Source organism: Leptosomus discolor, chromosome 1 (assembly GCF_034619465.1).
Source record: "Leptosomus discolor isolate bLepDis1 chromosome 1, bLepDis1.hap2, whole genome shotgun sequence".
In the NCBI taxonomy this organism is placed as follows: domain Eukaryota; kingdom Metazoa; phylum Chordata; class Aves; order Leptosomiformes; family Leptosomidae; genus Leptosomus; species Leptosomus discolor.
Genome location: NC_141391.1, coordinates 141,579,183 through 141,651,271, shown reverse-complemented (window position 1 = coordinate 141,651,271; position 72,089 = coordinate 141,579,183). Strand labels below are relative to the sequence as shown.

Genomic DNA, 72,089 nt, shown 5'->3' with positions numbered 1-72,089 from the left:
ACAGAAAGACTTTCCTCTTCTCCACATGGCAGAGGTTGTGTGCCTCTGTGTCTCGGGAAGTGAATGAGATCCAGATTGTCAAATGATGGGATGACAACATGGTTCTTGGTCACATAGCCAGCAAAACAGCCTAGGGAGGCAGCCCCACAGCACTGCTATAATCAGATACCCTTGAAATACTCCGCAGCCAAGTCAGGTGAAAATGTAAGGCCAAGAGAAGCTCCAGTTTGCATCCAAAGCCAAACTAAACTGATTTCTGCAGCTGCCGTCCAGCTTCCCTGCTTTCAGTTGTCATCACTTTCTGTATTGCAGCGCCACAGATCCACACTGCTATTGTTCTTCTGTGAAACACCGTGTGTTGATGGATAATGCTTTCATTAGTCCTAGCAGCATCATGCCTATTCACAGAGCAGGAGTCATTTATTGTTTGCCAGTTATTTATTAGGTGACATAAAGGAAGCGTTTATGAAAAATACATCCAGTCAAAATTTATGCTGGAATGCTTGGTGTTACAACAGTTAGCAAGGGGCTTGTACAGAGGCAAGAGCTCCCCTGAAGTCAAGTGCAACACCCAAAAATAATAGGGCTAGAAAAATGCCTCAGACTGGTTGATTTAAATAGATAAGGGAGAATGCAAAGAGGTGAAATGGACTGTTTGACCTGGTAGCACGGCAGAGATTGTCAAAGGATTGTCAAAGGTGCAACTTTGTGAAGTTCAGATTTCTATGGGGATGTGCCAGCCATTGTCAGCAGGAATGGAGGCATTAGTTCAATGATGCTGGCATGTTTCCTTTTAATGTGTTTACTAATGTTCACCTTCTGTTCAGAAACGATCGCACTGAAAAATCTTGGCATGCAGACATCAAATTACTTGGAAATTTCTGTTCTACAAGGACATTTTGTGTATTTCAGAGCTGACACTGGAAAACAAAATAGAATCTGAAACCTGCAGCCTTTTCTTTTGGGTGAACCAAGTTTTCTGCATGTTGGGTTGTTGGTAAAACATAGAAGTATGAGCCCAGGTCTTGTGAAACTCAGTCCTTCCCGTAGGAACACAAAGCCTTTTAATACTCAGCTTTGTGGCATGCCCATTAGTTATCGCTGATATCAGGCTGATGCACTTCTCAGTGCAAAATCTCCATGTGCAGGCGTGCTATGAGGCCATCCATTTTGGTAGGAAGCCCTGTAATGTTTTCCTTACGGGTCAGAGCACAAGAAATCTGAACACAAGGTCAGAGCACAAGATACCTGCATGCCGAGAAAGACAGTGCTGCTGCTGGCACTGACCTCTCCTGAAGTGAGGAGAGGGGTCTGTACCTATTTCTGGTATGGGAAGTAGGAGGGGGGAAAAAAACCTGACTCATCCATCTCTGGGATGTGGCACAGAAACTCTGCTGCTTCCTGGTCTTTAGCATGTCAGAGCTCTCTCTGAGCTTGTCACAGCCTAGCTTTCATCCCAGTGCTATCAGTTTAGCCAGTGTCCTGTGGATAAAGGAATGCACTGTATCACCCTTAATAAATAAGTTGGAAGGTGAATGGTGCGTGACACTTTTAAAGCCAAAACGAGGATTTCTAGATTGAAATGTCTAGATAGTTGTTTTGATTTCCCTTTGTCACAACAGTCCTTTTTTTTCGCTCAGGCAGTGAAGACTTTGTTGGTTTTTTTTCCCTGGGGCCCTGATGTCCTTTCACCAGGATGAACCTGCATAATGGGTGCTGTAGGACCAACAGCAAACCCAGTGGGGAGATCTCCTTTGCTTACCTGAGCATCAGTACCAGACCTGGAGGCAGCCATCTCATCGTAGGGTTGTTAGCATTGGTAGGTGAAAGACTTGGGGTACTTTTCCTTTTTCAGGCTTTGAGGTCAGTTTATATGGGTGGAAAATAATTTCTTTTCATGAACTTTCACCACCTGATCATCAAGCCCTCTCTGATCCTCTTGCCTACAGCTTAATGCAGATGACCGAGAAGCCCCATGGGGCAGGTATCATCAAACTGCTGCCTTCCCTGGCTTGGGAGATGGAGATGGGAATTTTGCTGCCTCACAGGTCAGCATGCCTATAGCAGAGCTGATAGAGGAGGGAAGTCAGAAGTGGCCAGGCAGTGCCATGTTTCATATGGGGAGTTGGAATTTTGGGGTAAAGTCAACTCACAGGTGCTAGCACTGCTGGGCACTGCATGCCTATGGAGGGGGGCACATGTGTGGGGCATGCAATGTAAGCTGGGGACAGCCAGTGATGCTCTGGCTGCTGGGGACCCTTTGCTTTGAGCTGGTAATGATCACAAGACCTTGTTTTGACACTCTCCTGGTTTAGCTGGAATGGAAGATACTCTGGGGTTTGATTATTTTTGTTGTGTGGATTATACATAACATGGATAAGAAAGCAGTGAGATCCCAGGAGAGACCTCTTTTGCAATGATTAAAGCAAACAAATAAAATTTGAGGTGCTCTGTCACTTTTTTTTTTTCCTTTCAGCTACACAAGTATAACTGCACTTGAAAGGATTGCGTGATATGAGGGCAAACAGCAAATTCTTCCTTTCAGAAATAGAGGAAGGTACTTCTTTATTTATATAGTTGGGGCCAGATTCATTCCTTTGATCATGAATTGCAGTTTGTCTTTTACCAGTATTATTTCATACTTCATCTTTTCTCATCTAGTTTCTTTTCCTTTTGATCTTGCTCTGTTACTTCTGCCAGTTGTGCTACGTGAGAAGAATAAGTAAATTTGAGACCTGAATTGGCACTGGAAAGACACATCCCACTAGCTAGTAAATTACTCGTGTCGGATGCCTTAGAAGTTTGACCAGGATGCAAAAGCTTAGTGGTTGTGTTGGACAGTAAAATGAAGAGTTTGTCTGGCATCCATCTGCACAGCATTCCTCTTGCACTTGGCTCGTTATGGTCTGGTGTGCTCTAGTGCAAAGCAGGCACAGAAATATGCAAACACTAAGCTCTCAGGAGCAAATCCCAGGGAAGACTGGGGAAGTCAGTGAACTCTTTTTTTCAACTTAGAGGTTAGGACAAAAGGCTTAAATGTGTTGCTCCTGAAACCCAGAAGACAAAAAGAGTAAAGCTATGGAGACTCCAGTTCCTCCACAGTAATTCTGCAGATAGACTGATTTTGCCTCTGTAGGAGGGGGAAGACCTTGCAGCCATGTGGAGAGGACAAAAAGAGTTGGGAAGCTTATCAACCCTGCTTGGCTCAGTGCTTTTCTTGACGGCCATCTCCCAGAAACCTTTCCAAGCTTCTCCCTTCACCACGTGTTGGGTTCCTGGAAGAGCTCCCTTTCTGGGTGAGCCACAGGCCATTTGTCCAGATGAGCGGTCATGCTGGCGATGACTATCCTGCCCTCTTGTTCTTTGGCAGATCGGAGCATGGGGAGCACAGTCCCAAACACCTGTGGCTCAGCAACCAAACACAGAAACCTTGAGCACACCATGACATTCAACATGTGGCCATTCTGACTTTGAAGAGGTTAAAGGACCATTCCTGCCTAGTCTTGCTACTCTGTTTGTTGTTGTTCTGGTTTTTCTTCTTAAAAATTTTTTAACTTCTCATCTCTGTCCATGTTTCTTTTCCTCCCCTTCAGATGTCACAGTGGTAAGGATAAGAGGGCACTTCTCTATATTTCAGAGCCGCCATTGTGCTTAGGCATATTTACGTGCATTCAGAGGGATTTCCAAACTTCTTTTTGCAACATACTGTAGGAAGTAATGATAAATTTTTGCAAATCTCTTGAAAGGTACAAAGGCACAAATCTATCACGAAGTCCTGAAATTTTGATTGTGAAATTTGCTCATTCGATAGAGTAGTAGTTTTTTATCCCCCACTCCTCCTTTTGAAGTCCCATCCTCTAGAGGCAAGTGACTACTTGAGAAATTCAGCTTTCATTTATTAAAAAGAAGTTTTCAGCTCTCATAATCATAGGTGGATGTTTAAAAACATAAATAAATAAACCCCAAACCTTAATGTTAGCTAAAGCACCCAGGAAGATAAAGAGATTAAGAACTGATCATTGTCAGGTTACAAGTAATTATTTTTAAGCTGAATCTCCTGACCAGCTGGATTTAGCTTTTTTGGGGTTTAGAGTGCCACAGGCTGTCAGTACTTGTCTCCAGTAAAAAACTCTTTCTAATAAAAGCATTTTTTACTGCTGTGATTTCAAGCTTGATCAACCCTATGCTAACCTAATTTTTAATTCATCTTGCCCTTGTTTATGCAGGGTAATAAGTTGTGCTCCACATTATACTACTATTATGTTATCATTGCTTTTTTGCTCTTTGTGTTATGTTTACCCAGTGTAGATAGGAGGGTTCAGATACATAAGTACTGCATAGGGTACATTTGCAATTCTTGGGGAGTCCATAACAAGCTGTGTTATCCTTAAATCCCTGGTTCAGATCTGGCCTCCAGTCCATGGTGACTGAAGTATCCTACTGATTTCTTCCCAGCTTGCAAGACAGTGGGATAGGAGTTGCAGATACACAGGCACTATGCATTTTTCCTGTATTTTTTGTCTGTGACTAAGTAAAGATTAGGTCTTGCATTGCTCATTCTCATCCCCCCTTTTAGCTCTGAAGAGCTCCTTCTCCTTAGATTTTCTTCAACAAAGTCTAATTCCAGAACGCAGTTACAAATCCACCCCAACTGAATATGTGAGCATGCTGAACACATTGATTTTTAAAATTCTAGACAGACCTTTTATTTTATTTTTTTCCCTTTTTTTAACACCCAAAGCACTAAAAACCCTGGCTGGAGAGGATTTCTTCCCTTTGCATCCGATGTTTGACCTCAGCTGGAGCGGTTTGCGGGGAGCCCTTGCAGTGCTGCTCAGCTAGGGAGGCAGACAGAAGGGACGGGCAGAGCGGGCAGCAAGTTCTTCGTGCAGGCAGCTGACACCGAGTGACTCTCGTGGTGTGGGGCTGTGAGTCATGGCGCAGTGTCAACCTGTAATGAGTAATTGAAAGGGTTGGCAGGCCTGTTGAGAAGGTTTAATGGAGGGATGCCTGGGCCTTTTCATGCCACATTTTAATCAGTGATGTTTTGTTTCTTTTTTTAACAGGCAGCGGCTTAGTATCTGTAAACAGACTAATTTTTCTTTTCCTAGTTGGTAGAGTGTCATGGTCCTCTCCCTTTGGGTCTGTTAGTGATAACAGTTAATTTGCACTGTACCAAAGAACTTTGTTTTGCCCAGCTCATTTAAATAGAGAAATCATCCTTTGAAGTGCCTGATGTGAGTTTCTCCATCCTGCACATGGCCCTTCGTCTCTAGGGTTGTGTGACACCCTCGTGGTCATGGTGGAAATCTTGTGTAACATTAGTTGTAACAAAATGTTAGGAAAATACTGATAGTCTTCACAGCTGCAGGTGACACTGAGGAAGCAGCGGTGTGCGACCAGCCCAGCTCTGTGGATCTCTCCCAAGGTGTTTGCTGCCTGGGATGGTCCAAGGGCCCATGTGGGAAGCCTTGGAGAAACTTTTCTCACAGGCACGTGGTCCTTGGTGACTTTTTTTGCCTTCAAATTCCATGTTAGGCTTAGCTTCTAGGTAACTTATTCCATACATTTGTGCCTTTGAGAAAGGTAATGCATAACCTGCCCTTTCTCATAGATATTTCAGCTTCATGGCTGTCTCTTTTCACTGCGATAATGATTTGCAAAAGGCGTCTCTTGCCCTGTAGTGAGGATTCATAGGCAGTGCCCCAGGTCTGCGCAGAGCAATGAGGACGTGGGGAATGGGGAGCTGACAGGAAGAGCAGGTGCTGGGGCTGAGCCGGTTAGCACAAACGTCACCTGCCACCACCATCCCCAGGAAGGCAGTGAAGGCTTGCTGCTTAGTGATCATTTATTAAAAAAAAAAAAGAAAAAAGAATAAGCTAACCGTGCTTTCTAACCCCAGGTGGAGCTCTGGCAGGGTGGTAAATGACTTTCTGAATGATCCCATGGGCTTGAAAGCGAGCCCCTGGGCTGTGTGTGCTGGGCTGGGTGAGCGCAGGAACAGCCAGCCTGGGGGGACGGAGGCGTCTCCCTAATCAGGAGTTTGTCAGCATGGGTCAGGCCAGTTCAGCAGCTGTTGGGGTAGGCTTGGTGGTGCCTTGTGCCCTGGGCATAGATGAGGTGACCCACCGAGGTTCCTCCCAGCACTGTTTTCTCTGGGTCTGGGACTGGCTGTATTTAGACTTAAACCCTGTTTATCTGCTGCGTGAGACCTATTTCAGTCCAGGGAATTGGCTTTGTTTATGTCCATTTTGCTTTTTATAAGCTGGCGGAAAACTGGCAGTAAGAAAGAGAGGGTTTATTTTGTTCTTAGTTTTTTTCCCTTTAGAAGTGAAATGCTATTTAAAGGTGACACGATGCTTTCCACGCGCACTATATGTGCACTTTTTAGTTTTGTAAATACTGGCAGCAGTGTGTTTGGCTTTGAGTTGTATTTAATTAACCACCCATTAACTATCATTAAGATATACTATTACAGCAATACATGATCTGAGAGTTTATTAATGGTCCAGGAAACCTGGGCGTGCACAGTGGATGGGATAGAGAGGCAGAAGTAGGTTTTCTCTTTCTGTGGCTATTCCTGCATGCAAGATTGCTGGAGTCTGATTGTGTTACAGTGGAAACAGGAGAAAGCAAATAGGCCACAATGGGTGCACATAAACTCTCCTTTAATTCTGGTAGAGGACAAATCCATTCTTTCAGGGTAAGTGTTTTTAGAAGTTGCAGCTGGTCTGTATTGTGTTGCTTATTGTTATTCTGCGGCAATAGTAATTGATATATCTTTAGCCTGATGCCTTACTATTCTTTATACATGAAATGTAATCCTTAAAAAGCTTTGAATATTGCAGTTATGCAGAAAAAAAGGCAACAAAGGGGAGAAGAAAAAAAAGACAGTAAATAAAAAAAAAGTAAAGGAAAAAGAAAGTGGATAGGAAAGAGAAAGAGATGACCATTTCCTAATACCGCCAGCAATGTGATATGGAAAGTCACGGGCAGTACTTATGACTCTATGGCAAATGGAAACCCTGGGGCCATGTGGAGGATGCTGGGCAGCAGCAGGGTGCAGGGCACCTGTTGATATCTCTGCATCCCTTGCAGGTTTTGAAAATCCCAATGATCTGGGGTGCTGCTTCCCACCCCAGTGATTTCAGTGTGCTTCTGTGCCACTAGTAAACCCTCGGAGGATGTGGATGATGGGAGGCAGAGGATAGCTGCTGCAGCTGAGATCCCAGTGCTGGACCTGGCCAAATTTTTTTATCGCTGAAGGCACAGAGCACTGCATGGGTTCTGCTCTTCCCCTGTGGTCTGTGGTGCTGCTGAGCCCACATACAGCCTGTTTGGGGCCAGTTGGGTCCCCACTGGTGCTGGGACTCGATTGCTGCACTGGTGCAGCACGGCACGGCTGATGCTGCAGCCCCAGCGATGCGTGGGCAAGGAGGAGGTGGCTGCACCACATGCTGCCAGCTTTACATACACACACAGCCTCAACTGTTGCCTTGTTCGCCAGCTTCTTATTTTCACGATTTGTTGGTTTTGCTGTGCAAGTGAGCACCAAACCAGACTCGAAAGTGAGCGCTGCAGAAGGCTCTGTATGTTGCTGTAAAACAGCCTGATAAGATAAACAGATGCTGTCAAAAAAAAAAAAAAAGGCAGAAAGTCTCTTAAATAGAGCTTCGTTTGAAGAAAAGGAAAGTATTTCATGTAGCAATGTATTTTCTGGGGTTTGTTTTGGTTACTTTGACCTGTGAAGTTGCTGGAGCTTCAGCCAGGTGTGCATGTTGCCATCAGACTGCACATGCTCGGATGGGGTCCTCACCCAATGCTGTGACAGTGGCTGAATTTTTCAGGGATATTTCAACATTGGCACATGGTGCACTCCAGCTTTTCAGAGGAGCAGCTATTGGGTTTTACATGCAGAAAAAAAAGCTGAGGAGTATATAGTTTGAACTCAGAGGACCTTGACTTCTTTTTTTTTTTTTTTTGTATTTTAAGAGAACAAGACTACTTCTTGCAGTCTGCTTTCTTGCAGAAAATGTGCCAAGATAAAATTGGTAGAAGATGTTGTGAGGAGTGGGCCAGCTGCAGGGGGGATGCTGAAATGGAAACCCTGCTGCTTTGGGGTAGCCTCAGCTCTCTGGAAGTAGGAAAAGATGAAGACAGCAGCCTGTGATGCTTCCTGAGGATAAATTTTACAGTGCTTCAGAGGAGGCTGCAGAAGAGCCTCAACAAATTTGAGAGCAGTGTCTTGAGGAAGGCCAGAAGATCAAGGATCCTCCTTTTTTCGGTGGTCTACTGATAAAACCCGGACTTTGGCACTATTGAGAAGACAACTGATGACATAGTCCATACTAAACCTTGCAGTTTTATGGATGTATGTCTCTGATATGTGGCTCAATTACTGCATTCTCAGGCAAAAGCAGCAACGACTTTTAAAAAGCAGAAAAGGAAGAGGTAGAAGCGGTATTGCAGCATTGATCCAGGAATAATATCTGAGCCTCTTTTCAACCACTTCATATCATGTTGTTACTAGTTTTAGCTCTGTTGACATGTTATTTTGTCCAAGACATTCCCATTTTAAGGTCTTGCACTCTGTGATTGCTTATTTTTTATTTTTTATTTTTTTAATAAATTGTATTTTTTGGTACAGTCTAAAACATGTCTGTTATAACTTAGTATGGTTAGCAGTCCTGGTGCTTGGATGTTGCTGTGCCCCAGCACATTTGGGGATATGTTTCCCTCTTTATGTAGCATTTTTGAATAGTTCCTTAGGGGAGGTTGGTTTGGACACAGTGAAGCTTGTGTGCTTACAGTTATCCTCCAGGGAAACTCCATCGGTCCCAGAAAACCAAGTAAACAAAATCAAGTTTTAAGATTTCTCTGAAAATTGTTTTTACACATGTTACGAGAATTAATTCCACAACTTCTCTGATGTTTGAATTTCTCATTCTTTGTCGGCACTTCAAGCTCTTCAGAGGTTTTTGATCATCTTGAAGAATTTTCCTAGTAAGTTGATGTTGGAAAACCTTTCCCTCATTTAAAAAAAGATAAAATGAATAAACAGAAGTGGTGCATGTTACAACACTTAAGGCTGATCTTTTTATGACCCTACAAAAGCAAGGCGATGGAAAATATCAGTCTATCTTGGTTCATGAGTGAGTTAGCTACTGACAGGGGGAACTCCCAACCTGAAAGCATGAACTTCTTCAGCTCCAATTAAACTTCCATTTAACTGTAACAGATATGCATTTTCTGTGGATCAGCACAGAGAAGGACTTGAGTAGTATCTCAAGGTATATATCTGCTAGTAATGCTGATCAAAGAACAGATTGTTTTACTCTGGAAAAAAAAGTTGAGATCTGGAGGGACCCACCCCCTCACTCCAAGTTGAGCATTTGCAGAGACTGTGTGTAAGAATGAATTTTATTTCCATTGTAAGCTTTAGATGAAAATGTAATATAGTACATACAGCTTGAAAGTTTGTTTTTTAAAAAAATCCGTTTTGGAATACATCTTTCCGAAACATCTATGATAGAACAAGGTCCAACTTCATTTTCATTATATTTTTTCACTTTATTTTCTTCCATTTTTTTTTAGAATTGAAGCAGCACTATCCACTGAAAAAACTGTCAGTGAAAAAAAAAATCTGAATTCTGGCCACCTCCTGTGTGTACCAACCTACATGTGGACCTCATGATGTGGTAGCAATGCTCTTTGGTCAATGGACTTCTCTTAGATCCATGGCCTTAACCTTATTCATACTACTTGGGCAGCGTTTCTACATAGCTTTCATTTAACCTCCCACCACACTGCAGCCTTTCTCTGCTATTCTGTGGTGCTCTTCATGGAAAGTTATCCTTGCCTCTGTTTACATTTTTTCCACAGAGTTGGACACAAGTTCCTCATAATCTCAAAAAAAACCCAAACCTTTTATCACAGGGCCTATGCAGAGATCATGACTACTGTAAATCAAAAAGTTGTTGGTCATTAATTAAATATGGAGGGACAGTAACTCTGCTTTAAAAAGTCTATTATTTCTTTCTGGTAAGGAAGAGTGATACCTACAGTTACCAGTGTCTAGCCCTGTGCTAGGCAATGACAGCTACTCTGTTTGCACTGAAAAAAATTCCCTATGGTGAGCACATAAATGAAAGGTTAGAAATAAAATATAACAATTTATTACACCCAGGTTATATTTGGCAGTGTATCAAGGAATCCAGCAAGGCCTAGAAAGATGCCTTAAAAACTGGCATGTCAAGACCAGATCAAAGTATGCTTGTTGGTGCCATCTTGGTTGTTTTTTTCTCTCTGTTCTAGTTAAATATGTTCATCCTTAACATTTCAGCTTTGATACGTGCATTTCAATGTTTGTTTGGTTTTTGTTTTTTGGTGTTTCGGTGATTTTTTTTTTTGCCAAACTAGTTAGGGTTTTTTTTTTTCTTTATTTAGCTTTCTACAAGGGCCCCTTCCTCCAGCACAGCTCAAGGAATAGAAAACAGCTGTGTCTTGTTCCTTGGAGATCCTTGTATATGACACCCACAGACAGAAGAGAGTACCACTGGAATCTCACTTTTTGTCTTGATCTGTTACTGGGATATAAACCATGTCTACTGTTACTGCTTTATACTCTTAGCAGATTGCCTTGCTGAAGCATGTCATGGGATCAAGTTAATTTTATTCTTTTTTCTTTAAGTTGTGGGCTTTTTTTGATTTTCTAGTCTCCTGATTCAACACCAAACCACTCAGGGAAGAGGCAGCACCTCAGCAGCTGTGAGCAAGCCCACGGCAACCGGCTGCAGGTGGCCACGTGCCCTGTGGCAGTATTGGGGCTGCTGTAGTCCCTGGCTCTGTGGGGCGTTGTTGGCAGAGGGGTGACCACGCTTCTTGAACTTATGTGTTGGGCCCTGTGGCCAGGACTTCTGTGATGGCACATAGAATCATAGAATCATTCAGCTTGGAAAAGACCTTTGAGATCATTGAGTCCAACCATCAACCCTACTCTACCAAGTACACCCCGAAACCATATCTCCAAGCACCACATCTAAATGACCTTTAAACACATTAAGGGATGGCAACTTAACCACCTCCCTGGGCAGCCTATTCCAATGTCCAATGTACCAATGTCTGACAACCCTTTCAGTAAAAAATTTGTTCCTAACGTCAAGCCTATACCTATCCTGGTGCAGCTTGAGACTGTTCTCTCTTGTTCCTCTTCACATCTCCTTCATGCATCAGAAGTGGGCAGCTTGTTTTGGTGGTGGGCAGCATGCTGTGATCCCCAGATCCACAGTGTTTCCTCCAGCCTCCTGGCAGGTCTTGCAGGTGGAACTGTGACACCAGAGCCAGCTGTGGTGGAGCTGTGCTTTGCCTGTTTGCATTTTCTGTTTGAGAGCAGGAGGCCTGGCATGATGGTGTTGGGGACATGCCCTGTTACCAAAATGCTGAACACATGCTGAGCAGTTTGGAATGGGGGAACCCAGCCCGGGGTCCCACCCCACATCTCTGGGGCTGTGAGCAATGACGGCTTGACCTCTTCGCCCCAGTTGCCTGAAGGTAAAATACATCTAACCAAAGGCTTGGCTTTCCTTGGCAAACAGATGAGTTAATTCAGATATGCTGAAGCATCCTCTCCGCCACCTCTTGTGAGGTGGTACAGAGACACCAGGGCAGGGTGAGCTGCTGGGCCAGGTGTTGCGGAGAAATCTCTGTACTATTTGGGGGGCAAGAACTTGCTCAGTAAACCTCCTGCCTGGGGTAGCCAGGATTGGCCAGGGCAAGGAGGTCACAGGCTGAATCGAGCAGGTTTGCTCTGCCACCACACCACATCATGCTATCACAGCCCCTTGGGAGGAAGCCAGGGGCAAGGGTGTCCTCAGGGGGATGAAGTATATAGGGTGGCAGGGCTGAAGGTGAGCATGTGGTGTGATGTTTCTTAGTCATGTGGGAGCTTAAAAGAACCGGCAAGGTGGAAAGAAGTTTTACCCCTGCTTCAGGACTTGCTAAGCACAAATGTAAGCCTAGTAATTCAACAGACCCAGGTGAAGGATGTATTCTGCTGCAGAAGGTTTTAAGGGTGTTGCTGGTATGAGGTGAAACCATTGATGCCATTGGTAGCATCCCCTCCCATGCTGACGTTACCACTAACGATGCATGCAGGCGATTGACAACTTTAAGCTTCCAGCTATTAATCCCTTTAATCTCTTTGTGTTCTAAGCAATGCTATAAATTAGCAGAGTACCTTTTTTCATGCACACTCCTTTTTTTTTTTTCCTTTGGAAAACAAATTCAATTCACTTTATTCTTCCAGGAAACACTGTGAGAATTGTGTCTGAATTGAAACATTCCCTTTTTTGCTAATATGTTATTGCCAATAGTATTTGTTTGTTTGGTGTGTGTTCATTTTTGGATAAAAAATAAAAGTCCAGAGACAGCTGGATATACATTAATCTTAGCTAAAAGCTTTTCAGCAGATTAACCCTGGAAGGCAAAAAGGATGTGAACACAGCTGGGATGGATGATTGTTTTCTATTTCAAAGGAATATCCATAAAGCCTTTATTTTCGGGATTCACACTGAGTATTACAAAATTATCTCTTTCTGCCTTCTTCAGAGTTCCCTTTACAAGTGGCCTGAGAATGACTTACTATATAAGTTCATTTCTGTTGAGCTGCTGAAATACTTTGCCAATTCTACCTGCCCCTCTTCTGAGCTATTGGTGGTAGCTCTGATTTCTTACAGATTTATCTGTTTATGGTAAATTTATTGGGAATTCCTTAGCAGTAAGACCAAAATCAAGGATCATGGGGATAGCTTGGTGCTTGTGCCACACTATCGTAGTAATATGCCTGTTGTGTACTGTAGTTTGGGGTTGAACTACTGAGCATCCACCACCAGCACAAAAAAAGAAAGTGTCAGAAATGAACTGTCAGAGTTTCACTTTGGAGGCAGAAACTGAAAATAGGAAGAATAGAGTGGGGAATTGAAACAAAACTTTCATCTTGCTCTCCAGGTGTTGCAACAGGCACGTTCAGGTGTGCAAACACACACAGACAATGAAGAGGAGGAGAAGGGTTTGATTCCTCCACCACTTGGTTTTTGCCCAATGCCTAGCCTCCATGAGGCAGGAGAAGACTGTGTTCTTGATGGCTCTGTTCTAGCAAATATGACCAGAAACCAAGCCTAGATTCGGTCAATCCCAAGCTATCTTTTTGTTTGGTTGGTTTTGGCAAATACACGTCTGGAGGAAACAGGGAGCAAGGCATGTGCAAGCCTCCACCTGATGGCTGGCTTCTTCCATTGAAGTGCTGGATGTGCAGCTTGTGCTAAAGTCTCTGCCGTGCTTGTGGGCAAATGATATTTCCCTCTGTGCTCAGGCTGTTAGCTGGAGGAAGCGATGCTTCCCCTGGGCATTTCACACCACTGGCTCTCTGATATTGAGGCCTGCACCATGCCCAGTGCTATCAAACTGAGCTCTGGATGGGAAAGCCGAAGACTTGCTTAAGTAAAATTGATGGGCATGCATGAATGTGCAACTCCATGGAGACTGACGCACGCTCCAAACTCCCCTGTTGACACTCAGGACCTTTCAGTACTTTGCCCCCTCTTGCTTTTGATCAACAACGCCAGACAGACCCCACTGTCACTGTGCTGCTAAAAAACAATGCAAAAACCCAAGGAAAAACCCAAGCTTTAACTAGACAGCAAACAAAACCCCTCATTGCTTTGATCTTGAGTGTCTCTACCTCCTCTTTATATGTATGTGACTTCTACATTTCAGTTGGCTTCCAAAAAAGCTCACTGCAGAGGAGGCTGTTACAGCAATTCCAGTTATCTAGAAAAGGTCTTGTCACGTGTCAGCTGATGATGCCAGACTCTAGCTGCTGCAATGCAAAGAGCTCCCAGTACCACTGTGACAACGCGTGACCTGAGGGCTTTGTCTGCAATGACTGATGGATGCAGCACTGAAATGTGAATGTGGCAGCTGAGCTTAGGGGACTTTGCAAGTGGAAAGGAAGCTGACACTCAAAAAAGGCATGTCATTTACAGAGGTGGTGTTAACGATTCCTTTCGCAACTTCATGATGTGGTGCAAGGCATGGATTTGCTATCTCTAGTGTGGGAGAGAAGTCTGGACAAACACACTTTGACTGAAATTACTGCAATATGTTTTTTTTTGTTGGTGGTGTTTTGTTTTTGTTTTTTTTTTTTTAGTCTGTGTCTGCCTGTAAAATCTGTATGGACTATCTGCCTTTCTCTGTCATCTTCATCACAGCATCCAAAAGCTTCATAATGATTTCCAGGTTGTTCACTTGCAATGCTGGACTCAGACACATGTTGTTAGGGACCTGAGATGGTGACAGATGAATTGTGTAGCCCAAGGGCTTAGAAAGAGCTTCTGACAGCCAAAAGTCCACCCCCATGACCTCTAGTGGTGATCTGGCATTGGGGCCATAAAATCTGTCAGCCACATTTGTGGTAACAGATTGAGTTCTCAGAAAATATTGCTGGGCAGATTTGGAGAGGGGTTATTTTAGATAAAAGTGATAAAAAAGAAGTATTCTGAGGCAAACATCCAGGAGTGACTGGGTCTGTTGTTTGTTTTCCTACAGTTTATTGGAAAAACAAAGGATAATAATAAAAAACCCCCAACTTTTACTGCCTGTATGACAACATATCTCTTGTTGAGCTAAGTGTTTTGATGAGAAATATTGCAATTAGGTTTTAGTTGATTTTTTAGTGTTGTTTTGGTAGGGATTAACCATTGCTGCTGACTGATGATGTGTGTGCTTGAGCTCCCACTGCTTTCTGCTGGAGTTGTGGCTACTGGGGCCAGCAGAGGAGGAAAAGTTCGCCTGCTTGACAGACAGTTTATAAAAATTGGAGAGCTCTTTGCTATTCTAGAGCTGAAAAATGGTAAAAAAGACTGCTATGACAGCTGCCTATCCTACAGCATCTTTTGGTCACCTCATAGGATGCCGGAGAACTTCTATCCATGTTTTTCTCTCCCTCCTGTGCGGAGCACACAAGCTATTGCACACCCAATCCCTGGCACCCAGCCACACCATCATGGGTGTCCAGGCAATGTCCAGGTGGTGTCCAGGTGCTGCTTCAGAGAGGCAGGTCGCTGAGTCACCTTCCTGCTGCACTGGCCAGAAAGTGCTGCGACCTTCAACTTGCTGCCTGGACCTGAAAGTACAGGGGGTGCAAACTCCTTACTGAATTTCCAGTGAAGGAAGAAGCTATCCCTATTGTTCATTTATCACCATTATAAGAAATAACCTGAGCTCCCTGGGGAGGGGGACCTCAATATTTTCCTGTAATAGGGTAAGCCCATAACGAAATTTTGGCTTCAGCTTCACTGTAGGCATTTATCTCCTTTGTACATTTCAGTTTGGGGGAAACGGGGGAGAAAACACTTGGACTATCTATTTTATTCCTTCCTAGGGTTTATTAATCACCAGAAAGCAAGCAATATTTCCTGTAGAGTGTGGTTATTATTGCTTTGTTCTTGCTTCTAATATAAATATTTTTGAGATGTCCTGCTCTTCCAACTGAATACGTTTGTGTTTTGTTTATTAAGACAAAACTTTCCCTTATTGACTACAGTTGTAGAATTAATTACCACCCTTTTACTGAGTTCCTTTCTTTTTCAACAAGGGAGAATTAAAGCAGTAGACACTGAGAATACATTAGCCATGGCAGTTTTCATAAAGCTCTGAGGCCTTGAATTTGCGGTTTTGTTACGCAAGTGTCTTGACCTAGAGATTTTCTGCATCAAGGCATTAGAAGAAATCCCTCATATTTGCATTCAAGAAGGCCCTACTAGGAGGACCTGAAAAGAACACCGTGCAATATTCTGCAGGGTGGCATTTTCTTGGTTTCCTCCCTCTGATGCAGTCTATGGTGAGAAGTAGCTCAACCTTTTGCTTTATACTTTCTTCTGTGAATGCCCTATAAACTTCAGAGCCCACGCTGACCTGTTGAGATCTGGTTGCTGCCAAATGCAGTCCACCCAAGCTCTGTGCATGTTTGTCACACCTTGCTTTCATGCCTTGGAGCTGGACAGCATGTGGAAAACCATGGGTAGTTCTGCTAAAGCCAATGGCTTTGGGTACACCAGGGTAAGCTTTTTGGCCGAGAAACTTGGCTACTTGCCTGAAATGGCAAAACCTGCAGTTGCTTTGGCAAAAGCTTCATGTTTTTGAAGAAGCCTCACCCATGCCATCCAATTTTATATTTCCTGTGAGTTCCGACATTTTCTGTGTGTTTGAGAGGGTAGCCATTTGTAACGCTCATTATCCTATAGCAATTCTGGAGGAATTTGTGATATAACTTACACAGGCTTGAACAGGACGGCTGAGCTGATGACTTGAGCTGGGAGACAGCACAGTGAAAGCGAGCCAAAGTCCATCAGATCTCAGCCAAGCAGGCTGAAACTTTCTGCGTTAGGGCCAGATCATTGTGCATGCTTCCAGACACATCTTTGGTATGTGCTCACATGTACTGGGTGAGTAGCTACTTCTTTTGATCGGAGGCAGACTCTGGATGTTTGACTTTGCGGTGGGAAAGGAGCCTGGTTGAGGTATGCAGCTGCTACTTGGATACGTGCAAACAGCCGTGCTGACAACAAGAGGAGTTTGGGTTCCCTCTGGCTTAGAGGGGTCTCAGCTCACAGTCAGGAGGCACACAGCTTGGCCTTCCTTCATACTCTATTATTTTAACCCTACTCCGCTCCAAAGTTTATTTGCTGGTTGCCAGCTCACTGAGATGTGTCTCCTCAATTCATCTCAGTGGAGCCTGGTCAGCAGCAGCAAAGCCAAAGCCCAGCCCTGTGGTACAAACTGGGTAGCATCTGGACAGCAGAGCATGGTTTTAAATCACAAATGCAATGCAGACACTTAAAAGCATTTTGAGTTTTAAAACCTCCTTCCTTCCCTTAATACATGTGGATGTTTATGGCTCATGGGATAAAGGAAGGAAACACCTTGCTGCCTGCTGATGGAGTGAGGTGTGGGAGCTGTGGTGCAGCTGGAAAAACACACCTGCAACCAGGGGAGACCTGCAAAAAGCAATGGCAGTCTTTCAGGAATTGGGCCCTTGGGGAGAGGACAGAACAAGGGATCCTGGATCAGACCTTGGAAAATGGCCACAAGCGATGTAGAAATTTGCCCATAGCACCAGGCTGCAGGAGTTTATCACAGCTCTGATGGAGTCTGTTTTGGGAAAAAGATTTGGTCCACAGCATGCTGGAAGTCCCGCTGGGCCCTGTGATGGGATCTCATCTAGGAGGTCTGAATCTCTAGTGACTACAAATGTGGCATTGCAAGGATTGCAGGGGAGAGTGAGCATTTTGCACCAACTGGAGAGATGTGGTGAGTAAAGACCATGGTCCAGCCAAAATACCCTTCATTTAACTGTAGAGGAGGAGAAGTGAAATGTAAAACTGGATCTGCCCAGTTTGTTCATTCCTGCCAACAAGGAACGTGAGTCTCTGCAAAAGGGTGCTCGAGGCTTTAGTGCAGAGAGGTGATAAGTAAGAGGCTTTCTTAATATTAGTGATTCTCCCCAGTAACAGCAAGGCCTGATTTCCTGTTGTCTGAGCATTGGGAAATAGGAGGATTTAAAAGAGGGAGGTGCCATGTTCAAGTAGTCAAAGTATTCCTATTTTATTTCATTCCAGTTTCAAGTGCTTCTTCTGAACGTCTGTGGTCCCCCTTCAGTTGCTGTGAGGCTGAAGTCCCTGAGAAAAAGGAGCAGGACCCCACTGATGCCATCAGCTGCTGATGCCTTGGCTGAAAAGAAAAAAGTTCATGTGCAGATTAGGAGGGACAATGTTTTAGAAGGTGAAGTAGTCAGTCCTTGCAGCTAGGCATTTGCCTGCTCAGTGCCAGGAGGTGGTGGGTGAGAGCACCTGCAGGTGTGTGAAAAAGCACCGGCTGCTATGGTTAGAGCGGTAGCTCATTGTATATGGGCAGTGCTGGAAAAAGATATGAAATAGAGGAATGATGCACAAACAACAGAAGTCACCTCCTCTGCTGCTCGACTGCAGCCCAGGAACTCTACAAATTTGACTGCAGGCTTAAGTGGTGGGTTTTTATTCATGTGGCATTTGTACGGGTAGTGTAACAAAACATAAAAGCTGAGACTCACAGTATTGCATGATTTCTTTTCCTAGGGTTTCAAGCTTTTTACTTTTTTAATTAACTAGAGATAAGTTGCTTCAACAAACATCCATGCGGCTAGGGATGAGAAAAGGGAAAGGTTGTGAAATGTCTTTGAGCTCCTATATCTGCTGTGTCTCCTTCCTAGATAAATTCCCAACTAGTCTTTTTCTGGTGGCTGCTTAGAGCGTGTTCATTCAGGGAAAGAGAAGGTATACTGTGTGGTTAAAATGATAATGGAGTTTATTCAGCAAATCCCAGCTATCACTTACTCACCGGAGGTGGTACTTCCTACCGCGCTACCACCGACCCCAGCAGTATTTTGCAACATAATTACCTTCTGACAAAATCCAGGCATGCTAGAGAAAGGTGGCTTTGCAGTGAACAGTTTGATATTGCACAATACTAGTCATCAATGATATACTTGATTCCCGGGCCAGCAAATACTGGAGAAAGGACCTGGTAGATCCTATGCTGGGTAGTAAAAAGCTCGAGGTCAAATGAGCATAGCCTTTTAGATGCTTCTAAGATTTGAATAAAAAACAAACAAACAAACAAAAAAATTTTCCAGCAGTAAGTATAAGGCAGTCGAAACCAAAACTAATTAAAAAAAAAGTAATTAAGGAGAATGCCTTAAATTAAAACTGGAGCTTAGCTGTCCAATAGGAGAGTATTCTCAAATATTACCTAGGTCAAGATTTTTTTGTTTGTTGTCAAAGCTGAGGATTTAAACACTGGTAGCTCTCACTGCAACAAAGCATCTATTTGTGTTCAAGTGCTGTCACCCTCTGTGGCTCAGAACGTGGCCTGAGACTCCCAGCAGTTCTCATCAAAACCTTTCCTAACGCATGCAGCCTCTTCATTTTAAGTCTGCCCTGCCTTACCTGCTGATTGTTTGGGATTGTGAAAGACTCAACAGTGAGAAAAATAGCTAATTCCAGTGGGGCAGCATTGTGAGTGATAAGGTAATAGAGAGATGGTTGAGAAATGCTACTTCGATATTTCCTAGCCAAAAAAATAAAAGAAAAATAAAGTAGGCTTGCACAATAGCAGATGTAAGTATGCAGGCACACACCTCATACTGGAGGGAGTCTGTTGCTTTAGTTTTCATGATAAGCACAAGCCACTGGGGAAGTGCTGACTGCACTCCCACTGGAAAGTGGGGAGAGCACGTGCTTCACGAAGGATTTAACCTCGAGAGTGCTGTCCTGTACAGGGGGGGTGCAGCAGGAAGTACAGGCATCTCACAGGATATTTTGTTTCCATTTTGTATTTTTTTTGGAAAAGTATAAAAAAGAAAGGTGCAAAGGCTAGCTGATGGAAGTGCAGTGAAGAGAGGCAGGAGAGTTTCCCTCTCCCTAAATGACTTTTCAGTTCTTTATAAAATCCTACCGATTCCTCATTATCCTTACAAACAAACATCAGTGATGGAATTGCACTTAAGGATGAAATGATGAATTCAAATTTGAGAAGAGCTTGAGGCTTTGCACAGTTCATATGTTCAAAGGAGAGAGTTAAAATTCTGTTTGGGAATTTCGAGCCAATGTACACTTACACATGAGTGCCCGCATATACCCAATATGTAAGCACGTTTTTCCTGCACAGTCTCCATTTTCTGCAGAAATTAAATTAACTGTTGAGAATAACTTGGGTGAGAGGGACATTGTTTTGTTTTCTTGGAAGTACATATCAAACCCAAGATACCTTGTCTCTCCTTGTCCTTCTGTATGTGTGAATGACAAGCAGATCAGCACGGTCTCTGCTTTCCAGTAAGAACAAACGATTTAAAGGAACTGGCTCTGCTGTTCCTGTATATGATTTAGTGATAATAGCTTGGTAATGGCAGTCTGTAAGTCTCTATCAGCATTTTAACATCTTCTATGGAAATTCCAGATATTTAATTTGCTCACTTGGTACATAAAAGCTGTTCCTGCTGAGCATAATGTGTTGAAGATAATTCTTACTCAATTACTAGAGGCATGCTGTAAAAATTGTTGAAACTTGGTAAGGGAGCTGTAACGCACACAATACATCAATTTACCATTCTGTTCTCATTTGTCTTGTAAACTTAGCTGTTTTCAAGTGCAGTGTGAGAAGGGGAATGGGTTGTGATTATTTGTATTTTTCCAAATTTATGTGTTTGTTTTTAAAACTGTCTTTTGTCCTCTCTTTCTGCAATATGTCTCCATAAGTCTTAGCACAGTGGGATGTAATTGTAGTCTCTTACAGTTGCAAAAAACCCCTAAGAATTATTGAAGTATTGCTTTAATGAAAATGATCCTTTTCCATTTTTGAGCTGATGTCTGTACTCATAGAAGCTGCATGAATGAGCTATGTTACATGGAATCACTGGCATTACAAAGGATTTCTCCTCTTTCTTTCTTAAATCTGGCTTTAAAATTTCTGTATTTTTGACTGTTTAGGTGTATTCCTGCAGCACAGTCTCTAGTCTGGTGTTTAGCGGTCTGGTATTGAAAGCACATCTTCTAATGCGAGAAGGTACATCCTCTGTTTGTAAAGGCCAGCGTTTTCACTTGGACAAGATTCGAGATGAGCCGAGGAGGACAAGTAGTGCTGGACAGGACAACAGCAGAGGAAAACTTACGCTTCGGAGCCACAGGACAGAGAAGAGAAAGAATTGTTTCTGTTTATGGAAGCAACCTGCACCAAGAGGTGAGAAGCCCTCCCCAGGATTCTCCCTCCTGCCCGTGTGCTGCGTGTTAGGACCTAGACTCTCCATGTATAATATTGAAATTTTCTGGAGGAATGGGTGGATGGAGGAGAAGGTTTAAATATAAGCAAAGCTACCAACAGAAAACAGCAATTGTTCTTGGTTTTGTTTTGTTTTGGGGTCTTGTGTGTGTGTGTACATTTAATCCAGTTGTCAAAAACATTCCCTTTTACTAGTCCAAAAGCTGAAATTTCAGCTCAGCATGCTTAACATTTTTGGAACATTGGCAATGATGCCTCCTAAACAATAGGCGACAAAGGGACCTGAGAGAGTACAGTGTGTTTAGAAAGCCTAAACCTTAAGCTGTCCAAATCATTCAGCCTGGCAGGAAAAAAAAAAAAAATTCTCTTGCCTCTTGACATGTTGGCTCCCCCTTTTTGTACAGAGCAAGTAAAGCTGTATTTGCCCCTGCCTCAGCTGGGCAGGTGGACCTACCACAACATCTGTGTGGGACAGAGTACTTTGTGTGTGGAAATGTTGCTTTCGTTCTGCTCAGTTGCATGTTCGCCTTCTCAGTTGGCCTTGAGTAGTGCAAAGATGATGTTTATTTCTTAGCAGTCTCTGTTTAGGATCCCACACTTCCCTTTTAAGTATCTGGTATTAGCAACTGCTGGAAATGTGATGCAGACTAAATGGACCATGTATTTATTTATGCAATAGCCTCAGCCTTTTTTTTGTGGTGTGGTTTGGTTTTTTGGGGGCCTTTTTTTTTTTTTTTTCCCCTCCAAAACTAAGCATAATGCTTTGCATTAAATACACTCTCTTCATTTCCCCTTGTATAAACCACTTGTATAAACTATGGAGTATTGGTATCTGGGGATTTCCCTTCAGATGGAAAGGAAGCCATGAAGTTTGGAGCTACTGAAAAGAGTGGAAACTCAAATCTCTACAGCTATTCCAGACAGCCTTTGAAACACTAAAGCAAGTTTTATTACAGAGATTAGTTTACGTTACACTCATTTATTAAAACCTAAGGACATCTTTATAAAAACTACTGTATATAAAGACAAGAGCAGTGCAATAGCAGTGTAAAACACGTTTTTGGTTTACTTGGCAATCACTTTAGAAAGACAACATGATCCATAGTATGAATTTAGAGAATGCTGCAAAAAATAGGACAGGATTAGGTCAAAAACTAGATTAGCAAATCACTGGACACTGGCACGTATTGATTTCAAACATCAAGTGTTATGTAAACAGTATTATTGTCAATGTATTAATAAAGAGTGAGAAATCACTGCAACCCTAGAATTTCTAGTTAGCTTAATTAGCCTAAAATTTGACTGCTATTAAAATAGACTATTGTACTGTATATATTAGCTTCTTAGTGATTTACTATTTACGTAAAAGGAGGACTAGAAGAAATGCCTGTCTTGTACAAGAGAATTTTTGAGGCTGAGAAAAGATGTTTCTTCCTGGCGAGTGGGTGAGCTTTTGCTTTTGTTGCTTTATTTTTCATACGCCATCACTGGTGGCGAAATAGCACTGACTTTAAAAATCACTTCAACATGTTACTTCATTGCTTCTTCAAGGGGACAGTCCTCTTATAGAAATTACAGCCATAATAAAACTATTAAAAACAGTTATCTAAAATAGCTGCTACAATATGCTGAATTATACATTAAGAGGCCAGATTGTTTTCACTCTGTGATTTTGTAAGATCAATAACCAGGCACAAAAGATGGTTAATTACAACACCAAGTCCTGCACAAGCTTTATAACTTATCATTTTACGTCCTAAGTTATACACAGCAATTATCAAGAAGTCGGACACTCAGTTCTCAGTAAAACTGAAGAGAGAAAATGAGTTGGACAAGGAAGGAAGCTTCTGGAGCATGTCATTAATAGCCACTGGGACAAACAGTTGCCACTGTTAAATAGGGTGTGTAATGGAATTATACACTTCTGTCAATGTTAATTTTAGATCCCTTATTTTTGCAACATATCAGGATGGACATAGAGGAAAATATATCTATTTTAGTCCAGGTCTTTTCATTTAGAGAAAGATTGTGTTTGAACCAGTCTCTCTCTGCGGAAATAATTGAAGAATTCATTGCAGTTTATCTGGTTCACCATAATTTCAATCAGGTAAATGCAGTGAGGTATCAGAGCACAGCTACATAGATAGTTGAGATATTCAGGTGACTGATTGTCTAGCCAGTGCTCTTCTACAATGTCCCAAATGCTAAAGGAGAAGGGCCTATAGTGATGGTGGTAGGGAAACTTGTGTGGTGCACTATTTCCCTTTAGTTTAAGGCCCAACGAGCGTAAGTCTTATTCAGGATCTCATAATCTGCTAAACTAGAGAGGCTATCAGATGATTATGACAACATAACTGATGAACAATTGTTCATCAGCTACAACAAATTAATTGTAGGCAAACTCAGAATTTCAGCCAGAAAGTATCTACTTTATATTAACTGTCTCTGTATAGAGAATAGAAGAAAACAAACAAACAAACAAAAAGCACAGCAATTACAAAGTATACATGTACTAGAAGTAAAGCATAAAACTGCTCATTAATAACACACAATTCCCAAAGGGAAAAAAACCCTTACAAAATACAGTAAGTCACACAAACCAGTATCTAATACAAATTCCTTCATGAACATAAGCTTTTTACAAAGCTCTCTGTGGCAGTCATCACCTCACAATGAAAGTAGGTGCTGGTAGAAGGTAAAAAGAGCAAACAGTTACCACAAAGCGCCAAGATAAGACTGAGTATTGTAGATACATACTTTGTTGGATGCCTGCAGGTGTTATGGACCTTGGAGCCGATGTGGAAGTGTGCAGATGTGATGTTGGCAGAGGCATGGATGGCATTGCTACTTGGTTTACTTTGCTTTTCTTGCAAGTTGTCACTAACAGCACTGCCTTACATCTCATATGGTCAGCTCTCCTGCTGCCAGGAGCACTGACCCTTTCCTTGCCAAAGCTCTCATTATCAAGAAGAGAGCAGTTTGGACTGTCTGCCAGTATCTGCAAGCTACTTACAGCTTGTCTTTGCTGGAGGTCCTTTTTATTCCCAGCTGAAGTGCTTTGAATGGTTTTGCAACACTCTGACCAACTATTCTTTTTAGAAAATTAGAATCTTTTACGTTTAATGTGAATCAAGGTTTAAAAAATACTGACTCCATTTTATTTGAAGTGCTATGTTTCTCACAGTGTAAAACATCCCAGTTGCACTGTGGCAGCTCTCTTACAGCTCTGCAAGCTGAGTTGCATGCAGAGATGCATCCACAGAAGCTTCTGTGAAGAGTGAGAATGGGCCAGGCCTTAAGCTTACCTAGGACAGGATGGAGTCTAATGCCTTCAGAGTGGCACTCTCACCTGTGCATTTGAATTCTTTCTTATTAGCTGTTACCTGCCCTTACTCAGTCATACTCGGCATTTTTTACTGGTTGGTTTGCAAAGAAAAGGGGCATGCACATATTGGTATCCTACTCAGACTGGGCCTCCTTTGAAGACTGGGCACTCCTGTGGTCTCCAGCCTCGTTGGGTCCCCCAGCACTATTCATTCCCGTGTGGCTTTAGTTGTGTACCATCATGTACTCCAGTAGCTGTGAATTACCTCAAATCACTCAGTACTCTATCCCTTTGAGTTCAAAAGAAGACTAAAATTAACTCAAATCAAAGAGGTACAAAAGGAAAACTTGATTGTTCATTGACAAGGTGTTCCTCATGTGTGTTATACATATATAGTAAAATATATGGTTATCTTAAAGGTATTCAGATTTGCAGGACAAAATTTTAGGCATGAAGGATTAACTTGGGATTATCATGGTTTTGTGTTATGATTTCTAAACGAACTCCTCTGGTTGTCATTGCCAGGTTCTCCATGTATGTATCTGAAATAATTCAAAGTCCCAGGATTTGCTCATGTAATTGATACTGTATGTTTTTAAAATACACCTGTCCTGTGGAAAGTTAAGTTAAGCTCTTGCAACCTAGTGACCAAGTATTCCACATATTTCTGTGCCCTTCTGGTTTACAAGTGAATTCTTAGATCCGTGGGGGGTAAACTCTGAAGCCAGTCGATGGCTGAGGGAATTGGATTATTGCCTTACAAAGCTGAGGGACAACGGTATTATTGCTTTTAAAATATATAGTTTGCTGATATTCTTCTCTTTCTTTTTCAGCTTCAAGGAGTATGGGGGTGGAATGGGCTGTCTGTGTTGCTTCTTAATAAAGGGCCCCTCTTCAGGAGGGTGTGTGAAGCTGAGGTCAGGATGTGCTCAGATGTTTGATGTCTTAGCAGAATCAATGCGAATGATCTTAAAATGTGTATTAAGGTTGAAACAATTGCTACCCTGCAGTTTGACTTGATGAAAGGGCTTCACTTACCTTGGAATGCATACGACAACATGGTTATCAGTGGTGGGGATTGCCAGCATCTACCCTATTGTAACAAAATACTCACCAGAGAACTTTGGAAAAACTCACATTCAGTACTCTGACACTTAGATTAGGCTCAAATGGCAATAGATGGATGGGGAGGCAAAGAAATGTTATCTACCAAAGGTTTGTCTTGTGATCTTTTCCACCTTTGTGTGGATTTGCCAGAGCAACTTAATTTTCTTCCTATTGAGCATTTCCTCAAATATGATGCTTCCTTTCAGAGATAATATTGTTGGCCTAGAATTAAAATATTGCTTACAGACTACTTTCTTCTGGAGACTTTTTCTATATTGTTTGCCTATAGAAATTGCCTAAATGGTGTTTCTCTTCAGGTGACTTGTTCAACCTCCCTCTTGTAGTCTTTCTGTCTCCTGCTTATCCATCATTTTTTCAGCTCTTGTCATTCAGTTGATTTTCTTGAAAGCTGCTCCTTGAAGTCTGATCTTACCTCTCCCATCTTGAGGCACATCAATATAATTTTCTGGAAGACATAAACCACAAATGTTCCTATAATGTTTCATGAGCATACAACATCAAAGTATTTCCTGTAAAGAAAAGTTTTCTCAGTTGTGGACTGAATTTGGGAAGGCAAGAAAGAGGAAGGAAAAGCGTGAGAAAGAAAGGTGTTAGGAGGCCTCTACTGTCCCTCATTAGCATTATGTGGCCCAGTGCAAACTTGTGTGATATGGATAGTTGCATTCTCCTTCTCTTTTTTTTTCTGTCTAGTCAGAGTGGGAGGCTAACCTTGTTTCTCCCTGTTCGTATTAAACCAGTCCTGGTTCTGCAAAACATTAATCACACAGTAGGTGTGCAAGTTGCTTATTCTTACCTGTAACCTGGGGGAAACACCGAATGCTGCCTAGCTCCTGGGTCTGGGTGCACACCTGAGGTGCTGATGATGTGCCAGGCCAACCCCTGGGTGAGCATCATGAAGAGCGAACCCTGGGAAATTATCAGGGAGGGAGATGGGATATTTTCCTGCAGGTCACGGAGCCTTGGCTGCTGGAGACTGTAAAGCTGTATGCTACATGATAAAAATCAGATTTCACCCCTAAATCCCTCATTCTGTATGTATGCCAGTGTACCCATTCCACATTGTTGTGTTGTCTAATACCTGTGAGATGAAAAGATCAAATACTTGCCTCAAAAGGTGAAAGAGGGCATGCAAAGAACTGCTAAACTCTTCATTTCTACTGCTTGTAGTCTACTCTGAAAGTGCAAAGTGCAGAAGGCTTCCTTCTGCCACCATAAATTTACTTTGAAGTAAATCTTATTTCTGTGGACAATCTCACTGGAGCTGTTTATATGAGTAAAATGTGCCTGTGACCTATGGTAAATGCCTTTATCAAATGGCATGTCATCTTCCTATTGCACCAAGGAATGCATCAGACCAAGCACAGGCTGCTTACTCTAATCCCTATTCCCTTCGTATGATGAGAAAATGCACTTCTAGTCCCACATATGTAAAGGAGTAAATATTATATTCATGTGCTTTCCTCACAGAAGTCTTGTAAGTATTTGTCACTTTTTGCTTGCAGTGCCTCCTGGACATAACAAATGCTTTAAATCTGCCCATCTTATCCTTGTGCCGAGTGTATGCGTGTAACTGGCTATATGTTCTGTCCCTATATGAACTATTGCAGCGTGTAGGTAAATTGGCTGAAAGCCCAACTAGGGAAAGTTTTGAGGTAGTCCAAGATTACTAATCATAATAATAAATCAAAGGAATGCATCTATTTGCTCAGGCAGGCAAGCATCATGGTGCGAATACAAGCTGTTGGAGGCACCATTTGGTATCCTCGTAGCAAAAATACTTAATTAACTTCTCCCACTAGAGTTCTTTGCATATTGGGTATTCCCAAGTCTATGTGCTACATTATACATATTGCATTCAATTAATGTATAAAATATAAAGAAACATCCCTTTCAGACAACAGAATATCTGTGGGAATCGGCATGTTTGAGGTTATCTAGTGTTTTACCCATCAAATCTATTCAGTATATGAGGCTTGAGTCTTAACTTTCACATCAGCATAACTCCATCGAAATTGCAGCGGTGAATCTGCTCTGAAGTGCAAGGTTGGGTAGGCAGCCACCTGAGCTGTAGCTCAACTGTATTCACTTAATTCAGATTTAGGTAGTTCTCACAGTACTGTTAGCCAGGGAGGACCTCTGAGCAGAAACATGCAATTCTCTCATAACTAACTCTGAGGATTTGAGCCTTCACCCAAATCTCAATCAAATAAAACCTATGTCAAGGTTTGATAGTTAATTGCTTTCAAATAATCAAATAGCTAGACAGCCTTATTCATGTTAGAAATACAAAAAAAATACTTTGCATTGTTTTGTTCTGTCACTCTCCTTAGAAATGCATACTAACAAAACATGCAAATCTGTCTCTTGTGAGGTCTGCAGGCAGACAAAGTTTAAAGCAAGTTGTTTGTATCTAGAAGAAAGTCTCCTTACACTTAGTTGTAACTAATTTAAAAAATACCTGAGGAGAGAAAAAATGAAGAGTTTGAGCACATATCACAGCTTGGAGACACCTACATCCTTCACAGCACCTTCAGTCGTTTCTTTTCACTCTTCTGTAGAGTGCTATGTGTGCTTTAGCTCAGCTGACATGCTTTACTAATCTACAATCTGCACAATTTAAATCACTAGATTGTTTGACAGGATGCGGTTTCATTTAGTTATTTATTTATTTGTAAATAAATGTTTAGAGACGGAGCAGGCAGAGCAGGCATTTGTGTGCTCTAGGACAGAATGCAATTTTAAATGTGTCAGACCCATCAGCCAGTTACTCTTTTCCTGTATCTGAGAGCCCCAAAGTTGCTCCTGGCCAGATCCTTCTTCCAAGGTTAATGTAAAATCAAGAGTGTCACTGAGGTGGTGTAAAATGAGAGTTCCCAGATCTAAAGACCATAGGAAAGTTTATGAATATTTGTATGCAGCACAGAAGACAAAATGTGACTTGTGAGAGTAGCTTCAATTCTCTGCCAGTTCCCCTAATGTGTGTATAAAGCTACGGGAGAATGAGTGGGAGGATGTGAACAGCAGAGCCAGCAACACATAGACCACACTCAGCTCTGAAAGCCTTTTGCATCAAGTGTGAAGCATTCACCCTGCGTTTTCCAAGCTCCTGGCTGAGCCTGGTGCCAAATCAATAGCTTCTGCCTGAAACTGAACCCTGACAGGACGGATGCCAGGCTGAAAGGTCCTTCTCTACTGAGAAGTGAAGTGAGGTGTGTGATTGATTGATTGATGGCTGGACCAGTAAAGTTGAGAGGTACTGCTTCAGATTGTTTTGCAGTATCACTTGGATTTTTCCTAAGAAAGACGAATGCTAATTTCCACGTGCAGTTATCCAGAGTATTATATCCCAGCATCCCAACACAGTGTGCCTGACAACAGAAACCCCGTATTTGTCACTGCTGGTCACTGCTACAGTACTTTAATGTATTTAGTGCTGAAGTGTGTGCTCTGGAGGTGGCTCAGGTTGTTCCTACTCACTAGCAAATGTTACCTTCATTGCATAATACCCCAGACTGCCATCGCTGCTCTACCTGGCTCCTCAGTGAACATCATCCAGTGAAGCTGCATCAATTTTCAATGCCCAGCAAGGAAGTAGCTAACTAAAAGATTGCCTCCTCTTCCACAGCAATGACTTTGCATGGTGGCTTAGTTCCGCTGGAAAAAATGACAGCTATTAATAATAAAGGAATGATTCAGAGCCTCTGGATACAAGTTTTTTTAGGGACTTTTGTCATTTTCTGACAAATGAAGTAAACAGTTGCCACTTTCACCGTTCCGGGGGCCTCTTGCTAACTTAGTGTTCACATAAAAGCACCATCAATCATCACAGCCCCTTCAACCTCATATAGCAAAGCAAATGGTCTCCACAAATGACCAGATCTCTCTCTGGCATAAAACTGTATTACACTGATCTAAGCAGACCTGCACTGATCTGTGGCTGTTGAGGTTCTGCTGCAATGCCTTTAAATCTGGTCATGCTGGGAGTGGAAGAAAAGCTTTCATTCTCTCTCTTCATAGGAAGAGCCTGAATACCAGGCTAACAAACAGCTTTCTGCAATAAGAAGCCCTTGGCAGATACACTGATTATTATAGGCAATAGGAATGTCCTCCTTCCCCATAAATGGAAGGACAAAGAAGGACAAAGCACAATGCACTAGATTTTGAAAAAAAGCTTCACAAGACTGAAAGGAAGGATATGAGAAATGAATTGCAGGACAAGCACCAAATGAAAAGCCACTCAGTTGTCTAAATATATTACAAACCAGAAAGAAATAGAACATAATCCCTCTGCCTGTGGAGTCTGCCAAAGAGCAGGGAAATCGTTTCATAGCTTGGCATCTGTACACTCCTATGGCTATATTATACATACCATGTAACATTATATTCAAAAAGTATTCTGAAAGGCTGCTCAGGTTACCAAGTCTAATTCTTAAAAGTTATGAAATGCCAGAATGAACGCTGCTAGTGCAATCTCAATTTGTCCCTCTTGTTTGTGTGAAAGCAAGCAGAAATTCTCATATTTTTAGGTGGGGCTCATCCTCTTTTTCTCTTTGGAAGAACATCAAAACAGCTGAATGATTCAGGTTTTTCCAATGTAGGGGAAACTTCAACAGCAACTAAAACGTGCTTCAGGTTGGCTCAGTCCTGAAGAGGTCAAATGTTTCAGTCTTTTGAATTGACTAGGAACACTTCAACATTAAGCAGTGGCATTGGCTGTTGCCACCTTGCCATAAAGGAGCGCTGTTTTGTCCCTGTTTTCATGCCCAGGCTGAGTCATCTTTTATTGGGTTACATCACCTTCGATTCAGCATAAATTCTCCTCCGGTCTAGCTATGAAATGCATCATGGCACCTGCATGAGGTCAGATGACAGAACTGCCTTAAATGGTGGCAAATCAATTTTGTTACAGCCATTATGTAAAATGACCACCATCAACTGGTAGCCATCGCTAATGTTTCTAAAATAATAGCTGGCTTAGAGAAAGTATACATCTAGTGCTTAGGCATTTAAACAAAACCCAGGCACTGGAAATTTTCAACTTGAAAAACAGACTCTGAATTTTCAACTCCAGTGTTAGTGTGTCAGTTACAGTACAGTGTACTGTAGCTGACAACTCTGCAAAGGTGGAGAGAAATGTCAAAATATGGTTGCAAACGACTATCTTAGGAAGGTGTTAGGGCTTAAACAGAATAAATGCGCAACACGTGCCAGATACATCAGAGTTAAGCAATCCCTCACCTGCAGACCTAAGAAAAGAAAACATCTGGGATGCGTTAAGAATGAAGCCAGAAGCTTCTGTCCTGGTAGGTGTGTTCTCGGTGGTTGGGGGATGCATAAATGGGGCCAACTGAGAGAATCCCTTTGCTAAGTAGTCAGAAATGTCTGGGACGCTTCTATCCATCAGATGTTAAGAAACACTGTGGGACTTGGCCTGTAAGTCCCAGGGAGGCATGGGACAGATGAGCTTGTTAAATCTTGATGATATTCCATGGGGACATTTTGGAGGGGTTCCTATTGCACATAAAGCTTTAATATGTTACAAAAATGAATGCTGTCAGCTATCTTAGACAGGGGAGCATTGTAGCAGTATATTCAAGAGAAGCAATGACTGTTTACAATGCTTGAGAAAGAGTTACTAGAAAAAGTCAAGTGCACAAATTATGAAGCAGTGCAATTTTAAAGAAATTTACATTTTAATAATTTTTTATGAGTGTTGGTAAATCTGGCTTTTAAATGCCTCGCTCCATTTCTTAAGAGTCTCACCTCTTTTAGTCTAGATTGTGTAACTCCCATAAGGACTGAAGGATATAAACCAAACTGCACTTCACATCACTGCTGGGAACTGCTCACTGGCTTTAAAGGAGCTTTAGAAACTTTGGGAAGATCTTGTGTTCCCACTGGGTAGGCTGGCTTGGGCACATGTATGGGAGAAGGAGCTGCCGGTGGATTGCAGGTACCTGCTGGCCAGGTTGTGGGTTGTGCTGCTGTCCTGCAGAGGAAAGGTTGGTGGGTCAGAGGAGGGGCAGGGCTACTCTCCATATCAGAGGAACATGCGGCAACTTGAAGGATTTACACTCTACTGCTGCTTATTTCCTAGCTAAATCTGAACCCAGTACCAAGACCTGCTGATTAATGACAGCCAAGCACCCCACTGGTGTGTAGTCACATCTGAGATAAAGTTACTTGCACCAGTGGAGGGTCTTTGTTTGCCTCTTTAAATTACTTTTTGATTCCATGACTTCTTGTTGCTAATATAGATTTCAAAGACAGTTTTCAGAGGAACACTTTGTCTATAGCGTGTGTTTGGGCTTCATACTAGTCTGTCCACTGTTTCTGACTTGTGTCTAAGGCAGTGGTCTCAGCTGGTATCCAGAGAGCTGGGAAACAAATTGCAACCAGTTAGAAATTGCCTCCTAGCTATCCCCTGCAATGAAGGGGAGGGCCCTGTACCAGTGCTGTTTCTGGCACGGCGTATGGTCTCGTTACCGCTGATCTGGCTGCTTTTTTGGTAAGTGAAGCCTGGGATCTGCTTGGATCCCAGGTCTGTCTCACAGATGGATGCGGGAGGAGACTTGGCACTTGGAGTGAGCCTGGAGAGCTGCTGCAGGCGAGGACTTGCGCTCCCCACCTCCTCCACCAGAACTGCGGGTGTTAAAACAGCAGCTGGCTTAACTTTTGTTATTAATATGGCTGCCTGGCTAAGAGACCAAAGCTAAGAGAGAAAACGGGTTTCCTGTAGAGTTTCTGGAATATCTATACTTGTACAAATTAAATATGTCTTTTGTCCCATCAAATGGGTTGGGTGGGAAAGGAATGAAACCACACAGGATACAATTTTCTCTATTTTTTACTAAAGGCCATATTTTACAATTCTCACTTACAAAGAGCAGTGATGTGAAACCAATAGGATTGCTAACATAAATAAATATTACTTACTGTGAATAATGGTTTCTGAAGTAATCCTATGCTTCTGAAAGTCAAGTAATTTTCAATTAGTAGCAATGTTTTTCATTTGATAGTTCCTGAAATGGTTGATACTCCTGAACACAGTTCTGGAAAGTAAAAACATCCAGGAGAATTTCTGAGGGTTTTTTTTTTTTTAAAGGAAATATGAAGCATTCAAAGTTCTGATTTATGAGTGTTGAATAGAGGAACAGACGAAGCTTTGAGGACATAAATTGAAAGATGATCACTGAAGAGCTGCATGTGTTTTCCCTCACTGAAGCATTGCAGTCTAATTTTTAAGGACCTGAAATGTTTTCTTCCTCCTCTTAAGGTTATTTCAAAAAAAATACACAAAACACCCTTGGCCTTCCAAAGCATCTTAAAAGTGTGGATGGCCAATTACAAGTCAAACTGCAAGTGAGCTGGACTTACCAATTTGCCAGACAACTACGAAACCCTCGAGTCACTACCAGGGTGCCCAAATGAGATGTGTCACTGAAGGCTGAAATTCATCTGGCTGCTTGTTGCCAAATTTGCCTGTACTCTATTGTGTGGTGACCATTAAATAACTGATGCACCTGAAGGCAAATTGATTTCCATGGTTCACAAACCCCACCTCCCTGCCCTGGTTTCATTACATACACAGTTTGAACTACCTTCAATTTTTTTCAAGACCTCAACAAATCATGATGCCAAACTGAATAGGGATATCACGTAACAAACTCAGACTTCTTGGTCCACTTGAGGCTGTGCTCATTTTCACACATTTTCAGCTAACCGAAGTGACCAAATAGCTTTAATTGATTTCCTATCATAGAGTAAGACGACTGGAGATGTTTAGACACAGACAGGCCAAGAGGAACTATTGCTAGAGGCAAGACAGTATTCTTTTTTGCCTACTTCTTTAAGGTTTGGGGCAGGCATGTTGGTTTGGAAAGGAGATTATTGTTACGTGTAATTTAATGGCATAGATGCTGTAAGTGGGTTTCATCTCATCTAACTTTAGACATCAAAATGGTTATATGTCTTCTTTTCCAGAGAGTCACCTCAGGCTCCCTTATTGTCAGCAGAAAGCAACAGGCACCTCTGCAGATCTACTCTCTTCCTCCTGGGGTAGGCACCAAGTTGGGTGAGTGACATTATGGGGAGTCCCCTTTGTCCTTACTGACTCCAAAAGAAACCGATGGGTGATCAGTTCAGGTGCAGGTGCCTAAAAATCCCATGCCTCGCTTTGGGAATGAATAGTCCCACCACCCTGAAAACTGAATTATAAAAATACATAACACTAGGATGGATTTCTGTTACCATTATGTTCGGTCTCATAATGCCACATGCAAATATACAATCTTCTATGTAAATATATTAACTCTGTGCTATTTACAATCCAGTACCACTAAATGGAAGTTATTCTGTAGTCTCCATGTTCTGGCTAGAAACCTTCTTCCCTCATGTTTATTCATGAGCAGATTTGATTCATGTGTTTAAGACCTATAACATACTAAAATATTTTGATGGAAAAACCAAGGCCTGTAGGTATTTCTTTACATACAGTTACCTCTGGAAAGAAAAGCAGCTTCTCACCCTATATGTGCATGTGCAGTCCCAAAGATATTTTTTCCCCCCCTCTCTCACTAACTTCCATTGGCTGAGTGGCAGGAAAGCTGCATCCCTGAGGCTTGTGACTGCAGCACCCCAAAAGATGCTGCATGCTCCTGTGGATGGGGTAATAGATGGGCAATCTTTGGAGCAGGGCTTGATACTCCAGTGTTTTTGCACAGTGAAATCTCTTGGTACTGCTGTAAAAGCTTTTAAAAAAATCTGTGAACCTTTGAATATTTCTACATCAGTGGTAAGGACTGAATTATCTGAATGTCTCTGATTTTAGCTCATCCCAATTTCCCAAAAGCTGATGTTACCAGCTTTCAAAATCTGTTCCCACAAAGGGGCTTTGAGATAACTAAGACACTCAAGTTTTCTTCACATTTGCTGAGCTCTTATACAGCAGTGTCAACCCATACATCTAAGATCCAAGAAAGCACAATGAAAAGTACAAGAGGCTGTACAAGAGCGTGCCCTTCTATGTAAAATTCAGCTACATAATATGAGAAAAAGGCCTCCTTTCATGCTGCCTGACAATTGGAGTTTAACAGATCCACTACGAATTGAAAGCCAGGTTTAAAAAGCAAGCAGTAAAACTTGCCATGTGATTTATGATGTAGCTTGCTAGGACACTGGCATTCCCTGCTTATGCTGTCTCCTAATGCACACAAAAACTTTACTAGGCATATTTAAAAAAAAAAAACCAACACCAAAACTTTGGTATAACAGTAGTGCCTGATTCAGAAAGAAGAGCAGTTATAGAGTGTATTCTTTTATTAAGTCTAGTAACTTTTTTTTTTTTTTGTAATTCCTTTGCCATACAGTGACCAATTATTTATAAATGAAGGACATAATTTAAAAGGATGTTTATGCAAGCTATACTCAGCGTAGACTATCTTTACTCATGTGGTTAATTCTAAGTGTCTTTGCAACTTACAGCTGAGGTTAAATGCAGTTTTATTATTCAGGATAATGCATGTGCTTTGTACCTTGATGTTAAGTGAGCTGTACAGAAAAGTCAGTAAGTGAAAGAGAAATGTGGCCATATATAATGAATCACGTGGGTATATGTATAGTGATATGAGTGACGTGTTTTTATGTATATATGTATCGATTATTTATTTATTTGACCCACAGTTTCTGTATATAATCTCCCATGTTTTATATATAACTGTAGCTTTGTAAAATTCAAGAATGGACTACTGAGCTAAAAAAAATAGGCCAACCTACACCAGGTGAATATCCTGCTCCTTTTATTACCTCTTTTAGCTCTAGCGCTCTTTGCCACCTTGGCATCAGCAAAATTCAACCTATTAAAATTGCTGCTTAGCATGTCCTGAAGTCCAACAGAGGATAAAAACAAACACATTCACGAAAACTGAATAGTTGAAACATGCTGAAAGGGGGAAAAGGCGTTGGCCAAACTTTAGATTTGAGTGTTTTGGTACCATTTGCAGAGCTTCAAGGTGCTGACTGCTTTTAAGGCCCATGGAAGTCAATAAAACCAAAAGCCACTGAGATTTCAGAAGACTTACATGAGAAGCAGAAGAACTTTTTCTAGAGTCCATTTGAAAGAAGGCAGCAAAGTTGGTTTCCAAAGCAGATCAGATTAATATATTGCTTGAACTGGATCCACAATTCGTAATAACACTACGAAATACTCCAGGCTCTTCATTCCCCTGGTAGCAAGGTAGGTGCTGCAGGGGCAGAGGGAGTAGAACAGTGGCCCTGAAGAGGAAGGTCACTGTTTCCGTGCCTGTATCCAACAACTGCTCAGCAGCAAGGTAGGCGGTGAGCCCCTCTAGATGCTGGAACTGCTCCTCAGTCCCCACCTAGCCTCTGCATCTCATTTGACTTACTAAGTTACTCTCCTTTCTTTCTCCCATTCTCATTTTTCTCTCCTGAGCATTAAAAACTTTCTATAATAACTGCTTCTTCCTCCAGGAGAGCTGAAACAAAATGACTGTGCTGCTTCCCTTAGCATCGCCAGAGGCTGAACTTGCTCCAGCTGCAGAATAGTCTATTTAGGAGCGAGGAATCTGTTTCAGCACTTGAATTTTGATCCCCAAACCTCTGGTTTAACCCAGAGTTGTATATTTACTCCCTGTTAAATCAGCTTTTTTATTTACCTCCACAAAACACAGGAAATTCTTTCATTTCTGGAAATAAAATCATATTAATGGCATATGGAAAAAATTGTATTATTTCTTGAAATAGTTATTTCTTTTACCAAAGAGGCTTATTTTCTGCTTTTACTTTTTAGTATTAAGAGGGCTAGTCTTCTGAGTCAGAGCTCAAGAAAAAATATGTAGTAATTGCTGTGTTGAGAGCTAGATTTCAATGTCAGATGAAACAGGCATTGTGCTTTCTGTAACTGTTCTTTCTGTGTATGATTTTTTTTCCTCAATTGAATTTGTGTGGCTTTTCTAGCAGTATAAAATCTAAAACTACTGCTTTTAAAATAAATTTCTGAAGATATTTCAAAAACTAGCACAAACAGCTTTTTAACATTAATATAATTATCCACAATTAAAAAAAAATAGAAGTAAAGATGTTGCAATTTAATCTGGTTACTGTTTGGCATACTTTTGTAGATCCTGTGTACATTTATTTGCATATAACCATGCAAACAATAACTCATTTTTAACTTTGTTTATTTATAGTTAGGAGCAGAAGGGTAACACCTGCAACATCACCATTGGAAACAGCACTACATGCTAGAAGAGAAGTTAAAAAGATAATTTTATGCAGAATTGTCTCTTCTCTCTTTCCCCCTCTGCCTTTACCATGTAAAAAGCCATAGGAGAAGTTGAGGTGTGTTGACATGTGGAAAGAGAAGAGGCCAAGGACCCTGGACAGTTTTAGTAGAGTGCAAGAGGCAAGAAAACAACTTCTCTTTCATGGCTATATCTGAGCTGTATTGCCAGCTTTACGAAGAAACATGCTTTGATGCCAGTGGTAGAACTGTGATTGGTTCATTATTTTTAAATTGCCTCACAGTTGCATCTAGACATTGGTCTGCTGGGGTGTTAAACGTCCTTTGGCTGCAATAGGATCTTTGTGCATGGATCAGTGACGATGTATGACCCCTGCTGAGTAGCATTTCTTGACTCATAGAGAAAGAAAAACAGTGCTTGCTTAGCATCATCAGGCTGAGGCATTCCACTTGGTATGGCTTAGTTTGAATGATAATATTATGATGCATGGAAATTTTTGTTTTGAACAACTATGACTGCCAGCTGGTGGGTTATTCTCTGGTTATTCCTCATTATTTACTAATTTGTTTGCATGTGTGTGCACGTTTTGTACTCTGGATCTACTGTATGCTCATTTTTTCATGACAGACATTTAGCTGCTTGCAGTTGCCCAGTGATGACTGTGGTTTCCAGGTTTGCACCTTAATATTAGACCGTAATAATTCAGAATGAATAATTCAACAACAGTTATCACATGCATGCACTCTATCAAGAGAATCCTGCTGTCCTGTGTCAATGTTCTTATGTCCACTATAATCTTATAGAACATTCAAATTAAAAAAAATGTGAAAACAGTTACTTACACACAAAAATATTCTTCACCTCTTCAGCTCTGCTACAACCACTGGCTTTCTGTGTGTGCTGAACGTGAAAGATGAGGATATGGCAGGTGGTGTTGAGATGAGACTTTGCCCAGAGATTTCCATTCTTTGGTGTGATTACACAATCACTGCACAGTCCCACTGGCATCAGCAGCTATTATGTGGCAGCTGCATAATCAAGCATTTATTGGAAGAGGTGGGGGGGAAGAAGGCCACATTTGTCCCCTGTGTTCCCTAATGATAGAGGATGAAACAATTGGAAAAAGCATTGCGAGATTTTTGATGTGCAGCTATTGGCCTGTGTTTACTGACTGCTCTGTAGGTCCAATGAGAATGCAATGCTAGGAAAATGTGATGCATGGGTCACAATAACCCCATGCAATGCTATAGGCTTGGGGAAGAGTGGCTGGAAAGGTTCCCAGTGGAAAAGGACCTGGGGGTGTTGGGTGGCAGCCAGCTCAATATGAGCCAGCAGTGTGCCCAGGCGGCCAAGAAGGCCAGTAGCCTCCTGGCCTGTATCAGAAATAGTGTGGACAGAAGCACTAGAGAAGTGATAGTCCCTTTTTACTTGGCACTGGTGAGGCCACATCTCAAATACTGTGTGCAGTTTTGGGCCCCTCACTACAGGAAAGACACTGAGGTCCTGGAGTGTGTCCAGAGAAGGGCAACGAAGCTGCTGAAGGGTCTGGAAAACAGGTCTTCTGAGGAGCGGCTGAGGGAACTGGGGCTGTTTAATCTCGAGAAAGGAAGGCTCTGGGGAAAGCTTATCATTCTCTACAACTACCTGAAAGGAGGTTGTAGTGAGGTGGGAGTAGGTCTCTCCTCCCAAGTAACAAGTGTTAGGACAAGAGGAAATGGCCTCAAGTTACACCAGGGGAGGTTTAGATTGGACGTTAGGAAAAATTTCTTCACTGAAAGGGTTGTCAAGCACTGGAACAGGCTGCCCAGGGAAGTGGTTGAGTTGCCATCCCTGGAGACATTTAAAAGATGCATAGATGTGGTACTTAGGGACATGGTTTTGTGGTGGACTTGGCAGTGTTAGGTTTGCAGTTGGTCTCGATGACCTTAAGAGCCTTTTCCAATCTAAATGATTCTATGATTCCATGAAAACTGATGTTTGTTTGAGTATTCTGGGAATGCAGCCTCACACATTCCCCAGATAAATCAGATTTTAAGAAGCCATTCTCCTTTGCAGATCTAGCTTCCCAGCCAATGACTCTCGCTTACATTCCACGAGCCTCCTTGCCAGTTTTAAAATCACAAGTAATGGGTATTCTGCTGCATCTCAAGACATTTCCTTGGCGAGCTGCCAACTTTGAAAAGAAATGTACATTTAGGTGAGATGAATCCCACTGTCAAACTTCAGCTGGTTAAATGTTAGTGACTTGTGTAAGCTCATCTTCTGGCATAATGTCAAAAAATCAATGAAGAGAAGCTTCCAAGTGATTCGGTCCATCCTAAGGGATGTGGGATGAGCAGCCCTCTGGAAATGCCTTTCAATGTGTTAGTGAGGATGCCTAAATAACTAGTAGAATCTTAACTTTTAGACGGCTAAATTGACTGAGATTAATCCTGCTCTTTATCTCCAGTCAAGATTCGTATAAATTGATCCTCCAGGTATTGGCTCTTTTTCTCTCTTTGTTTGCTACAGTCCTCCATTATCTGAAATCTCCTCGCCACGAAGAATTTACAGACTGGGATCAAATTGCCTTTTAATGTTCTTTTAGCCTTGAGCCTCTTAAACACCTCACAGTTTGACAGACTTTTCAAAAAGTCAGATAAGACCTGCAGCTCTTTCTGAATGCTTTCCCTCTGCCATTACAATGTTTTCTGCTACAGGCTCTAGTGAAGGTGACATTTCCCTCTAGCAGTCTCACCACTGCTAGTGAGATAACAGCTTCCTCATTCTAATTGGTATCTCCTCTTTATATACTCAAGTATTTTGTCAGCTTGCTTAGCTATCATACTGTAGAGGAAACTGATGGTGGGTAGTTACCTATTGTATTACTGGATATTTCAAATGGTTCCACGAAACTATATACCAGCGATGCCTACAATAGAACAGTAGAGAGTGAGTGCCGTGACCCGAACCTTATGTCCATATTTCCACTACACAACATAAAATGTGTAATCTTAGTGTTGCGAGGCAGAAACTTTATTGCCCAGGTAGGTGTGCTAAATTTCAGATACCGAAGCACTGCGAGGTATAGCCAGTCTTTAAGAGCTAGATTACAGCCTGTTGTATATTTGATCTTTGTAATGCATTTGCAAATTTTTATAGAACTAGGGAGAGACATATGTAGAAACCAGATGCGGTGCCAAAAGTTTGTGAATCCTTTAATGACCCCTTCATCTTCTCTTAGACAGTATACTAGAACCTTGCCAAAGCACTACATAACATGCTGCACTGTGTGAGCGAATATACTCATGTGCTCCATGTTGTCTCCCCATAGTACGTCAGGTAAGGCGCAAAACCCAACTAGAAGAATCAGTGTTCACACATGTTTGTGTGTGGAGCAGGCTAAACCTGGGACTGTTGGAGCCCAAACCTACGGACTTCTACAGGCCTCCACAGTCCCAGGATTACTGCCTCCTAGATATGAAGCAGGTACGATCCTCTGTAAACTGCAATATGAGTCTGGGGGCAGGGACAGGGCAACTTCTTGCTCTTAACATATTACAAAATTTACAAAATTTTACACAAATTACAATACTGGAAGTATTGTCAAATACTTCCAGTGTGGCCCTCAGTAACCAGATAAACTTTTCTGTCTCATCTGTCAAATGGAAGTAACAAAACCTGACTAGCTCACATAAACACTGTGTGGATAAATACACCACAGCCTATGAAGTAGTCATTTACTTCTATAGTATATAGGAACAGCACTAACTCCAGCTATAGCCAGTGGTCATGAGAACTACCTTTAAGAAAGACAGAGAAATGCCAGCCAATCCTCTAGCTAATTTTTACTAATTTTGGTTTTTTAAACATTCTAGACCATGTTTGCACTAATTTAAATAGAATAAAGAAAAAAAAAAAAAAAAGAAAATGAGGCAGAGAATGCCCTCACAGGTGAAATTCATTAAAATGGGAAGATGTGCATTATTCTCGTCACTGTCCTGATGCTTAACAAACACTTCTTTTCTGTTAATCTCTCTGGTCTCTCCAAACCTGTCCCTTAGAGCCAGCATCGCCTTGTGGACTTTCTTAAGTATGGTTGTTGGACTGCTTCAGCTATTTTTACTTTTGCTTCAGGTATTATGTAGGGTAAAGACAGGAACAGTCAACCTGAGCAAGAGTTGGCAAATGCTGAACCAAATTTATTTTTGTTTTCAAGAGCATCACAATTAGGTTGTATTTTTAACACATCCACAAAAATGCATACACATTTTTGTCTTCTTTTGGTTGTTCATGCAAACAGTGGGGCTCTTTTTAATTGGGATGTCATTTTTTGTTATGAGCTCTGAGAGGCTTCAGTTAACAGTAAAAAAAATAGAAAGTCAGCTCCCAGCCCCTCATGTATTTTTCTTTAAATGTCTCAAAATGCAAATTAAGCAGGCATTTTTCTAGTTGATTTCAGTTGTTAACTTCAGCAGCATATGAGAAGTTTGGGAGGTTTTTGGTGATCGAAAAGGGTGAACTCTGGCTGCTTTCCAATCAATTTCTTTAGAACTTTTTAGGTGAAACTGTGCTGGAGATGAGCTGTTCGTTAGCATAAAAATGATAAAAGGTGCAGGGTTCAGCAGCTCCCTGTGACTCATCACTTTTCAGAGATGAGAAGTTGGGAACGCAATAGAAAATAACTTGCCTCCCTTGGCTGCATGACTGATTAAAATCTGTATCACTAATCAACGTAGACTATAGTTAATGACTGTTTAATTAATTTACTGTAATTTTTGATGAAGCTCACTGCAATTACTTTTCCACATGCTGCTACATGACAGTAATGATTTTCAACGGAAAAGAGGCAGCCTGTGTAGCATGTGTCAGCTCTCAGAGCAGCATCACTTTAATGACTGCAAGGAATTGCTCTAATACAGGATTCAGCTTAGAGATATGATTAGGTAGTTAGTATACACAACTCCTGTAACTACGAAGGCTCCTTTGTGCATAAACTACTCAACTATGCACTCGAACACCAGTCCTTCAGAAAGAAAAATTGTAGCTGGCCCTTGTCCTCTTTTATATTTGAGTCCAACAGTCATTGTTCTGCCAGGTGATTGCATGAACTGCCATGCAAACACCTTTTCACCACTGCTTTTAACATTTAATGAAAATGGTTACGTCTCCACAATCATTCCCCCTTTGAGGTTCTTTGGAGCCTAAGTAAAGGCCACCAATACATACAAACACCAGGAAAGAGGTTACCCTATTGGGAAGTAAAGTGAGGTAGCTTATTTATTTCACACATAACCACTTTTTACGGTTATTTTTACCCTCCTGTATATTACGATGGGTGCCCAGTTTCCACCATTTATTCTTTTGATGCTGCTCTGTGGAGGCTACATAGCGTTGTGTTGATTAATTTCTCTGATGTTTAAAGTAATGTGTTTCACATGTTCTGTTTTGGGATCACGTTATCACCTGACATGGGACAAACATTAGCAGCATTTCTAATTGTGTTCCCGTGACATTTGTCATATTGCTGCCATTTAATGTCTTAAACTGGTTTTATCTCTTTAGCATTTCTAATTTCCAAGAAACTTTTTATAGTGGATTTCAAAGTCTTTTCAGAGGCATGCTTTTTCTGCAGAGAATAGATTTACTTCACAATTATGGTTGTAGTTATCTGTGTGTATGTATTTATGACAGCATTGATCATGTAACTTCTCCAAAACCTTTTAAGTTCTTGAAAATTGTTTGCTGATTGGCATCAGTGTTTTCTCATGACTTAATGAACCGTAAAATGACTCTAACGTTCCCCAAATTTCAATGCTTTTTCATCTATTTTGCTTTTGAGAGTTCAACAGCCACATACCTGATATCTTCCTAATGATGAACAAACTGACTGTGTCTAATTGCTGGCCTTTTCTTGAACTGTGTGGTGAAACATCATTATAAAACCAAGGCCATACAAACATGTTTTATCACTTTTCTGATGAAATGCCTAATTGCTTGCTGTGGTGGTCTTCATCATGATCTAATCAGGGAATAGTGACAATGAAAGTAATGATGTGGTAGACTCTTAACCTCAGCTCTCACTGCAAATAATTGCCTGACATTGTTACCATTTATGGCCATGCATTCAGCATTATCACATAAGCTTTTGATGATTTCATTAGTGTCTGGTATTCCACAGTAAGCCATTATTTCATGTAGAAATTTTAGCATACTGTAAAAGATCTTCTGCAACCCCATAAAAGGATTATGTATTACATTTTTTTTGTTTAATAATAACTCTGAGAATAATAAATTTTTCTGTACATGATCTTCAGCTCTACTACCTGCTTGTTCCTCCTTGAATTAGGGAGTTATCTGTTTTCTGACATCCAGAATATATGTTGGAAGTTGATTTCCCAAGACACTGAAAGCAATGGGATTTTACTTCAGAGACTTATTTTTCTTCTTTTTCATTCTTGCTTCTGTTAAAAGCACTTAGTGCACATAGATAGTTGTTTTGCAGGTGCTTTTAGCAGTTCTCTGGGGCACAGCCTACTTAAGATGGGCAATATTCTGTCCACAATTTTTTCTTTTTTTTTTTTTCCCCTTTTTTTTTGAAAAGAGCTTTCTTTCAGTTTAGAACTCTGAGTTATGCTACATCTCCTACTTAGAAATCCTTTTGCAGATTTGCATGAACACAAGAAGGCTTGCCTGTTTAGATCATTAACTTCAGCTCCTTAACACCTCCCCTTTTATTTCTTCTACCACTTGCAGTATCTTTGGCCAATGCTTTCATTCTCCCTGTTGCTTGCTTGTGCATCTGTCTTATTTAGTCTCTAGAAAACTAAAAGCAATTAGTTGAATTTTATCAATGTAACAGAAGTTTTCATCCCTGCCAGTTAAAGCTTAATACAGCTAAGACTGCATAATTCAACGCAAGGTATGGGAGCTACTCACTGCTTCATACCTTTGCCTTTGCTACTCTAGATCCAGCTACTGTAAAAGTACGTCAGAAGCAGCTAGGCTGGTTTTAGTCGCATTTGTATTTACCGATCTAAATAGGGAGTGATTGTGAGCGCCTGACTTAGCTTTTTAAATGCAAACGTGAAAGTGAAATCAGCCAGCCTGGACACTTTTGATGTGCTATTGAGAGAAATGGCTAGACTGCACGAATGTATGTGGGTATGAAGCTCAGTTGCACTCAGCTGTGCTTGCAAAGTGGCAGGGCCTGTTTTAAAGTTTCTCTGTGATACTTCAGAATCTAAGTCTTTAGAATAACCTTGCTATTTTATTTTTCAGTGCATATATAAAATGTATAAAACATGCATGTGCTATTACAATTACTATCTGGCACCTAAGAGAATGTAAGGGATAGGAGTTTTGTAACTACTAAAATAACTACAGAGCCTTTTAAAATTAAATGGTTTCTATTGTGACAGAGAAGATGGAATTGGTTGATAAAACTTGGGATGCCACACTCATTCCTGCGTGTGATGCTCTAGTGTTGTGACATTATGCAGTGAAATTGTAGGCTTAAGTGGAGTCTTCTGATTTCACATGAATTTTATGCTGCTATCTTCTACTTCAGTAGTGTTACGCTGGATTTGTTATAATGTAGATGAAGTAATGATCTTGCTGCAAAAATTTCTACTCAAAATATATGAGAAAATTTAAATATGGAAGATGTTCAAAACTGGTTTCCAGTATTTTTACTAGCTTTCATTTCTCGGTGTGCAGGGTTCATTTAGCAATAGTCTTCAGATAACCTTTTAACTACTCACTTCTGTTCTAATTGCAATGTTCTGACAATTCATTACCACATTTAATTTAAGTTAAATCACTTCAACTGCACAGTCCATTTAAAAGACAGACTTTCCTGAAGCTGATGAATGTGACAGTCTCAATTTGATGGAAAGGCTGAGAAACAGCTAAAATAGGGAATATCAATCAACCCATCTCCAACGAATCTGCAGTTAAAAAGAATGCAGAGAAATAAATGTTGCAATATCAGGTCTATAATTTACAGAGCAAAAGGAAAAGGAGAATAAGTCATGAAATGAACAATATGTATTACACATGTACCAAAAGATGCAGTGTCTATCAATATGCACACAGACTGCCTATATTCAGATCAAAGTGGACAGAAACCTTGCTCATTGGCTTAACTTTGTATGCTAATAGTCAATTTCTAAATACAAGGAAGAAAGAAAGCACTCAGTAAATTACATATCTTGAATTATTTAAATGCAAATGATAAAAATCAAAACTAAATCTTCCCATTTATTTGCATGATTATACTGCTGAGGCAAGTAAACAAGACTCGGAGCATTGCAGATTTTGTTTGGTTCCAAGCCCACTGTCTGTCTGTGCTATTGGTCTTCTGCCCTGACATCAAATAGGAGGCCAGGCAGGAGAAGGGATATGCAATGCAAAATGAATTTCAGCATCTGGCTCTTCTAGGAGCAGAAAGTGATTTCCTTAGCTGTGCTTTTGTTTTCAAGCAATTTCTATATTTACAGTTATGCAGTTCCCAGCAAACAGACAAGAATATTTAGAAGAAAATATATTCAACGATATCTGTTATTCTAACCCAACATGTTTTGAAGGGAATAGAGGCGCACGTATAACGATATATGTTGCCTGACAACCCAACATCTGTTACCAGACAGATTCTCCAGATGATGTTAATTGCCAGATACTAAAAGCACTATATGAGTATTCAATTTGATTTCTTTCCTTTTTTTTTTTTTTTTTTTTTTTTTTTAAAAAAATAACTATTTGTACTCCGGTTAGTCTGAGTATAAACAAAAATCTAGGTAGGGGCTGTAAATAAAAACTATGTTTTGCCCTATAGTACAAAATTTTGCATCTTTAAAATAGTATCATTGTATTCCTGTTTAATGTAGTGAGTTTGCAAACGCAAATTTGAGATCTTTCTTATTTTCAAAATACTTCACTTCAAATGGAAGGAGGAAGAATTCATTTGCCTTGTTACTGCAAACATCTTGTATCAAGAGGAGCCTCTGCACAAAACCCTCCCACCACCCCAGTGCTTACTGGTTTTGGTCGACTATGGCCATATTCACACTGTACAGCTGACCCACTTCAGTGCCAATGGCCCAAGCTAGGAGACACAGGCAAGACTGCACGTGCAGCTCTTAGAAGTGATTGAAGCAGAGAACCTACTGAATGTGGATATTTCGCTCCAGTGGTAGTCTGTATCCTGCTTCAAAATTTGGTATAAAAGGGAGTTCTTTCATGTAGCCTTTTTAGCCACCAGCAAAGTATTTATTTCCTGTGTTTTTTGCACAGTTGCTGTGGACATGCTCAGTTACTTGTTGACTTCTAAACTCTGCCAATATTTTTACAGGCTTTTTTCTCTCTTCACTTATAAGTGCTTTGGTAGTCACTTGAAGAGGTGTCGAGTAGCAGGTGAATAGCAGCACGCTAAAAACTATCCTATTTGTTGTCTGAAAGAGAATGTGACTCAGAGGAATTCATAGCAAAAGCAGACTACATCTAATCAGGTGAAGTAAAATAGACTTGCCTTTGTCTAACTCTTTCCAACTGCATAAAGGAAATAAGCAGGGGTTTACCCTGCTGGGCTGATACTTTTCCTGATTCTGGACAACCAGCATGTTTCCGAAACCGTGAGTCATGTGGCATAACATATATGATCACATACAGAGCAGACATTGCCTCTACGTCTGTTATGCAGAAAGACAGGGAACAGAGAGGCAAAAGTTAGACTTCAAGACATTATTCCCTGTGATTTGCATCCTTGATGGAGGTGGGAAGGAGTTTATCATCACCAGGCAGAGAGATCACGTTCATCTGTTCCCCTCTCACATCTGGAACACAGCACAGCCACGGAGAATCTGGAGAAACTCTGCCAGGCTGCCCTGGCCCACACTTCCTTTTAAGTGATCCTCCTTGCTAATCTGACCTTTTTTAGTCATTATTAATCAACAATATTCCCATGGTTGTGAGAACACTTTTTTCAGTAGTCGGGATTTTGATTCCTCAACTTACAGTATTTCATTTTATCGCCTCCCTGGCTTGTACTTTGTTGAGCAGTAGTAACGATTTGCCTGCTGCTTGTTGCAGTTTGATCTCCAGCTGTTAAAAGCTTGCTCAGGCTAACCAGACTGCAGATTCCTACATGGACCAGTGAGCGTGGAAGGGCCCAGCTCATGCACCTCAGCCATGACCTGGAGCAACCTTCGTGAGGCAAGCCACAACTGTTTAAGCTCATTCACTTGCAGTCTGTGACGGTGTTTGGGTTGCAGAAGGTACATCCACCAGGACCTTCAGACCACACAGGCCTTTGGACAGCCCTCAGATGGTTTCCATACTAAAGAAGAAATCAACATTAGTTGGGCCACAAAAACCATACACTACACGTTGAAGCAACATCATTCTAAATGGGGCTCAATGTTTTTGAGATTAATGATTTTCCTTCCTGACCTTGCACAACACTGCAAGCCTTCTGCAGAGCAGCCAGCAGCATGTGTAATGGATTCCAGACTTCTTTAGTTATAATAACATTAGAGCTATATATGGTCCTTTTTATCTCAAGTAAATAATAAAGCAATCTGCTACGACAAAATGTTTAAACATCTTGGAGATGCTTCTACCCACTATATACTATGACCTGCTCGATTTTTCTCACTGACATACCTGTTTCAGTCATTAGTTTCATTGCCAATTCATAGCATTTAAACTAGAACAAGAAAAGAAATGATAAACCAAAAAGCACTTGCTGTTTTTTTTAATCCAGGAAGATCCCAAACTGCTTTACAAACTACAGGTTAATCCTGCCATCTTTCTTGGGATAGTTTCTTACACTCAGTTCTCTGCAATAAGGATACCTGAAGTCTTCAGCGTTGCTGAGATTCCTGAGTTACAAGAATCACTTTCCTATTATCATCCCATAGTGTCTTCTAGAATGGGCATGTTTTTTAACTGTATTAGGACAACCATAGTACAGGAAGCCAACAACTTCAACATCTGTCACCTTGAAAACTTACAAAGTGCTTTGGAAAAGGTTTTCAACAGTATTTAAGTTTTTATGCCCTGAAGGTCATCTGTAAACAGGAAGTGTTCTTATGGTATGATACCACCTATATATATACATATATATATATATATATATATATACACACACACACTCACGTAAGTGTATTTGTGAGGTGCTAAAGAAAAATTATTTTCTCTATGGAGGGAAAAGCTGGGATAAGTTTAGGACACATTAAAAATGCCAACATAAACTGAAAAATTGATTTTATAGACTGGAAACCTGCTGTTACCAAAGCACTTAAGAGATTGTTGTCATCATCTAGAATAATGGAAACTCAAGTATAAAATACAGAAAGATATTAATAGATTAGGCAATTTTAAAGCCAGTGATGGAAATTATAAATCCGGTAACCCCACTGCACCTCTTCACTGATACTACGATTACATTTTGAGAAGACAGTACTGAGGTCATTCATCAAATATAGAACGCAGCAGAACCAGACTCTGAAACAAATCTTAATTTCTATATGGCTAAATTACCATATTTTCAGGTATATAACCTGCAGATTACCTAACACAGAAATAAACAGCCAGGCAACCTCCTCTTACTTCCCACTGTCTTAGCAATTGGTGTAGTACAGAAGTCTCATTTTCTGAAGAGCTGTTTACTCAAAAATCTCTTTCACATGCCAGACACCTTAGCTGTGATCACCAGTGCCTACTACCCTTTTCTTGGTATTTTTTATGTATCCAACTCAGAGTCATCTATACACTTAGTTAAGGCATTGTGAGTTTCAAAAGTTGCAGGTTATAAGTCTGAAAATATGGCATCTCTTGTAGTGTTTTACATGCCAAAATACAAGAGATAAATATGGTTTTGCTAAGGAAACTAGTTCTATCTTCCATTGAGCAATGAAAGGATTAGGAAAAAAAGAAAAGAAACAATTTTATGGGAACTGAGGGGAGAACAGACAGACAGTTCACTGGGGAAGGGGTGAGAGTTACTGGAGTGACTTATCAATGCTCATCTCCTGTAAACACAGGAAAAGGAGCATATGGGATATGCTCACCTGATCCTAACATACATTCCCCACTTAATGCTTCAAAAAAAGCAAAGAAACAGAACAACAAAAGTCAGTAATGGAAAGTGACCAAGAATCCTTCAAGAAGTATTGAATAGTTTCCTATTTGTAATAGTATGGCAGAATTACCAAGTGGTATAACCAGGGTAATATTTTATATATTTTTATATATATATATATATATATTCATGTAGCCATTTAATGTTTATACACACACACACACATGTATTAAGCTAGAATACAATTATTTTACTACAAATGTTGGTCTTGACCTGTATGGCAATTATAACCTAAGACTGGGAAATCAATGTGCAAAAAAGCTGAAGAAATTAGGAGAAGAAAAAAGGAGAGAAGAGGAAGAAGAAGTGAAAAGAAGAGCACTTACAATCAAGCACAAGCAAGTCTCTATCTTATGTAGCACTGTTTGACTCTTCTGTTTGGACAAGGCCTGCTAGAATGGTCCTTAAGTCTGATCTGCGCTGGATACATCCAGTACCAGCTACCATGCCAAATGACTTCCTCTTACACTGATCCTTGTCCTTGGGTCAAACTGTCACTACCTTTTCTATTACAAAAAATCTTCAACCCTATTTGCTCTAGATTTACACTTAAAATTAAAGGGCAAACTATGAAATAAAAGGACTACTGCTACGAACACCCCACCTGCAACACAGTGCTACTCAAAGGTTTCAGATCAAGATCTGATCATTGTGGCTTCACATGCTCTACAGCTTCAGGAACTGCTGTCATCTTTTTCACCCTACTCATTCTTAGATCGCTTCATTTTGCCAAAACTCAGCACTCAGACTTCTGGAACACTTCTAAAATACGCTGGTGACTCTGTACCCGCTCTGCCCTCTTCCAGATCTTTATGCTCTCTTGCCAAGAAAAAAGTCCCCACCTTTCTTGACACCTTATTCAGAGTATCATTTTACTTAACTCTCTTCCTTTGCTTCTATTTTCTTTGGTAAAAACAGTTCAAAATAATTCAACGTCCTTTTGTCCCATGGCTATCAGTATTTAGTTTCTTCTATTTATATTGCATGTTCTGCCTGTTCCTGAAGTATCTGTCTCCCATTTGGTCTGGCCTTTTTGGGGGTTTTTGTTTTGTTTTTGTAGCATTTAACTTTACAGCAGCCTACTTGTGTCACTCTGTCAAATGAGATCAAGCCATGCTTTTCTAGCTATGCATATAAAAAAACCTAACCTGGTTTTTATGTTGTTTCTGTCTCTCATACCACAAATAGTGTGGATTTGCAACATCTCGCATTGAAGCTATTTCAGTGCTGCTATTCATACAATCTTTTAAAACCAGACCAACAGATAGATAGATACACTGAGCAGTTAGCTCTGACACTAGATTAAAATCAATTTTATAATGGTCGATGTAGAACAAAGATTTGTAGTTTATTTATACCACAGAGTAGTAAAAAAAATATAGCACTGAAAAATGGGAGTGTGTATTTCTCTGAGAACAGTACTAAAAGAAGACTGAATGTGTTCCAGAGTAAGAAATCATTCCTAAGCAGTAATTCTGTATGACAGTTCATAATATAAAGAGTTACGTGCCAGAAATGGTGCAGTTCAGCCTGAATTTGCAGGCACTTCCAAATACAGGTGATTGTTCACACTACAAAACAACACAGTCAAAAAATATATCCTGACATAGCTTAACTTACCAGGCAGATGTACTCTGAAAAGACATCAGGGGTGGGCTTAAAGCATCTCCTTTTAAAGTATGTACTGTCTGTGATGTTTGAGGCTGTGTCTGAGTTTGAGGCTGTGTCTCTGGCTGAGGCTGTGTCTGTACTTGGCTTGGATCCTGAGCAGGGTTAATCCATCGGCTTTGTCCCTGTGTCATCCACTTTCCCTGGATTCCCCACCGTGCCAGGTAAAATTTGCAAATATCATAGTTCATTGAAGAGTAATATAAAAGGTCCAGTACCAGCAAGATCACCACAAAAAAGCCATAGATCCACACTCCTAACAGTGCACTGTAGTTGCTGTGAAAGAAAAAAAGGGAAAACAAAAAAGTTATCTCATATATCAGTCATGGTCACCTTGTTAGTTTACAAAGGTTGTTTGTTTCATTAATTATATAAATATAATAAATATATGGATGAAAAAAAATATTGTTCTATTGCGTGTGTCCTTAAAAATTATTTACTATTTCAATCTAAATACTGCTATATGCATGACATGGGAGGTTTTTAAAAACTAAGGCCCCTTGTCTTACATTCTTATTTCTCCCTCTCATCTGTGTTTTTATGTCAGCACATAAATTTGGGGTACAATTATCTTCAATGCTTTAAGTGAGACCACTGATATGTACATGGTTGATGGGTCCTATGTCTTATTCTGCCAATTCTCACTCCCAGAGAATCACCCTACTAAAAGTGGCAAGGCATTTACGGGAGTGAGGGTTAACCATGAGAAAATATGCTGTAATAATTGAGACCGAGGAGAGTCTATATTATTGAAAACTTTCACTGCTGATATGCTTAAAACCCGCTTGTCTTAAAAGGTATTTAATGTGCTTGGATTTGCTCTGAATTGAATAAATAATTATTGCTGGATACAGAAATACTAGTAGAAGAACGATCAAGAAAGACTTCAGGGCCTTGGGACGCTTAGTGAGAGAATCTGGGGTGCAGGTTATTTTTTCTTCTCTCCTTCAAGTTGAAAGCATCGACATTGGAAGGAACAGAAGGATCTAACCTATCAACACGTTGGCTCCGTGGGTGGTGTCACCACCACAATTTTGGGTCTTTTGATAATGGGAAGGCCTACACAGCACCAGAAATGCTGACATCAAACAGAAGACACCTTTCTCAATCGAGGAAGAGGGTCTTTGCCCAAGAGATTGTGGGGCTGATTGACAGGGCTTTAAACTAGATGTGAAGGGGGAGTGGGATAATAATATCAGTATTATCTGTGATAAGCAGCAGGATGACGCACTAGGGTTGAAGGGATGGCATGACAGTAAGGGCCTTCAACCTGCTGCGCTGAGGCATGATGTAGACACTGCAGCACAGGCAAAGTCTTACAGAGATGAGCCAGGGGCTCCTGAGGAAATAGGAGCTGACAGGGTAGTACCCATAAAACACCTTGGGGGAATAAAGGAGTGTCCCTCTAAGAAGGTGACGCAGCTGGCAGTCCAGCTGAAGTGCCTCTACACCAATGCACGTAGCATGGGCAACAAACAGGAGGAAGTGGAAGCTACTGTGCTACAGGAAAGCTACGACGTAGTGGCCATTACTGAAACTTGGTGGGATGAATCCTATGACTGTTGAGAAGTGACAGGACCAGAAGGAGGGGTGGAGGTGTTGTCCTCTATGTTGAGAAATGGATGGAGTGTGAAGACCCGTCCTTAACAAAGAGCCATGAAAAGGCTGAAAGCTTATGGGGAAGAATTAGGGATCGAGACAACAAAAGGAGCCTTGTAGTTGGTGTCTACCATAGGCCACGCGATCAAGGGGAAGCTGTTGATGAAACCTTCTTACTCCAGCTCCAGGAGACATCGCGCACACAGGCTCTCCTACTGGGGGATTTCAACTACCCCGACATCTATTGGAAAAGTGGCATGGCAAGCTGCAGGCAATCCAGGAGACTCCTGGAGTGCCCAGATGACAACTTCTTAAGGCAAGAAATAGACAGCCCTACATGAGGGGATGCAACATTGGACCTGATGATCACAAATGCAAGTGAACTCATCAGGGATGTCAAGATTGGAGGCAGCCTGGGCTGTGCACTGTCCTAAGAGGTACGAGGTAGAGGAAAAGCATAGTCAGGACCTTAAATTTTAGGAAAGCAAACTTACAGCTCTTCAAGGAGCTAGTCAATAGAAGCCCCTAGGAAATGGCACTCAGGGACAAGGGAGCAGAGCAGAGCTGGCAGATCTTTAAGGATGCTTTCCATAGAGTGCAAGAGCTCTCAATCCCCAGACGTAAGAAGTCAGGCAAGGAGGGCAAGAGACCAGCAAGGCTGAATTGAGACCTGCTGGTCAAACTAAAAGGCAAGATGGAATGGCACAGGCAGTGGAAACAGGGACAGGTATGCTGGGAAGAGTACAGGGACATTGCCTGGTTGTGTAGGGACAAGATCAGGAAGGCCAAGGCGTGGCTGGAGCTAAACTTGGCAAGGGATGCAAAGAAAAACAAGAAGGGCTTCTACAGGTATGTAAACCAGGAAAAGGAAGGTCAAAGAAAGTGTACCCCCTCGTGATGAGCAGCAATGGTGAATTACTAACAACACATGAGGAGAAGGACGAGATTCTCAACAACTTTTTTGCCTCGGTTTTCACTGGCACCTCTCTCCTCACAGCTCTCAAGTTCATGGCCCACAAGACAGGGACCAGGGAGACAAAGTCCCTCCCACCATAAGTGAAGACAAGGTTCGTGGCCATCTGAGGAACCTGAACATGCACAAGACCATGGGATCTGATGAGACGCATCGCAGAGTCCTGAAGGAATTGGCTGATGCAGTTGCCAAGCCACTCACCATGATATCTGAGAAGTCATGGCAGTCAGGTGAAGTCCCAGGTGGCTAGAAGAACGGAAACATTATGCCCATTTTTAAAAAGGGTAGAAAGGAGGACCCTGGGAACTACTGACCTGTCAGCCTCATCTCTGTGCCTGGGAAGATCATGGAACAGATCCTCCTAGAAGATCTGCTAAGGCACATGGAGAACAGGGAGGTGATTCAAGACAGTCAGTATGGCTTTACTAGGGGCAAGTCCTGCCTGACCAACCTAGTGGCTTTCTACAACAGAGCGACTGCATCAGCAGACAATGGAAGAGCTATGGATGTCATCTACACAGACTTCTGCAAGGCCTTTGACATGGTCCCCCACAACATCCTTCTCTCTAAGTTGGAGAGATACAGGTTTGATGGGTGGACTGTTCAGCGGATAAGGAATTGGCTGGATGGTCAAAAACAGAGAGTAGTGGTCAGTGGCTTGATGTCCAGATGGAAAACGGTGACAAGTGGTGTCCCTCAGGGGTCCGTACTGGGACCAGTGTTGTTTAATGTCTTCATTAATGATATTGACAGTGGCACTGAGTGCACCCTCAGCAACTTTGCTGATGACAAGCTGGGTGGTGCAGTCGATATGCCAGAGGGACAGGATGCCATCCAGAGGGACCTGGACAAGCTGGAGAGGTGGGTCCAGGTGAACCTCATGATGTTCAACAAGGCCAAGTGCAGGGTCCTGCACCTGGGGTGGGGCAACTGCCAGTATCAATACAGGCTGGAGGAAGACATGCTAGGGAGCAGCCATGTGGAAAAAGACTTGGGGGTACAAGTGGATGAAAAGCTGGGCATGAGCCACCAGTGCGCAACTGCAGCCCAAAAGGCAAATCACATCCTGAGCTATATCAAAAGAAGCGTGGCCAGCAGATCGAGCGAGGTGATTCTGCCTCTCTGCTCTGGTGAGACCTCACCTGGAGTACTGCATCCAGCTCTGAAGCCCCCAGAACAAGTAGGACATGGACCTGTTGGAGCATGTCAAGAAGAGGGCCACAAAAATGATCAGGGGGCTGGAGCACCTCCCCTGTGAGGACAGGCTGAGAGAGTTGGGGTTGTTCAGCCTGGAGAAGAGAAGGCTCCAGGGAGACCTTATAGAGACCTTCCAATACCTGAAAGAGGCCTATAAGGCAGGGGAAGAACCGTTCATGAGGGTTTGTAGCGACTGGATAAGGGTTAATGGCTTTAAGCTAGAAAAGGGTAGGTTTAGGTTGGACATTAGGAACAAGTTTAATATGAGGGTGGTGGATCACTGGAACAGGTTGCCCAGAGAGGTAGTGGAAGCCCCATCCCTGGAGACATTCAAGGTCAGGCTTGATGGGGCTCTGAGCAACCTGACCTTGTTAGATATTTCCATGCTTATTGTAGGGGGGTTGGACTAGATGACCTTTAGAGGTCCCATCCAACCCAATACATTCTATCATTCTAAGTATAGGCTTTCAAGAGTGACTGCTAAAGATCCCTTATTTGCTGGTAATAAATTTAGGATGGAAGAATATTGACAAGATCGTATTATACAATACCTTCCACAGGAAGGAAAATATGTACTACATCTATACGTATATGTTGGTGTAGTTATAATGTGCATATATAGGTAAAGGCCATGAAAATGATCAGTTGCTGACATGGTGCATGGAGCTGTAAAGCTATGACAGGTGACTAAAGACATTAAAAGAAAGGAGGGGGGAAAAAAAAGGAGTAAAAGGTATAAGGGGTCAAGGATTTGGAGATCAAAAAGCAGCACAAGTGCTAAAGCTCTGCTGGAGATGCAATATTATTAGAAGAAGGATGACTGTCAGGTGTAAATGCAGTTTGGATTGGAAACTGTGTGAGTGAGGAGGATGAGGTCAGAACAGAGAATGAGAGATGGGTAAGGATGAGATTGTTAGGTACACAGCAAAGAAGGAAGAAGGCTAATCTAGACCTATGAGTTAATGTGGAAGTATGTGAACCAGAGACCAGAAAGACAAGAGCAAGCAGAAGAGATACTAGTAAAAAATGTCATTAGGAAGACACGTCTTGGAGAAAAATCATATTGAAGTAATAGGTGGGCAAACCAAATCTATGTGAACCTAAACTTACGTGAATAAAATTGAACACACACTCAACCATGCTCTCTTTCATGGACATTCAGAGAAACTTCGAGGGAACTGTATTTTATCAGAACATTGATCAAAATGGTAGCGCTATGAGAAGAAAAAAGGCTGAGAAGACATATTATACATGCAAGCCAGAAAGATATTTTGACATTTCAAAAACATATCCAAGCCTTTTCAGATCTAAAACATTTCAAGTCACTGCTTTGAACTTTCACTTCCCTTTAAACTTTTGTATGACTCTTTCATTTTACACTTAGAAAAAAATCTGGATTTGAAATTAGAAATCAGAATTTTAATTTCTGTGTTGCTGCCTGTCAGCACTTAAGGAGACTGATTCTCCTTTCCAGGGAATGATTTTTCCACTACACAGATATAACATGCTTAGATTAAATGAGGTTCCATAACAAATAACTCTAAGTACCAAGAGCAAGGTCAGAGCTGTTAATGGGTCCCTTCCCGTGTAACTTCAGGATTATGCAAGCCTAGGATTTTAAAAAATTTTCAGTAAATTTCCAGGAGGATTGGAAGTAGACAAAATATAGTGCTTCCGAAACTTGAGTCTTTGCCTCTACTAAATACTAACACATGCATGTCTAACTTCACACAACAGTGGGTAAACCTTTGTAATGCATGAAAATATTTGCAGTCCAGGCACTTGAAAGCACAACAGATTCTGGCTAATCCAGGCCTCTTCGCAGCACTACTCCTGACTTTCAGTGGATTTATTCCTCTTGGAGTAAACTCTTCTATTTTCTGCTAATATAAACAAAAGGGAAGTGACAGCTGGAGAAGTCAGGAAGAACTCTACTGTAACAAATCCTGTTCCTCTTCATCACTAATGCCTATAGGATTCATTTTACAAATAAGTCAGCTGGATTTGATCCATAGTAAGAATGGAAGTATTAGAGAATGTATCATGTTTGTTTTCACAACAATGTGAGAGGCAGGAACATTTCTTACAGTTAACTCAAAAGAATTTGTTTGTATTTTAGGTATTCAGTTTCACCCATCAAAATTTTGGTTAGCGAAAATTAGAGCTATTTTGAGTGTTCCAATTTAAAGCAACAATTTATTAATCACGCCATATGCGAGTTATCCATCTGCTCCTTCTAAACAACGTGTTTCTCACAAGTACAAAAATGAATGACTGCTTTATTTTAATTAACAGGCAGCAGGACAACGGCACTATCAAAAGGGCCTTGTGAAAAATCACAAGCAAAATTAATAAGTAGTATGTTTTGTACACAGAGGGAAATTCCATATTTTGATATTTTCTGTTTCACAACCTATTAAGATATTAGAAAATACTAATTTTGCTGATAGCTACTAATTATATTAAAAATCAGAACTTCCCTACAAATTAAGAAGATGTCTTAATTAGAAAATTAACAATCTTACTTACAGTGAATAACAGTAAGGCCAAAGACACAGAAAAGAACTGGGAATCAAAAAATTCCTAGGACTTGATCTGATTTCATTGAACTGAATGATTTAATTGTAAGTTTCATCTTGCATTCTCATTTTCCTGTACTTCTGTGCAGAAGTTTCATTTCAATTAAAAATAAAGTGTGAACAGCCTTCAAATTTACCGAGACTCAAATAATAGCAGTTTGTTCCTTCTCCGGGATAATCAAGTATAATAAGTTGTTTTGGTGTAGTTATATCTCCTCTCCCCTTCCTCAGCTGGAAAGCTTGCCCTGCCCTGCTGGTGCTCCTGCCCTTCCCAATCAGTCATTTTGGAGGTTTCTGTTCAGGTTCAACACAAGGTTTAGCAATACAACACTGAAAATGACTTTTGAAGATATGTTGCTCAGTCCTCTGCTGCTTCTTGCACACAAATACAAAAGATAATGCTAGAGTAAAAGTTCTAAGACAATATCCTTTTAGCTTCTCTGTGAAATTCATGGACCTATCAGAAAAGCTTAATAGCTCATTATTTTAAGAAACTTTGTCTTTTATAGAAATACAAGGTATACATAGTATAGCTTTGATCCAGATTCCATTACACTTGCGTAAATGGAAAGATCTGCTCTGACTTCAGGGAGCCTTGAATTGGGCTCTCTGAGAACAATAAATACTTTTACCATCCATCTCCTCCTATTCCATCTACAGAATCCTGCTTGGATTTCTCTATCATCCCTACACACAATGAAAAGACAGGTTCTTTTATAATTATTCTTACCCATGTCATTCCTTCCATCTAATTTATTAACTTTTTGTGACAGATGACAAGCAGGTTAGGACCAGGCTATATTTTTTAGAAGAGTTTCTTGTTTTTTATGTGCAGCACATGAATAGAAAATAATTAATTTGGGAATCCAGGCTTAAAAAAGCAACAAATCAAAACAATTGTGAGCAGAATTCTACAGCTGCATAGTTTAAATGTGGGCAGATGGCCATAGAAACTGTTTCTCTCCCTATTCTTCTTAAACGGGGTTGTTACTTGCAGTAGTAATACTTTTTAAGTGTTGCCCCAAGGAAATGCAAGCTTACATCCTAGCAAATGCCTTGGTACTTCTAACACTGAGGAAATCTGTGTAGTTTTAGCATGAACACTTTAAATGTGTTTTTTTCCCCTCCTATTTTGTTTTTACTATTCTCTCAAGGCCTTTGCCCAATTCTGTGTTTTCCTGTAGAATCTGTTACTATAGTACCTAAGAACTCTTCCCAACTAAATGACATCTTTTTGAAACAGTTGGTAGTGGAATTGATAATTATTTTTTTGCTTTCTTACAAAGATGACTTTGTGGGAGATACTTAAGCAAATGCCAGCTCTGCAGGGGACATGCTGTACACGGAGAAAGATAGTGCTATTCTGTCCTCATGTTGCTTTCAGTGCAATGTTGTAGTGGTGTGCAAAAGCCATTCAACCCTGAAAAACTGAAGTAAGAGATAAGGAAAAACATGGATGCATTACAGACTATCATTACACTGTTCCAGTATCAGATTAATGACCCCTACCATAGTAGTACTGCAAAACACGCATAATAGAAAACCTGTGAGAGTATGAATACTAGATTCAAGTGAATACTATTTTTAAGAATAGTTAAACAACATACTAGACTAAGTTTTATGGAAAAATACTTTAGATGGCAGAACTTTTCTTGTCTGTTAGACATCATTAGTATTTCTGGATTTAATACTAAATGAATTGTTCACATTCAAAAGTATTACAGACTGATTAATCTGCATTAATAGCCCAGTATTCTGCACTTATAAAAACATAAAAATCTTTTGTCATAATAATGGAAAAAATGTAAATAAACCTGGCTATAGTTCTATTGTGCGGCTATAGAAGACAAATGTGTTTTTTCAGTTGTGCCATGACAAAGAAGTTACAAGTCATTTCATTAATATTTTCCCTCAGCTGTATTATAAAACAAGAAACTTGTTTTGAAGATCACAAAAATGGCTAAGGGGAAAAATAAACCAAATAATAATATTGAAATAAACTTAGTAATAACATTGAATCACTGTTCCCTGAAAACTATAATCCTTTTTTTCAGTTTATTGCTATTCCCATATCCTAAATCATTCTCCCCAGCCACAGTACAATAGGTCTCTCCAGAATTTTTTTTCACTGACGTGTGAAATCAGATCTAAACAAAGAGCTGACTTTGTTACTGTAAAGTGAACCCTGGATGTATTAGAACCCAAATGAAGTTAAATTATCATATACGTTAAATAAAGTCATAGTGTATCAAGTAGGATGCTTTTTACACTGTTTTTAATGCAGGTATCTAGGCTTCACTTCATTCTGCCCCTCCATTGCATACTAAAATTATCAGGAAGTTTTCCACCAATCTCAGTGAGCTCAAGGTGACAAGATCTCTCTCTCTCTCTCCATCTCACTGCATTGGTGGAGTTTTATGTAGAAAGTTAGCATCTCTTCATTTTCCTGGCCCTGCCTGATTTATCAGAAGTGATGTTTCAGGAAATTACAAAAAGGCAAGACCAGTTCCACTCTTGCACTTCTCTAACCTACATCTCCAGAAGCTTTTTATTGTATTTAGCATGATTTCATGTACCTTCGCAAAAGATCAGCACATAGCTAATGTCCAAAGAAATTCTGGACTGAAGACAAATATGGTAAATAGCCTGCAGGTGGTTCTCAACCATGAATCTTACCAACAAAGACTACAGAGGTAGCTCTTTTCTCCATCACAACTGAATGAGGTGAATTTAAAAAAAAAAAAAAAAAAAAAGAGTGCTAAATGCAAACTAATCTAATACTTATACTATGCTCTAAACACTTTCATTAAAATAATTACTGTAGTTCATAGAACACCAAACTACCTTTTTCCCCATTGAGGAACTGCTCACACAGAATGGCTCTAAAGTATGAACAGCCCTACATTTATTTCTCTGAGTGTGTGTGCATGTACAGAGGGGAGCAGGCATGCAAACAGAGAACACAGGAGGCAGAGAAACGTTCTACATCCCAGGGCATACTCTGCAATCAGACTGTACCTGTTCCTCTGTCCATGTCTGCTTTGGAAAGTGGCTGATTGCTCTGTCCATTTCAGATTGTTGGTGAAAGGAAGAACAGAAGGGCCTTACCTTAGTAAGCTCTAGCCATGACTACATGGAGTAGCTGCTGAGACATTGGGAAAAGCCTGAAGCATTGGCTTTCTACTTGGCTGAACTATAATTGGCCAGTAACATCCCAAACTCTATGATGAAGCTGCCTGTTAGGCAGACTTGGTTGCTCAGCAGTGTTGGTGCAGGGTTTACAGAACAGTAAGGGAAGAAATAAAGCAAATTTGCTATGCGCAAGACAAAGAACTGGGAAACTCTGCACAAAGTGTGGAGAAAATGGATGGCCTTTAATGGGCCTGTTAGACTTGAAGTGTCTCCCCAGCCTTCTGTGTGTTATGTTCTCATCATGTTCCCAGATGCACTACAAGGCCAAGGCAAGGAAATTTCACCTCGAGGACACAGCTGCACGTACAGTATCAAGACAGTACAGATCCACATTGATTTAAAGGCACGCTACATGGATAGAGTCTACTTTTGTCTTTCTTTTACACTACATAGTACACAGACTTCTTTCTAGCAGGTGACTGTCACTTTAACACCTGTAAAGTTAGAGTATGCAACTTCTACATCTATGCAAGATTCAAACTTCTCTAGGCAGAGCTGTATGAGGAGTGGTCATTAAGGAAGATGACAGTTTGCTGACTCCATGAGCTGGTTGCTGCCGGACGCAGCTGCACACAGTATGTTAAAAGAGCTGACATCAGTATTCCAGCACCACAGTCTCCTAGCAGTGTTGCACCTGCTTCCATAGGAATGAATGACAACATACCGATAGACTTTTGCACCGAAGAAGCAAACAATGAAATCCCTGTTGTAAACAAAAAAATCAATAGTCTGGATTTCCAGTTGTCTTTAATCTGTTCCTTCCTTGCCCTGGAGGGGCTGGATACCAGAATAAAATGGCAGGGGAAAGCAGACATCAGAATTTGACCTTGGGGTTTTACATCAGCTGGAAGCCGCCCTCTGCACCAAGAGAAACTGCAGCAGCAGATCAGTGTGGCCAGAATGTCAAATACTAAATAGAAAACAGACCACAAGTGATGATTTTGTCATAGTAAATAGGTAATCAGTGACAAAGATCTACTTGCTACTTATTGGTTCTTTAGAAAAAAAGTTACTGACATTTATCTTCAATAGGCCCCAGCAGTACCTGGAAGTATCCCAGGTAAGAGGCAAGGAGACCACACCATGTCTATACAAGCAAATATGTTCTGCTCCACAAGGTCAGAGATTAGAAGAGATTTATATTCAAAACATCAAGATCCAAAATAGTGCATTTGGGTTGATATGGAAAATGTCAACTCACTCCCTCTCTCCCCTACAGACAGCTTCGCGGTTTATTTTTACTGATACACATTTAAACACAGTTTGGATCAGACTGGGGTCGGTGGAGAGACTTTTGTAACTTTTATATGTAACTTTATATTTGTTACATTTATATGCAACTTTTATACACACTGTCTCCTAGCAATGTTTATATAGCCCATGTCAAAGCAAAGAAAGCAAAGCTAAAATATCCTTTCTTTTAGGAGTTTTGTAACAGCAAAAACCTTTTAGTAATGTTTTTCTGTATGTAAAATTATTCTAGTTGCTTCCATCAGTAAGTACACCTCAGACTATGTTATTAGACCAGGAACAGTTTGGTGAAGAGTACTTTAAAACTCATTTACTTACTTATGCATATATCCATCTGCGTTCCCTGTTAAGTTCATCTGCATAACAGTCTGAAATTCTGTCTCATTGCAGCAGTATTTAAATACTGTGTTGTTATGGTGACAGCAAAAGATGTAAGATTTATTGTCAGAAAGACGGGGGCAGTGAAAACCAAAGTGGTAGCGACCTTTGTAGTCCGTGTATGGCTCGCAGACCCGAAAATGTGCGGACAACACTGTAAAACAAAGAACAATATTGGCTTTGTGAGTCACTTGTGTAATCTGTACGTTATAAACTATAATTTTTCATTGGTTAAGCTTAAACAATTGTTTGATTTCTGAAAAAACATGAATATTTCAGAACTTTCAACATCATAACATTCAGTACTAAAAGATTATAATATTTAGCCTCTTCTTGTATTGCGACTTTTATTGTTACTATGTTTCTGATTAATATTACTTCTTTTAAGGGAAGAGAAGAAATGCCCTCCATGCCAAGAAGCACAAAAATATTTAGGGAAACATTTTCATACTGCTGTTCTAAATATATGGATATCCATAAACACCCAGCAATGTTCATGTTTGATTCTCCTGGGCTGGCTTCATAAAAACAAAAAGTCTATGTAAAAACTACAATAAAAGTTCGATGGCACTTGATTCACAGTCACTGTTCTTGATAGAATATATCTTCTATACTGTAAAGGTCATTCTTTGATAAGAATTATGCTACCAGAAATAGTAATTACAAACCAGTATAACAGATCTGAACAACTTTGAATTTGCAAATAGACAGAGCTACTAGAAATACAGCTATTCCTGGGAATTCTGACATTTCTCCTCTATTAAATTCCCATGTAAAGTGTTTATTACATCTCTGAGAACATTTTTTACAGGAATACAGGAATATGTCACACTGATTTCACCACCACTTTTCCTTGGGGGGGAAAAAAAAAAAAAAAAAAAAGAAAAAGAAACACTCTCCATAGATATCCTTTGAATGCAGACTCGAGGCTCGAGGTGACAGGGACACTGTGGTTACACCCCCATGGTAAGACTGTGGGCAGACTCAAGTTCTCTGACCATGCTCTAAGCCTACTGGTTGCAAATAGCTCTGAACTGGAGGCTGTGCAATCATCTTAGTTTCCCTGAGCTAATCAGCCGTGCAGAGGGGCAGGATATAGATCCCTTCCAGTACAGTCATAAGCAAACACACGCGACTTTCTGGTTGATCTGGAAAGTCTTGTAAGGGACAATATTTGGTTCCACATATACCAACATTTTAACTGATTTATACTTTGTGTTATGGTAGGCCTTAAGGCATCATTTAAGATTACATGTACCATACAGACCACCCAAAGGACTTACGCTCTAAGGAAAGTCAAATGTAGAAGTCAAGAGTCTGAATACTCTTAGCAGTGAAATGTTTCTACCCTCATTAGACAACAGAGGCACAGCAATGCTGTGGGTAGCTGCACTTCATGAAGTTACATCAATTCATAAAGGATATTCACTTTAGTCTGACAGAAATAGCTTGGTATATGATTTTTTTGTGTCAGTTTACCAGTATGAGAGGTCACAGACAATGACTTGCATAGATTTAGCTTAACTTTATTGTATCTCTCTGCACGTAGTCCGTGTTGATCTGTAACTGCATCTGTGACCTATACTCATCTATCCTGATTTCCTTCTATGTTGCTTAAAAAAGCCTATTCCTAACAATTTTATAAAATTTTATAAAATATATTAATTTCAAGAATCTCTCACTCGCTTTCTGTAGGTCTAGTCACATTTTAAGGATTGTGACAGTGGAGATTACTTCTTTATTTGTGTACAGAGGGAACCTAGACCAAAAAACAGAGTACTAAACTGAAGAGAAAACAAGGCAACTCGAACTGCTCTCTGAGTGAAGGAAAACTACTCATAAATATTTTATGTTTATATATATATATATACACACACATATACACACACACACATACACTGTCATGCACACAAACACATACCTGTCATCATTACTTTAACAAATGAGAAAATCCTTTTGTAATCAATTCAGTCAGGGACTGAAAGTGCTAGAAGAATGCTATTTCTAAAGGAACATAGGTATTGAGAAAACTCATTACATATCTGTTCTTGCCCCACCTGGGCAAAATATGTGTTCCAAATCTGAGGATGCTATAATCAGTAAAGAAATTGTCTTTCTTTTCACCTAGGTTTTCAAAACCCTCTATAATTCTTGCAACAAATCTGCATGTTCAAATTCTGTCACAAAATCCACAAAGCGTGTAATTGCATGACCACGTATTTGTTTGAACAAGTACTTACTTACCTGCACCACCCCTTAAATAACATAACAACAATGAAAGTGTTCCAGGTAAGGTTTGAAAAAACTCAATACGTGTGGTTGGAAGGGACCTCTGGAGGTCATCTGGTCCAACCCCTCTCCTCAAGCAGAGCCACCTACAGCCTATTGACCAGAACCATGTCCAGATGGCTTTTGAATATCTCCAAGGAGGGGGACTCCACAACCTCCCCAGGCCACCTGTGGCAGTGCTCAGTCACCCTCCCAATGAAAAAGTGTTTCTTGACATTCAGAGGGAACCTTCTCTGTTTCAGTTTGTGCCCATTTCCTTTGGTTTTGTCAGTGGGTGCCACCCAAGAGAGCCTGGCTCTGTCTTTTTTTCATCCCCCCTTCAGGTATTTACATTGATAAGATCCTCCTGAGCCTTCTCTTCCTTAGACTGAATAGTCCCAGCTTTCTCAGCCTTTTCTCATATGAGATGCTCCAGTTGCAATCATCATTCAGTGGCCCTTTGCTGAACTCTCTCCAGTAGTTCCATCTCTCTCTTGTAAGAGGAAGCCCAGAAATGGACACAGCACTCCAGGTGTGGCCTCACCAGTGCTGAGTGGAGGGGAAGGACCACCTCCCTTGGCCTGCTGGTAGCACTCCTACTAATGGAGCCACAAAGACAAAGAGCTTTCCAGCCTGCTGGCCCCCAGCATATACTGATGCCTGAGGTTGTTGCTCACCAGGAAGGTGCAGGACTTAGCACTTCTCCTTGTTGAACTTCATGAGGTTCCTGTCAGCCCATTACTCCAGCCTCTCCAGGTCCCTCTGGATAGCAGCACAACCCTACTGCATAATCAGCCACTCCTCCCAGCTCTGTATCAACAGGAAACTTGCTGAGGTTGCACTCTGTTCCATCATCATTTAGTTTTAACTATGTATCATTTGGTTTTGGAAAAGTTAAATTTAGAAAATAATGGAAGAGACATATGCCATGGGAGAAATTCACAAACTAAATTGAACTTTTAACTCAGTATTTGATTTCTAACATGAACAGGAGTTTGATTCAGTTACTTAAACACAGGTCTCCAGTGCCAGCTGATTTCTGTAGGCTGTTTTGTCTGGTTTCCAGCTTTCAGTGGAGGAGATACAGGTCTCTTGTAGGTCTGCTGCACACATGGATGATCTGGGACAAGCCAAATGGCATTAGATGCACATGGTTAGGCACCTATAAAGGTCCCTAAGTGTTTTGTAAATATCTGGTATCAGCTTGCAAGGGTGTAGCAGCATTACAATGCATGTAGTTCCACTAGTCATTATCACTAAGAAAAAAGGTGAGTCCATACCTGATGTCAACAAACAGAAAGTAAGTCTTATTATTGGACCTAACAAATGCAAGTGAAGGAGTAGCTCTCATAGCGTAGCACTGCACTTCCAATAGTGATGTTTATCCACAGGACTTTCATTTACAGTATCTAGCAGAAGAGCACCCATCTAATCCTTCTCCAATAAATGGCCAGCTTCAGATGCTTCAAAGGAAGATATGTATGTGCTATGTCAAAAAAGCTGTGCAATAAACTCTCTAGTAAGAAAAATGCCTTTCATTCTCCTCTAGGGGTTGCTTATGTCCTGAACACTCGTGTTTGGGTTTCTTCTCCCCACCTTGTCCAGTGTTCTCACCACCCAGCTGAAGGATAACCTTTGCTGAATCTACAGATTTCTTATCAGAATTAGATGGCTTAATGCATGTACTACTTCACTTGCAGCCATAGAGAAAATATAACTGATCTGAACTGATCAGTACGACAGTTCTCACTTTTTAGCCATCTTGACTACCCTTTCTTAGCTGGAATATCTGCACTTGGATTATATCAGCTGCTCCAAGGAAACAAAACTTTCTTTAATACCTGCAAAGCCTCAGAGTGCAACACAAATACCGTTTGCCACGCAATATCAACAGAATATTTTTTATTTTTTTTTCAAAATGCTGGTATAATGCTTTTTATTGCTAAAGATATATTAACTTATTTTTTCTTTTATTACAAGTACTTACAGGTTAGTAATTTTTGAAGCCTCCAGTATAGACGATGGTTTCAAGTTTGGGACATTTTAATGGAAGATATTTATTGCTAGAACTAACTTTGCAAGTAACAGGATAGCAAAAATGTATTTTTTTTGTGTGTTATTACTACAACTTAGTTTAGGTGAATTACACCCATGTTAAGCTACCACAAGTGAACAGCAGCCCCACAAGGTTATACCTCACTTGTATATATACATCTAGTGCATGTTATAAGAATTAAAACTAGTTCTTTGTGTTTCACAAGCAATTGAATACTTCTATGCTTCTGAAATTATTCAGTGCTATTGGAGAAACATTGCATTGTGAGAATGCACTAGAGGGCTATAGGATCCTAAGAAGTTTAGCTTGCTCGTCACTGCAACATTTGCTGAACAGCACGTGTGAAAGCAGTCCCAGATCCCTAAATGGGTCCTTCGCCCATTTTAAAAGGAAAACAAACCCCAGACTTCTTTGGGGATGAAAACTGGCAGTAGGATGACTACAGAATGAAGGGAGAATGAAGATAACATCAGGTCAGAGGAAAAGTGATGACTGTAATAAAACATAGTCCTAAGCAAATCCTTAAATAGTAAAATGTGTGTCAGTGATTAAAATAAATGCACAAATAAGCATAACACGATGTCTGAATTACAGTCTGAATTTGGTAGTCAGTGTGTGGTGGGTTAACCCTAGTAGGCAGCTAAGCACCACACAGCTGCTTGCTCACTCCCCCTCCCAGTGGGATGGGTGAGAGAATCAGAAGGGCAAAGCAAGAAAACTCGTGGGTTGAGATAAAGACTGTTTAATAAATGAGTAAGAAACACCACCCCCCCCAACAACAACAAAAAACCCAACCCACAGGTGATGCTAAAGCAATCACTCACTACCAGAAGACTGATTCCCAGCCAGTCCCAAGCAATTTTTGGATAAACTCCCACCCCAGTTCTATTGCTGAGCATGCTGTTACATGGTACTGGAATAGCACTTTGGCCAGTTTGCGTCAGCTGTGCCAGCCGTGTCCCCTGCCAGGCTCTTGCCCGCTCCAGCCTCCTTGCTGGGGTGCACAATGAGAAACAGAAGCAGCCCTGACCCTGTGTAAGGGCTGTTCAGCAACAGCTAAAACACTGGTGTGTTACCAACACTGTTTTGGCCACCAGTCTAAAAGAGAGCACCATACGGGCTACCGTGAAGAAAATGAACCCCATCCCTGCCAGACCTAGTATACAGTGAAAAAACTTTATCAATTCATTGCAATCTGTGCAATTTTACTTGTTGTCTTCGCTTCTCTGAGAATCAGAGATACAATAAACAAAATGCAATCTTTTTTTTAAAAGTATTTTTCCTGAAAATAACTTTGCCTAAATCCTGGCAGTTAAAGAGCCTTATACCTACAGAAATACTTCAGATAAAAGTATCGTACCTGAAAGGCTCTTAAGTTGTCTGTTGCAAAGGTGGCAGCTGTTTCTGAAGTCCAGTTGCATGTGCAAATTCTCATGCTATTTTGGAAAAGTATTATTGAACAGATAAGTGATATAGATGCTCCTATCTCTCTTCCTACTAATTTCGAGAGGAGAATAGTCTGTCATGCTTCAAATGACTGACTTAAGCACATCTTAAGATTTCTCTACTCTGCCTTAAAAAATAAACAGCAGTACACATCCCTATCTGTTTACAGTTAGAAATTTGTGTAATGCTGATTAAATTTTTAATTTAGTTACTAAAGCCCCAAGGCTTTCAGAATGGCTGTCTTTATAAGGTTTCCATATGGATCCAGAGAAATATTCACACGTATGCATTTTACTTAGCTCAATGCCAATCATTTGAAATCCTCTGATAATTTTGCTCCATGGACATTTATTTCCTACTTCAAAGAAAAAATACTGTAATGTGCAAATAATCTGTCAATTTTTGCTTGTTAATATAAGCCTTGTTGTCATTCCTGATTTTATAAATGTGTTTCAATCCATTAAACGAATATAAGTACCAACATTACTGCAAAGAAAATCTAAGAGTTAGTGGTCAGAAAGGGTATTCTTCTGGCATGAGTGCATGCTGCTCCTCCCTTTATTATGCATTGCTTGTGCGGCTAGTACAGCTAGCAGGTGTTTACAAATCCTAAATTGCATGCCATTGTGAACTTGGTAGCATTGAAATAAAATCAGTCTGAAGTTTCAGTATTCTCAATCCAATTTCATCTTTTTTTTTTTTTTTTTTTTTTTTTTTTTTTAAATGGAGCCATAAGCTACCTACTCTGAACTGAACCCTTTCTTTTCACCGTTATTTGTCCCTGCCCTAACAGCATTTTGCCCACGATAGGCAACTGCATCTTCTTCCTAACCATGCAGCTAAAGCTGCCAAACTTCATCCTCATTCTAAGCCACAACCTTGGTATCCAACCACACCTCTGCCCCACTGCCACTGTTGCTGCTTCTCTCTTTTTCTGACACAATGAAGAAGGCTCTGAGAACAGCTGCTCTGGGAACTTTTCTGTTACTCATGCCCTTACTTTCATTCCACCAGTGGAGCCAGGGAAAGTTACGCTTCCAATTGTTAAGTGCAGTTTTCAGCCATGCATACAGATTTTAGAAGTTTAGTAGTAAGATTGTGAATCTTACTATATGAAAGACTTGGAAGTAAAGCATGATCTTACAGACAGAAGTCTGTAAATCTAGGGAACTCAAAAGGAGTCTTGCCACTAGATTTTTATTTCAGATCATTTTAAAATTATGTTCATATCATTCCAGTGAAAGTAGCATCCTTTTTTCCCTCTGTCATTCCCACTGCATAAAGCCAGTAGTTTTCCTTTATGGAAGCTGACCTGTCTTGGGCCAAAAAAATTTACATTCATGCTGGCTCCAAAATAATCAATAAATTTCATCCTGTAAAATGTTAGCAATGACCTAAACCCACTCTTATAGATGTTACTAGTAAAATTCCCAAAGAAGTAGAGTTAGGCTGGCATGAAAGGCTTGTGATTTCAAATCAAGCCTGTACTGTGTACTCTGACATCCTAATAATAGATGTCAGATAATGAAATAGTAATAGCCAAAAAGCAACAAGAAAACAAGGTACACAAAGACAACAGTTTGTGATGTTAATAGATAATTATGTAAGAAGGAAAACCTATATGTAATTACTTTAAAATAAAAACATTGTACTTCAGAGGCAGTACTTTTCTTCTAAGAAAAAAAATTATCAGAACACTTTATGTCTGGCTTTGAGGGACTAAGTGTGTGTATATATATCAGAGCCTGACTACTCTATTTGCACACACGGTGTAATCACAGTGTCCTACTCAACTGGAACATAGGTATTTCTATCAGCTTGAGGAAAATGGTTGGAGAAGTGGGATCTCAGGAGGTCTCTAGTAGAAGTCCCCTATAAAGAGTGGTAAACGTATGAAAACTTAGCAAAAACCAACAGAAGAGACTAGAGTATACAGAAAAGTTTTCTGATGTTTGATCACTGGGATACATTCATTAAAGTCTTCTTGAATAACTGACTTCATTCATACACCAGTGAAATGGCTTTCTGAAATGGCTTGTACCACAACAAAGCAGCTGCCACAAGCCCTGTGCCTGACTCTAGTACATGGGAGGAGGGTAGTTACATAACTAGGGATGCAGCGCCATACATAGGGATATCAGGGGAAGGGATCTAAACGAAAACAGGGGTTTAAGATTAGGCAGAGAAGTAGTCTAGTTGATAATATTATAACATTGTTAGAAAAAGGACTGTGTCAGTTATACCTAAATAATGAACTATCATTAGCAAGAATCAACTTGAACACTTGCAAACAAGCAATAAGACTATGGGCAGTAAAATGCACTCTTGAACTAATTGATGAGAATCTTACACTGAGTATTACAGGCATTATACAGACAGAGTAGTAGCAACTCTTAATGGAGCACGAGGATACTTTAAGATATGTAATGCCTGGTAAAGTTTTAAGTACGGTGGTTAGGGATGTGATATAGTACAAGGGAATAAGAAGCAGTGATGGAAAAAAAAAAATCTTTTTGGATTAAATAGTGCTTCAAGAATGGAGAATAAAAGAGGCTGTACTGAAAGTTAAAAACTTGTAGGATCAAATCTATTTGGATTAAGAACTTTTTAAATTATTTTCTTTAAATATTCATTCATAATTCCAGAAAACTTTAATGTCATAAATAAATCCTGAAGAACAAATGCAATTAATAATCCTAGCATTCAACTAATTCTCAGCCTAAGAACCAACAGATTTCTGCACAAGTATTTTCAGTGTGCTACTAGCAAACATCTAGGGCAGATCTACCAAGCATCAGGAGAAAAATCTCTGCAACCACTCCCTGGTATAGTCAATTCTTTAGATATTTGCGTACCACGATGTCATGCATTTTTCTTTTAAATATATGTAAGACAAGTTACATTGCATCTAACTTATTCATCTCAAGAATGAAGCTGAAGTTCAAGTTCAAGCCTTCACATGCTTACATACTCTTGTATGCACATATAAAAATACACAACTGGAACCTGACTTGCTCTGCTTCCAATAGATGGTTATTTAGCAATATGGTTGGGTAGTACAGTGGTGTAGAGCTTGCTTTTTCTTCTAGAAGAGCTGAAAAACAAGCATATCAAAACAGTAGCTTTGTTTCTTTTAAATTTTCAGCCTGCTTTGCATGTCAGTGTTCCACCAATTTTTCCTTCCTAAACTGAATTTTCAATCGCATTTAGAATTCCAGCTTCCAGTTCTTAAACACAAAGAGGCTTTATCTATTTATCACTCAATTAACAATCCATTTGATCTTGTTTGTTTTGTAGGAACCCAGTATTATATTGCAACTAATTTTTTCCTGTGGCACACATCAGTGAAAGACAAATTCGAAGTATAAAAGTTACCTGCTGACAAGAGTAAGGAAAGCAGAACCATCAGCACATTCAAGGACTGTTGACCACAACTTGTCATCGTTGGCTTTCATTGGTCCATTAGAGAATTACCTGTTTGACAAGATGCAACATCATGGTTAAGTGTCTGTTTCATCTCATTTTCATTGTTCCAACACTTACTGTCCCACAAAGCTTTAGTAAAATGAGATGGCTTCACACAGTAAGAAAAAAAAATAATCATACTGAAATAAATTCTCCTTTCTATGATTTCGTTAAAATTCCTTTCTCATTTTACCATGAATGTACACAGATATTTACATACTCTTCATTAACCCAGAGTAGAGATGAATCATATAAAGTGTTTATTGGATATTGACACCTCCTCTGTAATCTACATTCACAAAACTGTGTTTGTTTTACTGTCAAAAGAATGGGCTGTTGTATTATGCCTATAAGGGTTAGAAGGATATAAACAATAAAAAAATTAACTGGCTGCTTTGAAAGTCAATCTGTTTTACCCCATTAGAGGGTGCAGTCGGTCAGAAAGTGGGTCGAGCAACTGAGATGGTTGGAAACATTTCAAAAAATGTCTTTTCATTAGAACAAGAGCATTTCATGGGATTATTATTTCTTGTTTTCCTAGAAATGAGGGTGAGATGTGATGCAGTTTGGCTGGCAGTCATCATAAACAGGCTATCCTAGTTTTTTTGCAGAACAGCCCCACAACTGGGTGAGTCCAAATGCATCTTATATCCACATTGATCCATCATCACCAGCTGCACATTCTACAGCTCTAGCAGAGGCTCTGTCCCAGTGCAAGGAACATCTGCTACCCTATCCTGTTGTCACTGCTAATGCAGACTAACGCTGGGCGTATAAGGTCTTCAGCATCCTGAATTCACGTTGACGTTAGAGAATAATAAAGAGGTAATTTATTGGTTTGTACAACAACACTGGGAGCTTGGGCTACAAACCAGGAAGCCTAGATAGTGCTACTGAAAGCTGGGAGGGTGAGTCTAATTATTGGGTTGTTAAAAAAATTGTTCTACAGTGTTTATAAACAAGCAACTTAGAAAAAAAGAAAGAAAAATGTCAACTTATGTCAAAAATTATACTGCATGTTTCTGACAGCTCAAGAGCAACATGATGCCAAATGCTTATGAAATCAGTGCTGTAACATATAAATACTAGGTAGTTTACTAATAGGTGTCTACTACAATCTACTGAATCAAATTAAAATCCCAAGACAATTGCACCTGCATATCACAAAAGGGGAGGGGGTAAAAAATCAACATTATCATGAATAACTAAATTCTGAGTAATGTACGGGGGCAGAGGAGAGGAGACAGTGCTATCTACAAAGTGTTTAGAGGCAAAAGATTTCTCACTAACTAAAAATGCTGTGTCTGGCACAAG

General features: G+C 40.6%; 1 protein-coding gene across 1 annotated transcript; it reads right to left on the bottom strand.

The window, feature by feature from the left end:
- Positions 1-50,319: 50,319 nt before the first annotated feature.
- Positions 50,320-70,752, bottom strand: SHISAL1 (shisa like 1). Its single transcript, XM_009949434.2, has 3 exons — positions 70,686-70,752; positions 61,481-61,694; positions 50,320-50,647 (listed from the first exon to the last, which is right to left on the bottom strand). The coding sequence occupies exons 1-3, from the start codon at positions 70,750-70,752 to the stop codon at positions 50,320-50,322; spliced, it is 609 nt and encodes a 202-aa protein (XP_009947736.2).
- Between the last annotated feature and the right edge of the window lie 1,337 nt (positions 70,753-72,089).

Coding starts and splice junctions, on each gene's coding strand:
- SHISAL1 (XM_009949434.2), bottom strand. CDS start 70,752: ATGACAAGTTGTGGTCAACAGTCCTTGAATGTGCTGATGGTTCTGCTT. Junction 61,695..70,685: donor TTCCTTACTCTTGTCAGCAG/GTAACTTTTATA, acceptor TTTGTTTTACAG/TGTTGTCCGCACATTTTCGG. Junction 50,648..61,480: donor GCAGATGGATATATGCATAA/GTAAGTAAATGA, acceptor TTTCTTTCACAG/CAACTACAGTGCACTGTTAG.